General features: G+C 42.3%; 3 protein-coding genes across 3 annotated transcripts in view; 2 read left to right on the forward strand and 1 right to left on the reverse strand.

The window, feature by feature from the left end:
- Positions 1-13,658: 13,658 nt before the first annotated feature.
- On the reverse strand, positions 13,659-14,390 carry LOC133930115 (secreted RxLR effector protein 161-like). Its single transcript, XM_062376813.1, has one exon. It carries the CDS (start codon positions 14,388-14,390, stop codon positions 13,659-13,661), a length of 732 nt encoding a protein of 243 aa, XP_062232797.1.
- Positions 14,391-25,270: 10,880 nt separating this feature from the next.
- Positions 25,271-58,884, forward strand: LOC133930116 (uncharacterized). Its single transcript, XM_062376814.1, has 2 exons — positions 25,271-25,657; positions 58,546-58,884. Exons 1-2 carry the CDS (start codon positions 25,271-25,273, stop codon positions 58,882-58,884), a joined length of 726 nt encoding a protein of 241 aa, XP_062232798.1.
- A 12,894-nt stretch (positions 58,885-71,778) lies between these two features.
- Positions 71,779-72,089, forward strand: part of LOC133883718 (CLAVATA3/ESR (CLE)-related protein ESR2-like) — a 648-nt gene continuing 337 nt past the window's right edge. Inside the window, exon 1 of the mRNA XM_062323133.1 lies at positions 71,779-72,089. This exon is cut by the window's right edge and continues 337 nt beyond it. Coding sequence (XP_062179117.1) covers positions 71,859-72,089 — 231 coding nt within the window. The 5' untranslated portion in view covers positions 71,779-71,858.

The raw sequence follows: 72,089 nt of genomic DNA on the forward strand, positions 1-72,089 counted from the left end.
GGAGAGGAAGAGATAAGGGGAGAGATAAAAGAGAGGGAGGAGATAAAGAGATAAGGAGTGGAGCGGTTAGAGCCCAACGGATGCGAGGTGAGCCAAAACGCCATTGATGGAAAATTTCGGATTTGGTTCACATCGGTGGCAGTTCGTGGCATGAACCAGCACTGAAACCGACTATCAGTGTCGATTAGTGTTACAAACGGGTACTGATACATCAGTGCCGGTTTGTAAAATGAATCAGCGCTGATAGTCGGTTTTAGTGCCGGTTCTTAATAATTCAATTATTTTTGGGACGTGGGAGGTTAAGAACCCGTAGTGATACATTTTCAGTGACGATTCTTGTATAACTAGCACTAATAAGTCGTTATTTATGATCTATCGGAAGTAGTGAAAAGGAATCCTGGCAGCTAATTTTCCTGACCAATCCAGTAAGAAGTTCATTAGTGTGATCTATTGTTTCTACTTTATGTCGCTATATTTCAGCTTAGTCATAGCAAAAGCTCGTCTCCCAAGTAAAGTGCAGAACATGTCGAAGACTTGAAGCCACCCAGGTCTGACCTCATCGTTCTGATCCTATTGAAGGTGCCCAGGATTTTTTTATGCTACTGCAAATGGGAGAGACGACATTCATCACTTCTGACCATGGATGCATGTGGACAAGAACCTAGCAAGGGTTAGGTAGCCTAACGAAATCAACAAGAGGTACAAAACTATTGTGAAAAATTTACTTTTGTGATCTAAGATGTGCGTTTTTTTATAGTATTGTTGGCATTCAATTTCGTATGGCAATAAGGATGTTGCTTTGCGCTCACCATAGCTTGCTTTCAACATTGTGGCATATGGAAGACTTACATGCCCAGACAAGAACGCCAAAAGTGCGGATGGAACGCCAATAACTGTTTGAATAAATGTTGCACCGCTTTGCCATATGAAAATATATGAACTGCACTCTGATGATAACAGTTTGAATAACAACTATAGTATTAAACTAATACTTACATATGTTCTTATTTCAATTTTCAGGTTGTTAGACTGATGCCGGCTCTCCTTTCTTTTGTGAAAGATAATATGAGATGAGATGTTGTTATTATTTTGTGGGCTTCATAATGCTAAACTGACCGAGGTAACTTCTATATTAGACACCTATCTGAGATTGTGTAACAATCATCATAAGGAAGGCAGTAGCAAATGTGTAGCTTTTGGTATATTGACTTCTTAGTCATTGTCGTTGAAACTTAAGTCCATGCGTATGAAAGTAATGTCAGTTGTAATACGACTTGTAAATACATGCTTTCTGAATAATCGAGATTTTGCTTACAGTTTGGCTGTGCATATTCCAATTTACTATTTAGTTAACTGATATTTCGGATGAGTGCTTTGGTCAAACATGGCACCTACGATGCATTTGCTTTGATCACATATGGCGGATATAATATACACCACAATATTGTCAAACAACAAAGCATATGTCGAACTATCGTCAAACACATTGTATAGTATACGTCGGGCATTTGTCAAACACCACGCATAGGTGCTTATGAACACCGTAATTGCGTAAAAGCCGATGAAAACTTTTCCCCAAAGACATCTCTCTTGATGGCCAAAAAGCGCCTCGAAAAACTGTTTGGGAGCGCTTAGGCTCATACCGTGGCATATATATCTGCCTTGTGATAATCTAAAATTGCTTACTAGCCACAAATGTGTTAAATTTTTTATTGCCACCGTAAATAAATGGAGGAGTAGTACACTTGCTGGCCTACGAAAGAGGCATGCATTCAGTGCACCCCGTAAATAAATGCAGGAGAAAATCCACAATATGCCATATAATAAGGTCATCTTCTACATTATGCCACTTCGTGCAAGGCTGACATTTAGACCCACTTGTTAGTCGGGCATCCGTGCCATATTGTGAATATGACACTACTACAAAATGGATCAAAAGTAACGTATCATTAGCGTCGGTTCAACAGTAATCGTTACTGAAGATATATCAATGCTAGTTCTTAAACTCTTGCGCGCGAACAACGACTGAGGAGTTAAGAACCGACACTGATAAATCAGCCATGAACCAACTAATGTATCAGTATCAGTTCTAGCCACGAACCACTACTGATTATTGTTACTATCATAACTTATCTTAAAAATTCATAACTTTTTCATACAAAGTCGGATGAAAAAAACTTTATATGAACATTATAGCTCCCGACGAGATCTACAATTTTGTAGTTGATTTTTTTTAATTTGATGTCATTGAAATGCCGAAATAATCATAACAATATTTCAGCTGACCACCATGGTCGATTGATAGCTTATCTCAAAAAAATCATAACTTTTTCACACGAAGCCGGATGGAAAAAAAACTTTATATGAAAATTTTCGGTCTCAACGAGATCTACAAATTTACAGTTGATCACTTTTTTATTTGAAGCTATATAGATGCACAAAGAAATATTCAAAATTGGTATAGAGGGAGCCACATACTTGACCACAAACTTTTGGCTTAGATCTAATGGAAAACAAGTAGGAATCATTTAAAAAGCCATACACAAGGCCATAAAGTTGAAAATTGGAAATTCAAATATTTTTATCGTAAGTTTGGCAACTCAGTTGGATGAAACGTCTACACAACACTTACTTTCAAATGTAGCACTACATCTAAAAAATTATCAGGCAAATTAAAGAAGGTCAGTTTTTGTCCAAAAGCTTTAGAGGTCCTATCGAGGGTTTTCTAAGCATTTTCTTAGGTCAAGAAAAGTACAGGTTTAAGGATGTGTATTTTTTTTTGGATGCGCCTCGTCATTAGCTTGGAAAGTAGAGGTCAAACAGCAAAATCGAACTCCGTATACAAAAGTTATGGCTATTTTACTAAACACTGTACGGATTAGACATGAACTCTTTCGAACAAAGTCAGATGGAGACAAATTTTATATGAACATTGTACTACTCGATGATATGTATAATTTTGTAGTTGATAAATTTTTCATTTAATATCATTTGGATGTTCAAGTAGCCATTCAAATAATCTATCAGAAGATGTCAAAATGATTGATTTTGGTATTATACTCATGAACGAACGAGAGCTGAGATGGTTAGAGGGGTCGCACGTGCACCTGCTGCGAGTTCGTGAGTTCGAGTCCTGGTTGCCGCATGCGAGCAAAACTCGCGTGACTTGCAAATGGTTGGGCTTAGTCGGGTGAGCAGTGACTAATCGGGTGTCTCTGGTTGAATTTTTTTTTGCTTTTTTCAACCTCAAAAATGTTGAATCGGGAACCGACTATCAGTGTCGGTTGGAGCTAACAACCGACACTGATAGGCAACCGACACTAATAGGGTTTTCATTGCCAGTTCCAGATCCGGCTGATAGTCATTAACTATCAGTACTGAGTAATCAGTGGCGGTTCAAAATTGTCACTGATAGGGTTTTGAACCGCCACTAATAGGGTGTTCTGTTGTAGTGTGAACTTATTTATGACATATGTACTGTATTTTGTTTACCTTCATTTACTTAGACCAATAATTTACATCATTATAGTACAAAAGAAAACTTGCGAAGATAGATTTTCCATTACCAAAACAAATGCTACTTTGCGATGAAGCACTACCTCAGAACGGATTATCACAGTTGGATTTCAAATCGTATCACAGACAGTAATGGGTTCTATCTCTGCAAAAATATCTGTGATATCGAGCTTGTTACAAATAGTTACAACTCCGTCTATAAAAGAGCTACACACAGACGGGTCTAAATAAAACCTACGTCTATAATATAGCTACACACAGATAAATTTTCTGAAAAATCATCTGTGAATATTAAGGATTGCATATGGTTTTTATTAAAACTTGTCTGTATAAAGTGTCATGAATGGTTTTTTTTTTGAAAAATTGTCGGTGTGACATTTTCCCTCAGAGAAACCATTTTGCTTCCTATCTGCTCTCATGATACGGCATACATCACACTTCATGATATACATAAGAACATCACAGTCATATACGTATCACAAATAAAAATATCACAGACATATACATAAGAACATCACAGAGATATATAAATATAAGAATATGGATATATAACACATAATAACACATTGTTCTATATACACAATCTCAGCAGCACACGTTGTTCAAAAAATAAACTGATACACAATTCCTAACTATATCGTCTGTTCTTCTAGAAGGATAATATGATTGACATAATTGACGCCGTTTTCTAGAAGGATGATATGGTTGATATTATTGATGTCGTATTCAAGGAGGATGAGAGGATTGATATCATCTCAGCCGCCTATGATTCACCATAATGTCAACCAAATCATCATCTCGCTATCATTCGGATCAGGCTCCATCTTAACTAACTCAATCATCTGCTAGAATCAAACTACATTGCTTTCAAATCGCCAGCTCTTGTTATGTAAGATATGATGGTTTAAACTAGTCCTGCAGTTTACGAAAATATCTCCATTGTGATGAACAACAATAGAGAAATTTTCATCGGGAATAAAAGACATTACAACGTGATTCATAGCAAAAGCTAGGTCCACACTGATATCCTTCATAGCAGTGAAGAACACATATTTCACATGACCAAAATCGATGTCAAGCATCCGAACCACAGATGCGGCCATAGGAACAACCCCAGCCTCCAAGCGCTTGATACTGGTGAACAAAGGCATTACAGATCTAGGACACGCAAACACCACATTACCCTCAACACACATATCAAAATAAACCCTAACAAAACCGTGATGCAAACCCTACTCACCTCAGTTCAGGGAAGGGGATTCGGTGCCCAGATCTCGTACCTCGCTTGCAGAAACAAACCTTAACAAATCTTTGTGGAAGGGGCTTGGATGGCAACGAGGAGAGTGAAGGAGATGAACTTCTCGTCGCTTTAGTGAGGGAGATGAGCGGTTTGTGTTTATGGGGGGTAGTGTGAAGCCGAAGAGCACGGAGTCAAATTTAAAACAGTACCCGGGTCTTTAACTACACATAATTTTTCAAAAAATTCATCTTTATCTATCATACAGACACATACAGATCTTACAAGAAACTGTCTGTGATAATATCACAGATGAGTTTTTTCTAAACTCCATATGTGTCTATATGATAGAAACAAATAGATTTGTAAAAGTTGTCTTTGAGTTTTGGCATACCCAGACGTTGATCATGTTATAGACATATATATCTTTATATTGTTTTTGGGTATTTTATTAGTGATGGATCTTTAAAAAACTATACGTGATTCTGTAATAGTGAAGTCAGGAACCTAGCAAGAAGCCATGGTGGTGGCGTAATATTCTTAGACGCAACCACGTGATAAAGTATTGTTTGAAGCCAAGCTGGGGCATCTGTATATTATAGGCAGCACTGCTTATCTTCGTGCATTCGGTGTGATGCTGAGTAGTATATCTCAACTCATTCTGATAACTTATTTGAAGGTGGAGTTCACATGCCTAAGCGGAGAGACAGAAATGTTTGCAGGTCATCCGCACCCTGGGTAAAAGCAATGTCCATCTTTTTTTTGGTACCTTTGCCAATTTTGAATCCATATATAGGAATTCCTCTTGTTCGTTAAGAATGGACAACTAGTGCCTAGTTAAATCGTTATCAATAGAATAATTTAGCAATCAGCCTTGGCACTTATCGATAAGCTTGATGCCTTTATCGTTTGTAGCTACATGATGAATAATATTGTTAACAGCCATGCTGGCGAATCCCCAGGTAGCAGGTTATTAATATTTTTCGGCCAATAGCACTATTAGATTATAGCTAGTACTGCTTATCCTGTTGAACCCGCCCCTGATTTATTCGTCTTATAATCGTCTGACCCAGCTATACCTACTACAAGTACAGACAAAGCAACACATAGGTAGAAAACAAGCAGTCGTTATCTTTGCGTTTTATATTCTGAACCGGCAGAAACTGGTGTGGAAATGAATGCCTGGCATGTGCTGCACGAAAACAAATGTACACATCCATGTGACATGGTATCTCTCAACCATTCAGAAGATAGATCACAAGCTGAGAAAATATGGCCAATTGGGATCGCACGTACCTTGTGACATGCACGTTGGCACATACGTACGGCATTACTCACCTTTTACAAATACAACTAATTATGTTATGTCACTTATTGGCTTATTTTTCTACCTTGGGATCCCAGCTTTTCGTAGCTGCTAAGCATTTCACTACAATGGAATTTATTATAGATAGTGGCTCATTAGTATCAGTTGTGCAAGAAGCATCAGTGAAAATGTATTACTACCGGTTCTTAACCTTCTACGCTCAAACTTTGATGCAACAGCTAAAAACCAGCACTCGTACCGACTATTAGTGCCACTTCGTATCACAAATCGGCACTGATACATCAAAAGAAACCGATGACTATACATTGGAGTGTATTCTGGAGCAACCATGGAAGAAAAACATACTTTTACTCTACCATTTTGTTATGTATTTCCTTCCATAAATATACTACTCTTTTTGAGCAATATAACGTTTGGAATTAGGACCAACTAACCTATGGTGATATATGTGTAGTTATTATTGGATCCTCCTTATTATCCAGCCAGACATTAGTAAGATTATTATCTTAGACTCACAAAATAATCTAAAAGAAAGCTACTAATTCGTCATTAACTTGCTATAAAGGTAAACTCGACTATTTCGTTATTGCTCTTGTAATCTTGTATTTGGTTGTATCTAAGTCTATTTACAGTAATAATCACACATGTATAGAGTGTATACATGATACATTAAGAAGAGTGATACACACTAGGCATACGCAAAAGAATAGATAGTCCGACACGATTTTTCTTGTAGGAAGCAGGGATCATGCAACAATTTATGTGATTCCTATGTAATGGAATTCATTCACGGATTCACTAGAGTCGCGTCACTCTAGGAGACTAATGCTAAGGTAGGAAACATACATGCATATTGACGACTAATTTTCAGATTCGATACATGTTTATAAGGATTGATTTCTTCAATTCTTGAAACTGCAGCTCCTTAAGCTAGCCATAGATTGACTATTGCCTATTGAAATCAACGCGCTTTAAGAACAATTTGTCAGGTTCATCAATCACCATTTCATTAGTCTAACCGGGGAGTACCATGAAATTGGGCTGGTCAATCTCATTACCTTCATATAACAAAAAAAACACAGAGTTCAGACCCTTCGATTAGCAAAAAATCTTAAACTGCTCATCCTTATTGTAATAAAACTTGACATGTATGCGGTATGTATATGCTGTTATGAGACTTGATGTTTTATGACTTAAATTTATATGTGCTTGTGTATATATGTTGTAATGAAACTTGACGTCTTGTGAATTAAATTTATATGTATGTTACATTATTGGCAGAAACGATCGAAATTTAAAAATGGGCAGGCTATTGGTGGCATCAGCAAAGGGCGGGAAACAAATACCACTACCGGTTGGTTTTACCAGCCAGAATTGATAGTCCACCGATAACGGTCGGTTGGTTTCACCAACGGCCAGTGATAGTCCATATATCATTGCCGGTTGGATCCACGAACCGACAGTGATGATTAATTTCTATGCCGGTGCTATAACCAACACTGATAGTCAATGGCTATTAGTTCTGAGTAATCAGTGGCGGTTCAAAACCCACCACTGATGGTGATTTTGAGCCGCCACTGATGACATGTTCTATAGAAGTGTTCCAATCTCGACGTCGAAGTGTCACGGGGGCAACAACCCTTTGCCCAAAGCTCCTATGTATGGAAGCACTGGCCCATTGTGTACATAGCATGTCTGATGACGCCAACCACAGCTCACGGCAACCGAGTAAAGAAAAAGAGAGACTACCGATTCCATAGCACTGACCTCCACTAACCCCCTTGCTGCATTTCAGTAACTGTAATGCAATCAACATTGGTTATCTCATCTAGGCTAGGTACAACATAGTCACCAAAAATCTGAGTCGACTAGGTCGAGAAACCGAGTCGTGGGACTCGGATCAACACCTGTCAGAAGTGTGGTACAAAGGGGTATACTTCTTTGGGAGGATAATTCATGACGTGGTATGTGACCCTAAGGATTTTGGATCTATGATCCTAGGACGAAGCTTGAGGTCGAGGGTTTCGATCCTCAGAAATCTAAGAGTCATCCTAATTGGCCTAAACAAAAGCCCCAAGAGCCCACTAAACCAGCGCACTACCTCCTGTTCCTTGCACTAGCCGCCTCTTTACAAGAGTCCCACCTGTGCTCCCCTCCTCTACACTTGCCTTCTGTATAAATCCCATCCCACTGCCTCTTGTCCAAGCATACCATGTCGCCTCCGCTCCACTCCCCGCCACTGATACAAATACTTTTCCACACTCACACACCTAAGTCCTACCCCAAAGCTAGCTGCCACACCAACCACCTTACTGTTCCCTCCCATTCGATCCCTTCCTTCCCCACGCTGGTAAGGTCATCGCTAGGGCAGAGTGGGCCCAAGCTGGAAGCACATAAGGAGTCAAAGGTGGGGAGAACATATCAGGGTGGCTAGGCCCACTGGGTGGTTGGATTTGCTGGAACTAGGCTCGGATGGGCATCAAAATCCAAAACCCAATCCCTAGGCATTTTGCTAGCGATTGTGAGGAGATGGTGGTGGCTGAGAAGACCTTGGTCTATGTTGGTAGCCTACCCTATGAGGCTGACGAAAACATGGTCTATGATGCCTTTGAGTACTAAAACACCATCCTTGTCGTCAAGGTCCGCCCCTCTCTCTGGTTCTTGTGACTACTCCATTGGGTTCTATGCAGTGAGGGGTGCGACGGTGCGGTGACCCATCCATAATCGAGACATCAACCTTGTTCAACCCCTACCCTCGAATTGAGTCAACGTCCTAGGGTGATGGAAAACACCTTCGACCCTGAACCCTGTGACTATGGGCTATAGCATAGCTCAATTGGTTAGGATCCTTGTGGTCAAACCTGCCTATCCAGGTTTGAGTGTCAGATTCGGCATGGATGCTCACATTTATAAAATAGCTGTATATATCCTTGATGTCTCGATAACCTATTAGTATAAAGGCTGGAACTTGTACTTCCTTCATCTAAAAAGTCAGGCTGGTAGTCACCAGAAACACTAGAAGACAAATGCACTTCAGGACACAACGGTGCCATATACATGGTACAAATGAAAGATTAATGACCTTAGCAAAGGTGGAGGGTGGTTGCTTCGATGTTGAAGTGGTTGGCAGCAATGCTGACTCAGACGACCTCGGCGTAGTGCTGTGGAGCACCTCGAAGACGTGGAGGACCCAGATGATGATGCAGCGGGCATCGTCACGATAGCTGGTGCAGTCATGCTGCCATCGGTGGTCGTCTTGATGATCTGGGTCCACCACATGGGTTCAGGCCTTTGGCAGGTGGTGGCGCGGCAGGATCGATAGGTGGTGGAGCAGGCCTAGGCTAAGTATGGAAGGCTAACATATGTATTGATCTTCTTTTATTCATAATGAAAAGATAGGTCTTTATGTTAAATATAAGGTTTCAATTTCTATGTTAATATGATTTAAATTTGTATGATTTGTGTTTCTAAGTTATTATGTTATTATGTTAAAGATGAAGTAAGAGGTAAAAAGGGCTATATTCTGATAACCTAGCATAAAGCCCAAGCTATCCTAGTGGAAAGAGGTTTGGTTAGCAGGTATTAGATCTTTAGTTCAATTCTCAAGAAACGCACTTGAAATAATGGTGAGGAGATGGTAATAAAATATTGAGGGGTTGATTGGTTGACCTAACAATCCCATCTTTTTTGTTTTCAGATGGTCATTTTCTTTTCATCATTTTTTACCTTTCGAACACATTATTTATTATATTTTTTAATTTTTTTTAGCTAAGTTTGAATGCATTTTTAACTAAATTCAAATTAATGAATTATGCTTCAAATGGTATATTGTGAAGGAACTCTAAAATTCTGCATACAACTTAGGGTTTCATGAGTACTATATATATATAATACTAGAAATATAATAAAAATCCAAGCATGATATGTATGTTCTACACGTGTCATATGATTCTTCAGTAGGTTAATCAACCGGCCATGAATTAGGCTACCATCAACAAAATAAAATGTCAGACTCATCCAAATTACACTCAGCTTAATTGACAGTGCAGATTGTCTGTAAAGATAAGAGTTAGAACACACCCATCATTTGCGTGTTGAGTGCTAACACACTTAACTAAAAACATCCATCCCAGCTACTATTATATTAAAACAAGAGTAACTCCGATAGTCCCGATATATGCTCAATAAAATTCAAGATCATAGCATATACCATTTACAATATAGTTTCATCACAAGATATGCATAGAGTGCAAATATTTAACTTTTATTACATACCTCATTCAGAAGTCCAGTTTCTACTTAGTATCAGAGTTTTCATATGCAGCAGAAAGATTTTAATAAAACAAAAGGCCAATGGTGCCATTGCTTGAAAGGCACCACCAAGATTAGCTCGTACATTCCTCCTCTACTCCTACTCATCACTGGCATCGACAGGATAGAAATATACATACACAAGTTCATTGTTACCTACATCAACATAGGGGAAGCACCCTGAGTACGAATGTACTCGCAAGACTTACACAATATGGATATATACTTTCCTAACTCCAATCATAATGCATTTACTCGCAAAACTTACACAATATGGATATATACTTTCCTAACTCCGATGATAACTCCAATGATAGAAGACTATGGCATATGAGCTTTAACTTGATTACTCGTTTAAGTGCCCTAGGCTTGATCCAAGGATCACCTAAGCTCAAGTTTGAGAAGAACCTCATTTGTGCTCCTTTTCGGCATGGCAAGATGGTTGTCGCTTCTCACCCACTAGTCAATCTGGTGATGACTGAACGACTGGGAGAACTTCTCCCTATGGACACTGTTGGTCCTCCCTTAGGGCTTTTGCAACCTTTCTTATGCCAAGTGACATATTTTGCTCTTTCTCGAGTTTTTGTTACTTGGATGAGCTTATCTTCATTTTTTCAAACCAAAATCTTTGTGCTTTCAGGGTTGTCAATGTACTCATCAAGGGGGAGATTGATAAAATAAGTTAAAATATGTCTTGGTTTACTTGTGATGAGTGATTGACATTAGTATTTATTTGGCTTGATGATCTTCGGTTTTGTGTGAGCTTTGATGTGATTTGAATTTTTTTGGATTTTATTTGAGTATATTGATTATGGAATAACTAGAATTGGAGTTAGAGATATGTGATTGCTTGTCTCTTGGTGTGCAGGTGATGGATGCAACTTGACGATCGACGGTGGGATGATCGGGGCTAAGTTGAGTGCTTGGTGCTAGACGTTCAAAGAGGCCAAGTGAAGTCAATGGTGATTCTAACTGAACACGTGGAGGTCAAGCAAGTATGGAAGGCAGATGGAGACAACGTGTTGATAAAGTCAAACGAAGGGGATGCTAGTGCAAGTGACAAGGCGGCTCGAGGGATCGGGAGTGGAAAAAACTTGCCGGCGATCAGGATTACATGATAGAGTACACACGTCGATATTGAAATGCTTGATTAAGGTGTAAGCAAAGTGGCGAGTCACGCTTTGAGAAGCGTGCCGACTGTTTCGCTTTTTGGCTTCAAAACCGTGGGAGGACTGAAGGAGTATGTCGCACCATTGTGAAGCTTATATTGAGGCGAAGCTAGATCGTGAAGGCGCCGCGACCGTCCGATAAATAGAGAAGAAAATGAACCAAAATGCCCTTGTTGTTAAGTAGAAGTGTACTATATGAGAGGGGTATTTTAGAAAATGGTAGGAAACTTAGAGGTCAAATTTTCTAGGCATATAAATAGAAGGGTATGGCTATGAGAGAGTGGGAACCAGTCACTTGAGCCCCTTATGCCACCTATTTGAGAGCTTAGAGTTTGGATTTTAAAGGAGAGAATGATGAGTGTTTAATCTGTGTAATAGGTGAGAGTTTTGAATGATAAATAGGACTGATATCTTTGAGTAATGAAGTTTATGTTTTTGCATATGCTTGAGTTCCCCTTATTCTTGTTTCTCTCTATTGGTTCCCTTGCAAGTTTGCAAATTTTTCGCTATCTATTTTTTATTTTCGTTTTGATTTTGGCTGAAATTTCAATACCTTGTGAGGTCATTCTTCTTATTGCTAGAGTCATAAAATTCGTATACGCACACTTATGTGATAGAGTCTTGAATTCTTTTACCTTTAGACAATCAACTTAAAGAGTTTCGTTGCTTGGTGTTCATCTTTTTTTGTTTCTTTGTAAGTTGTGATCTTTCAAGTACTAAGATACATGGATTGATCTTAAATAGAACCTATGGTATATATATCATCCGTGGAGTCGTGTTGTCTCAATTTTTTCTTTTTAAAATTTGTCTCTATTTTTACTTCCGTTTGAGTTTTGAGATACGTTGGATGATCCAAATAGAAAAAAGCTAGCGATTTTTAAAAAATTTGTTAAAATGACTATTCATCCCTATAATCGCTAATCTCATTCGTGCAAAAGGATCGTGACACAATGCTGAGAATTACCCACAAGCAAAAGCTCACCATCACCAGCCTGTCCTAGCCAAGCCACCACAGAGCTACAAACACACATCCAGGAAGCTCTCCTGTCTTGAAACCCTCACGAACATCTCCCAGCACAATCAGCCTATCGTGCAGCAGACCTCGACCAAGGAATCTCCGACGGCAGCTTTCCCAGGGGACCCGATGGTGAGACCGTTGGAGGACCACATTGTGGTCTCTGGAACAGGCGCCATTGCAAGAAGGCGAGACTACCTGCTAAGCAGAGGGGTGGTTTGCTGGCTGGCGGGGAACCGGCCACCCACTGAGCCACTGCTACTGGCGGACGCTCTCAGTGAGGAATTCAGGATCAAGGTGCACAAGTGCCAGATCTCAACCACCACCCGGAGGACTTCTTCATCATCTTTGAGAACCTGAGACACCGGGATGCAGTGGTGCAGCACCACCGGCTGCCGTTCTCCGGCCGGGACTTCCGTTTTGCAGAATGGACAGAGATGAGGTATGCAGAAGCGATTCGTTTTGACTTTCACATGTGCCTTCGTATCGAGGGCATGCCTGTCCACGCATGGAACGAGGAGGTGGCAGCAAGGGTTATTGGCAGGAGATGTGCAGCTCACTTTGTTGAGGAGCATTCCAGGTGCAGGGAGCGTCCCAGTCTAATTCCGAAGATCATTTGGTTGTCCATTGCCAACCTGGATTCAGAGCTGCCACAGACATCGATTCTGCTCCCTCAGGTGGTCATTCACCATGAAGACGTACTGGCATCAATAATGCTCATCCATCTCCATATCGTCCAGGACCTCAACTGTCAGCTGCAACCCGATCACTCCAGAAATGAACGCGAGAGAGCTTTTGTGCCGCGGTGAATCTTGCGACGTTTTTCTTGTTTCATCTCCGCTTAAATAGGAAAGCTTACAACTTAATCGTGCGCCAGAGCTCCATGCGACGTGCGCCATCCCCCACGTCGAAGCTTGCCGCGCGTTCTACTTCTACTGACTCGCTCCAAAAACACCAAAGCTCGACGTGCATGCCGCGACATGCAGACATGCTCATGCAAACAACGAAGAATGGAAAACGCGCTAAATGCAGATACAATTTCGATGCAGGATTTCTTCCAACAATCTCCCCCTAATCCTGTCGTCAACCAGTGATCTCAACTACGCCTGCTTTGCTGCGAAAGTCACAAAACTTCACACGCCCCAGCGGCTTCGTCAAGATGTCTGCAACCTGTTCGTCCGAAGGGATGAACTCCACTTCAATCTGTCTCTCTTCTATGCATTGCCTGATGTAGTGAAATTTGGTGTCTATATGTTTGCTTCGATCATGAAACACCGGGTTCTTGCACAGAGAGATCGCTGATTTGTTGTCAACCTTGAGTACAGTCACCCTTGGATCATTTCCCTGGACTTCGGCCAGCAACCGTGCCAGCCAAAAACCCAGACATGCCGCGCTAGTGGTAGCGATGTATTCTGCTTCACAGGAAGAAAGCGAAACCACTCTTTGTTTCTGAGTTTGCCAAGCGATTGGACTTGATCCGAGGAAGAACACAATTCCAGAGGTGCTCTTCCGATCATCTACGTCTCCGGCAAAGTCACTGTCCGAAAATCCCAGCAGAGGCGATTCCTTCTTCCCCAAATTCTTGAAATGACAACCAAAATGCAATGTACCCACAATGTAGCGCAGAATGTGCTTCACTGCTGCGTAGTGATCATCTCGCGGGGATTCCATAAAATGGCTAACATAGCTGACAGCGAATGCGAGGTCTAGACGTGTGTGCACGAGGTACCGCAAACTGCCCACCAAGCTGCGATACAGGGTAGCGTCGACCTCCGGCCTGTCTGAGTTCTTCGACAGCTTCAGCCTGGGTTCCATGGGGGACGCAAGCTGGATTGCATCCTTCTAGCCCACCGATCTTGAGCAACTTCAATGCGTAGGCTGATTGGGTAATGGTGATGCCGTCGGCGCTTTGATGGACCTCGATGCCGAGATAGTAGCTAAGTAACCCGAGGTCACTCATGTGAAATAGGGTATGCATTTCACCCTTGAATCTCTAGATCTCCTCCGCTCGAGTGCCAGTGATGATGAGATCGTCGACGTAGACGCCGAGGATCAGACGTGCGTCGCCGTCGCCACGTGTGTACATAGCGTGCTCTGTGGCACTCCGTGTGAATCCCAGCTCGCGTAGGCTCACGTCCAGCTTGGCGTTCCAAGCGCGAGGAGCTTGACGCAGACCGTAGAGCGCGCGGTGCAGACGGAGTACTTTGTTGGGTTGTTCGGTGTCGACGAATCCCGGCGGTTGGGAGACGAACACCTCCTCTTCCAGTTCGTCGTTCAGGAACGCCGTCTTCACATCCATATGATGGACTGCCTAGCCCGCGTGAGCAGCGACAGCGAGCAGAAGTCGTACTGACTCCATCCTTGCAACTGGAGCGAAAACTTCATCAAAATCAATCCCATGATGCTGAATATACCCCTTCGCCACCAGTCGTGCTTTGTGTCAGACCACGGCACCGGTCTCGTCTTTCTTCAGCTTGTAGACCCATTTCAAACCAATCGGGCGCTTGCTAGAGGGGAGATTGGCGTAGCTCCAGGTGTTGTTTTCCCTGATTGCCTTACGCCAGTTTTCGTCTTGCTCCGCTTCGGCCAAGGTGTTTGGCTCCTCTGTAGCAGCTAAGTGCAGCTCGTTCGACTCGAGCTCCACTGGCATCGTGGTGTCGAGGATGTTTGCGATGGTCCTGAATCTCCGAGGTGCGTCATTGTCATCATCAACATCTGGTGAGGTAGTAGGCGGCGTTGCGAACTCGGTTGAGGGGTCTGGAGTTGGTGCGGTGATTGGCGGCGTCGCTCCCAGTAGTGGCGATGCCGGCGCAGGAGCACTCGGAACCACACTAGAGCAGGCGGCAGCTTCAGTCACCTCATAATGCACGATGAACGAGCCTGATGGACAGGTTGCTACGCGTTCCCCGGATTGCCCCCAATTTCACGCCGCCGCTTTGTCAAACACCGTGTCGCGTGTGACACACACCCGCTTGGATATGGGGTCATATGCGTGATAGGCCTTCGAGCCCTATTCGTAGCCAAGGAATACCATCGCCCTACTGCGGTCGTCAAGCTTCTTCAGGTGTGGCTTGACCTCCTTGACATAGACGATGCAGTTGAATGTGCGGAAATGATGCACGACAGGTGTCCGACCATGCCACGCCTCATAGGGAGTCTTGTCCCAGACACTTTTCGTCGGCGAGCGATTTAGGATATACACAGCGGTGGTCACTGCCTCTCCCCAGAACTCTCCCGGCATGTCCTTGGCCTTCATCATGCACTGCGCCATTGCCACCACAATTTGATTTCGACGCCCGACGACACCGTTCTAGTGTGGTGAATACGGCGCTCAGTTGTCGAGCGACACCCTCGTCCGCGCAGTACAGACCAAAATCCACAGAATTGAACTCCTCGCCGCGATCTGTGCGGAGGACGCAAAGCTTGCTGCCGGTCTCTACTTCAACGCTTGCCTTGAACCGCTTGATCACCGCCGGTGCCTCACCTTTTGCCGCCAGCAGGTATAGTCACATATAGCGAGTCAGATCGTCAATTAGCAGTAGAAATATTTTTTACCGCCGTGGTTAGCCGGAGAAATGGGGCCGCAGATATCCCCGTGAACCAAATCGAGGCACCCCGAGGCTCGGAAGCTTGCAGCTGCAGGGAACGGCGACCTCCTCTGTTTCCCGATGAGGCAGCTGTTGCACACTTGATTCACGCCTTCCAATTCCGGCATCCCGCGTACCATGCCACGACGGACCAGCGCACGGAGTGAGTCAAAATTGAGATGCCCAAACCTGGCGTGCCAGGTCCAGGCTTCCTCAGAGCTGTGCACGGCGAGGCAGACGGGTTGTGCAATGTCGACGTTCAGCACATACAGACGGACTCGACAGATGAGACGCCGCTGGGGGTCGCGCAGGGTAAGGACCCCGTCCTCGATTTCTGTCTTATAGCACGCCTCATCGAGTTGACCGAGGCTCACCATATTGCTTCGTAGCTTCGGGATGTAGTAGACGCCGGTAAGTGCGCAATGGTCGCCGTTCTTGCAGGCAAGCAGCACTGTCCCGTGGCCCTAAATGCGGACGCGCGACGCGTCGCCGAACTTCACGGTGCCGTGGATGGAGGTGTTGAGCTCGGAGAAGACACCGCGAGCTCCGGCCATGTGATTTGAAGCCCCTATGTCTAGGATCCATTCTGGATCGGCCGACTCATCGTCGTTCTCTCGGAGCATGGTGAGTGCCCGTTCTTCGTTGAGATGGAGAGGACCGTTGGAGGCCATAAGCTCGACAGAGGGCTCCAGTTGACAAAACTGTGCCATCAGCAAGGTGGGCTCGTCATAGCTGTCGGCCTGTTGTGGTTCGGCCACGAGCAAGTTTGCTTGGGCCAGCTTCTCGCGATCACGCTTGGCCTTCCAGCAGTCTTTTGCCCAGTGGCCCAGTGGCACATTCTTCACACCGCTTCCTCCTCCGTCTTCCCCGCGATCGCGATGACCGCGTGAGCGGGAGTGCACCGCGTTGACTCTGGCCGCGGCGCCGCGCGAGGAAGAGTCTACATTGTGCTTGCCAGACCTGGTCATCCACACCTTCTCCGTGAGTAGGGCTTGGCCGCCATCCTCATCATCTGAATCCCCTCGGTCCTCGACAGTGTGCAGCCGGCCAGTGAGGTCTTTTATCGAGAGAGTGCGGAGGTCGACGAGTGTTTCAATTGACATTGCAATTTGACGGTACCTACGAGGGACGACGCGAAGAATTTTGCGAACAACCTTTTCCTCAGAAATTTCCTCACCTAGGAGGCGGAGATCGCTCACCACCCCCTGAAGGCGGAGGCTGAAATCCTCTACGAGCTCGCCGTTCTTGAATCGCATGGACTCGAACATCTGGCGAAGCTTCTGCGCTCGCGATTCCCGCATGCGATCAGCTCCCACTCGCATGGACTTGAGGGCATCCCATGCGTCCTTGGCGTTGTCCTTCTCGGCGAGTGGCCGAAGCATCTCCGACGGGACGGCTCTCAGAATAGCCGAGAGGGCCTGCCGGTCCTTGTGGAACGGCATGTCGCCGGTGTCGACGGCATCCCACAGACCCTGAGCCTGCAGGTTCACATGCATCAACACCGCCCAATCGGAATAATTTGAGCGGGTGAGCGTGGGGTAGGTGACGACACCCCCTTCCTTGATGACCTTCTGAACGACCATCTGCCGCCCGCGCTGCCATGATGGCGACAGTGAATGCCGCCGACCGTGTCAGCGTGGGGTCGCGGAAGAACGGGACGCGGGGGCCGACATGAAGCTCTGGTACCAAATGTCAGCTGCAACCTGATCACTCCAGAAATGAACGCGAGAGAGCTTTTGTGCCGCGGTGAATCTTGCGACATTTTTCTTGTTTCATCTCCGCTTAAATAGGAAAGCTTACAACTTAATCGTGCACCAGAGCTCCGTGCGACGTGCGCCATCCCGCACGTCGAAGCTTGCCGCGCGTTCTACTCCTACTGACTCGCTTCGGAAACACCAGAGCTCGACATGCATGCCGCGACATGCAGACATGCTCATGCAAACAACGAAGAACGGAAAACGAGCTAGGAAAACAAGCTAAATGCAGATACAATTTCGACGCAGGATTCCTTCCAACATCAACCTCCTCACCGACAATCCTGGAAACCATGACAACCCCAACCGACGCTGGGAACGCGTCCTGGACTGGCGCTATGGTGAGCCGGATGCGGGGTGGAAGCCGACATCGTGGTCGTGCCACAGACACGCTACTGCAGGTTGGGCGACACACGTCGGGGCAGGGATGATGAGGCTGACGCCCACAAACGTCGTGGCACTAGGCACCACAGGAGCAGGTCTCTTTGGTCCCGGCTCACGGCCTCATGCGCCCTTGCCGTGACGATCGGGATTATGCGGACAGGGGCGGAGACAGCCATGGCAGAAGTGACACCAGGAATTATGGCCGCCGCACCTGCTACGAGAGCCCATCGCCGATCAGGAGCCCTGTATCTCGAAGCATGGTGGAACCGGCCCACCACACCGTGGCCCCGTCACCAAAATGAAAAAGACCAAGAACAAGATAGACCAGAGACGCGTCAGCTTCGCCTCACTGGTGGCCGTGGAAATGGCCACCTCCAGGGAAAAGCTGAACAAGCATCGCCAGGGCCCAGGAGCCTGGGAAGCTACTCACGGAGGACAGTAGTGTCATGTTGCAGGCCTCAGTCCACAACAACAGAACCAATTTGAGGATGCAGTCTTTACTCTCTGACCCCATGTGCTTCGAACCAACCATTGACCCCCTTTTGCAGGCGGCGAGCAGGGTGACGCCGGAGTACTCACCAGTTTCATCACCTGAGTACACTGCTACTCAGGCAGCGTTCCAGTGGATGCAGCACGAGGAAGAGGAGCTGACGAACCCGGACAGTGGCCAAGTGCTCGTCCACCCGGGTGCAGACGAGGATCACGTCGAAGATGAAAGAGTCATGCCGGCTGCCAACAACAACAACACCCCTTCTACGACAGAAGTACCTTCAATAGATCAATTTATATGCTCTGTAACCCAGCAGCCACAGCCTGCTATCCTACCTGATCCCTCTGTCACCGAAGAACCAACAGTGACACCACAACCAAGCCCACAGACTCCATGCTGTAGTAGTTGGCTAGCAAACAAAAATAAAAACACTCCAGGAAAAGACACTATGCAAATGGCAAAAGAAGTGCTAGCTAAAAAACTTGGTGAACTATGTTGGCTTCGCCCAGGAACTCACTCACACTCATGAACACAGAGCGCCGGCGAGGGAGACGATGAACAGAAGATTTTTCCGGCGACAAACGCCACGGAGCCAATCGCTCATGCATCTTGGCACTGTTATTCACTGGACTTCGCTGAGAACACCGAGGAGCACAGGGCTACATATAGGTCGGGGACACCACGAAGCTAACCTCCATGCCCGGCCTTCTCGCCATGATCCGCAGGACCCGCTCGACGTCGCCGTGAGCCACACGCTCGCTTGGACGACGCGGCTTCCTCCAAAAAATCATGCGCCACGCACACCACTCCTCTAACAGACTCCGACCATGCGCTCTGCAGCACCCCTGCGCTCGCGATCATCAACTCGAACGACCTGACAGGACGCACACAACGCACTGACTCTACACACCATGAACACACCATGGCGAGTTTATTTCCAAAAATCTCCCCCTAAACACGACATGGCGCACTTCGTCATCACAGCAGCGTCGGCTCCTCGTCGACGTCGTAGAGCAGCGCCTGTTCCTTCTTCTTCCGCAGACAGTTCCTCGCCATGTGTCTGCGCTCCCCGCAGTCAAAACACTTTCCTCGGTAGCGGCTCTTACCGCGCCCCGAGCTTGTGCTACTGTCGCCATCGTCGTCGTCGTCGCCATGGTCCCCACCATGGCCGCCGCCCTTCTCACCACCGCCACGGCGCGCACCACCGCTGCACGCCTGCTCCTTACCGCCTCGCTGACATCGCCGCGCCTCCCACTGCTCCTCAGTGAGGTACAGTTGCCCGGCGTGGTCCGTCGCGGGTTCTTCAGCGTCAGCCTCCTCCGCCACTTGCAGCCGCCCGACGAGCTCCTCAACGGACATGGCTTTGATGTCCGCGAGCATCTCGATCGCCACCGCAACTTGCTTCATCTTATTCGGGACCACGTGCAAGATCTTCTTCACCACGCGGCTGTCCTCCATCGCCTCGCCAAGCTCGCACAGGTTGGCGACAAGCCCGTTGATGCGCATCGCGAAGTCGCCGACGGTCTCCCCGTCGCGGAACGCCACGTTCTCGAACTCCTTCATGAGACGTTGCACACTTGCAGACTTCAAGCGGTCATCACCGACCCGCATCGCCTTCACCACCTCCCACGCTTCTTTCGCTGACTTCTTCACGACGAGCCCGGCCTTCATCTCCGGTGGCACCGCGCGCAAGATGGCGGCCAGCGCCCGCCGATCCTTGGCGCGCTCCTTGGTGACTACCTCCACTGCGTCCCACAACTCCATCGCCTCCAAGCTCACCTGCATAACCAAGGACCACTCATGGTAGTTGGTCCGAGTTAGCAGCGGGAGCTCCACGGCGCCGGAGTTGGTGACGACGCGCTCCACGGCGGCACCAGCCCTCGAGCTCTCCGAGCTTTCCCCGATCCGTGATGGTGTCGTCATCAACCTCGCTCTGGTACCAAATGTTGGCTTCGCCCAGGAACTCACTCACACTCATGAACACAGAGCGCCGGCGAGGGAGACGATGAACAGAAGATTTTTCCGGCGATGAACGCCGCGGAGCCAATCGCTCCTGTATCTTGGCACTGTTATTCACTGGACTTCGCCGAGAACACCGAGGAGCACAGGGCAACATATAGGCCGGGGACACCACGAAGCTAACCTCCACGCCCGGCCTTCGCGCCATGATCCGTAGGACCCGCTCGACGTCGCCGTGAGCCACACGCTAGCCCAGACGACGTGGCTTCCTCCAAAAAATCATGTGCCACGCACACCACTCCTCTAACAGACTCCGACCACGCGCTCTGCAGCACCCCTGCGCTCGCGATCATCAACTCGAACGACCTGAACGACCTGACAGGATGCACACAACGCACTGACTCTACACACCATGAACACACCATGGCGAGTTTATTTCCAATAAACTATCGCCTGTGCAATCATCAAATGAAGACCTAATCTCTGATTATGTGCAGCGCTTCGAGCGTCCATTATTCAAGGTGACTATCGAGGCCATCATGGCGCTGGTGGAGATGGAGGCGCAGAACAGAAAGAAGAAGGCCAAGAGGGTTGCCCCGGCACCACTAGAGAGGGGAGCCATCCAGAGGGCTTAAGCGGCGGCAACAAGAAGAAAAGAGTTGATGAATGTTCGTGATGTCGCTGGCACCATTCTCGAGGCTGCTTATGGAGATGCAATAACTTGCTTCTAGTTTTCCACCGGCTTCCAGTGGATGGAGCCATCACGATGTCACCTTCGCTAGCCGCCGTGCGACCTGCTCCGGCCAGGTTCACTACCGCGTGCTGCCATTAGGTAGATTGGGGGTATGCCTTGCTTGTGTAATTTTTTTTATGGTAAAAAATGGTATGGTTAGATTTTTTTTATACGCCGGATAGTCCGACGATTAATGTTGTGTTATCGTCGGACTATCCGGTGCTTATAGTTCGATTCCAACTATAAGACGTGCTTTCCGGAAAAAATAGTCTGGTGAGGGGCTCATTGAACGTCGGACTATCCGGAGAGTGGGATGAGAATTTGGTGCAGCAAATCATGCTCTCTGTATAAAATAGTCCAGTGAATGATCCAACGAAAATACCGGACTATCCGGTGTGTAGAAGGCTATTTGCGCCGAAAACTTGCTCTCTAGAAGAAATGATCCGGTGGAGATTCCATGGTATCACCGGACTATCCGGTGAGAAGAAGAAGGTTTTAGCCGAAAAAATGTTCTCTGGTGAAAATTGTCCGGTGAAGTCTTTGATGATCGCTGGATCATCCGGTGCGTTCAAAAGGAGAACTTTGCAAAAAAAATTGCTCTCTGCAAATATTGGTCTGGTAACATACTCCGGTGAGTATAAATATGACATCGGCATATCTGATATGTCTAAGACCGAGTCTTAGAGTTTCAGCCGAGTGAACTCACCGGATGGTTCGGTGTTCTAGAGTTCTCACCGAACCATCCGGTGTTTAGTTTGAAACCGAATCGAAGTAGATTCGTGGATTTGTTCGGATCTCTTTCATGATTTTGGCCAAACAGGGCATGTTTTGGGTTGGAATAGAGTCCTACTTTGATTCCCTAGGGTCAAGACCATACCCCCTTATAAATAGTCGAGGGGTGGAGGCGGATTGCATATCCATCAATCAATCGCATTTATTGCATCTACTTTTTGTTTTGCCTTTACTTTCCTGTAATTTAGGGTTAGTTCTTTGCTCCTACTTTGAATCCCTACGGTTCAGGTGCAGTTCTTTGTCGATTTGCTCATAAATCATTCGGGCGGCGATCCCCAATGTTACCAGTTGAAACCTTTGCTTGTTTCTTTGTAAACAAGTCATGTGTCACTGCGAAAAGCGACAAGTATCCTTGACGGACCCGTGTTGGCGAGGTGTTGCCCAATTTCGCGCCAACACAAATCGGTGACTCCACCGGGGACAAATTTTTTCGGCTATCTCTTGGCCGAATTCTGAAACCCTAACCATGTCTATTTCGGAAATCGACAAAGACAACATCATAATGGTGTCCTACGATGAGTTGCCGGAAGAGGCGCGTTTGGCGCTCGACGCAGATGTGGAACAACATTGGCAACAACTCCTTTCACGCTATGTGAAGACTCAGCATGGCGTGTTCTAGAAAGAAGACTCTCCACTGCTCGCCGACCAAGTTCAGGTAAAGCCCAATGTAAGTGATGTTTCCCGTGCTTTGCAAGAATACATTGTGCATACGATTGATCAGTCCTTAGGAGCTGCAGTGAGTAATAAATTGATGCTTTAGCTCAGGGTTTAGATCAATCTCTTAATAGACGTTGTGATTCTATAGCTTTTGTCGTGCAAAGCATTAAGGACAACATGCAAACCATTAAGGACATATTGAAACAGCCTTTGTCATGTGATGCTAGCACTTCGAATCCTAATAACTATGGCAAATTTCAACATATTCTATTTAGTTCATCGGCACAGTCAATGACACCCACACCTATGCAACAGAACATATCGATTCGACAAATTCAAAGCTGGACCAATGTGGGTTCAGCTAATGTGGCGACACCTCCATTTAATTCATTGAATACTAGTGAACTGGAGGTTTCATCATTGGTTTTTCCGGTTCCAAGAACTTCATCTAGCATAACTAGTTTGGTTCCACATGTAGCTAATAACTAAGCTACTGAAATTTCAATAAGCATGTCGCTAGATCCATACAATACTGTGGCATATAGCACATCTCCCATACCTCCACAAGGTACTGGCATCCCTTATGGTCCATTACTGGATACTTACTTCAATGTGTCTCCACCAGATACTACACATATACAGCCCGTAGTGCCTCCACAAAGTAGTGCAAATCCTATTCGGCCTATGGCCGAACAACCTATTAGATGTGAGAGCATTAGAGAGGAGATGGATAGTCTTTTGAAGGAGCACTTTGGGGTAGAACCTAAAGGGATGGTATGTGTTTATCAAAAGCCATATCCTGATTATTATGATATGATTCCATATCCCCGTGGGTTTAAGGTCCCTGATTTTGTCAAGTTTAATGGAAAGGATAGTAGAACCACAATGGAACACATAGGGAAATTTCTTGCACAATGTGGTGAAGCCAGTAGTAGCGAGGCTTGTCGTTTGTATTTATTTCCTTTATCACTTTACGGCAATGCATTTACTTGGTTTACTTCGCTTGCACCTAATTCTATATATACATGGGCGCAACTTGAGCAAAAGTTTCATGAATACTTTTATACTGGAGACACGGAGTTGAGGTTCAATATTTCGCTCTCCAATGGAGATCTAGTTGAGTTAGCTTTTGCCGGGTTGCATGCAAACATCAAAGAGAGGTTAGAGGGGCAAGAATTTTCAGATGTGAACCAAGTTTTGCAGCGGGCTCTAGCTCAAGAAAGTCGTGCCAAAGAACATAGAAAGGTTCAAAGGTTTAGTGAAAAATAAAAGGTGGATCGTCCGGGTGTTAATGTAGCTGTATATGAGGACAATTTGTCAGATGATGATAGCGTAGACATGTGTGTAGTCGAATGGACATGGAAGTCCAAATGTAAGCCATGCATGTGCTCCGCATTGAAGCTGACTCCACAAAAGAATTGGCAAGAAGTGATGAAATTCACATTCGGTGTCACTAAATGTGATAGGATATTTGATCTCTTGTTACAATAAAAGCAAATTAGTTTGTCTCCTAATCATGCTATTCCATTACTTGAGGAGATCGAGAAACGTGCATATTGTAAATGGCATAATTCATATTCTCACGCTACTAATGATTACAATGTTTTCCGTCGATAGATTCAATCGGCCATTAATGAAAGGAACAAGGTCGATAGATTCAATCCTCCAATGATCTATTGAAGTTTACTGAAAATTCTAAGATGAAGCTAGATGATGATCCATTCCCTGTCAACATGATGAACTTTGAAGGGAAGAAGGTCTTGGCTCGGCCGTCTCAAGCCGAATCGACTAAAGGCAAGAGTGCGATCATTGGTGATAATAATGTAAGGACAAAGATGATCAAACCTAAAAATCCAGAAATTGGCCATTGGAAAGTGAATGAAGATAAGAGCAAAGCTATTAAGAAGCATGAGAAGATAAAACTTACATTTGATACACTTTTGGCTAACTATGAGAGTGGCAAGGCCGGCCAAAAAAGGGGCAGCCGGCTTGATGCTCTTTAACGTCCAAGATCACCTCCGAAGCGTGAGTTTGAAGGGAGGAGGAGGCAATGGGAGGATAATATTGCAGTAGCTCCGTTCCCTCCTTTCGGTCCGCCAATGCCTATGATGTGGGGGTCTCCTCCGATGGTTTGTCCTCCATATTTGCTGTGGGGTTGGTGTGCACCTTGGGCACCATCTTCTATGCCATTTGCATTATTTCACCCGAGGTGGACAGCACCACGACCTTCGGTGTTCGACAGACTATCTCGTCTTACAAGACCGGTTTGATCCTAAAAACCAGTTAAATAATAGGAGGGATAGGAGACATGTTAAGAAAGTCTATCATGTGAAGAACACATGAGTACTTCTAATGAGAAATCAGATCTGGAACCGAAAGAAAAACAGTCGGTTGTTGATGAAAGCAAAGTGCAAAAGCAATCGGCTAATAACAGATCAAGTGGCAGCAACAAAGGGGAAGTTGTATCAGTGGTTGGTACTGATCTTGAGCTTAAGGAGGCGCCACCTACAGCAGTACAACAGCCCATGGCGCCAAATGTTCAAGAAGCCACTTCTAGTTCAAAGCTGATCGCTAGTTCAGACGATCGGAAGGTTGAAAAGGAGAAGTCCTTGCTACCTGGGACTAAGCTGCTGCCACAGTGGTGTCATAGGGGCCTCTCACATTCCCAAAAGAGGAGGCTACAAAGGTTACAAAAACAAGAGTTGGGAGAAGCACAAGCTGAAAAGGTGAGAGATCTAGTATTCAATGAAATCAAACCAATGGTGCCTATTCAGCAAGAATGGAGAGTAAAGTAAGTCATAGAGCCTATTGTCACATCTAGTGATGATGAAGATGATATGCTAGGAGACTCTCCAATTCTTAGAGATGGCATTCCGCCGCATGATAATATGGATATCAATATGTTTTTGTTTTACCTTCGGAGTTTCGGACTATTGATGAAGAGGTTGCTCAACTAAATCTTGGTCCGAAGGAAGCTATATTTCAAAAGCCCAAAGAATAGAGCCAACATTTGAGACCATTGTATGTTAAGGGCTTGGTGTCATCTTGGAGATTTATGTCGATGATATTGTTATCAAATTGGATGCTATGGATAGTCATTTAGCCGATTTGCGTCTAGCTTTTGAAAGAATGCGTCAGTATGGTTTAAAGATGAATCCACTTAAGTGTGCTTTTGGTGTATCGGTTGGCAAATTCTTAGGTTTCATAATACATGAAAGAGGCATAGAGACAAATCCTAACAAAATAGCAGCTATAGATAAGTTGGGAGCGCCAAAATCAAAGAGCGACGTCCAAAAATTGCTGGGAAAGATCAATTATTTGAGGTGTTTCATATCTAACTTATCCGTGAAGATTAGTGCTTTTACTCCCATACTTCGGTTAAAGAAAGAAGCCGATTTTACTTGGGGTGTAGTACAGCAACAAGCATTTGTTGACATCAAAAAATATTTGTCATCACCTCCCGTGTTAATGGCGCTCAAGGCCGGGATTCCGTTTTGGCTGTATGTTGTTGCACAAGAGACGGTAATACGTGTTGTTCTTACACAAGAAAGCGAAGGGAAAGAATATGAGATCACTTATTTGAGCCGGCGCCTCTTGGATGCGGAAACAAGGTATGCGTTTATTGAAAAATTATGTTCATCTTTATACTATACATGCATCAAGTTGAGACATTATTTGCTTTCTAGTACTTGTGTGGTTGCATGCTAAACCGATTTTATTAAGTACATGTTGCAAAAGCTGATTTTGAGTGGTAGAATCGGAATGTGGGCCTATGCTTTGATTGAATATGATTTGGCTTATGAACCATTAAGATCTATGAAAAGCCAAATCATAGCTAATTTTATTGTTGATCATCGTATTGATAGTGATGTATTGGTTAGTTTGATTAGTGTGTGTTCATGGAAATTATACTTTGATAGCTCGGCTTGTAGAGAAGGTCAAGGTATTGGCATTGTTTTAATTTCCCCTAGAGGTGTTATTTTTTAAACATCGGTTCGCTTTGAATACTTTTGTACCAACAATCAAGCCGAGTATGAAGCTCTTTTGTTAGGTTTGCAAATTTTAATGTCCATGGGCGTGACACATGTCGAAGTGTTTGGTGATTCATTATTAGTGATGCAGCAAGTTTCTAGAGTTTATCAGTGCTTTGATGAGTCACTAAATAGCTATTTAGATAGATGCTTAGATATCATATCAAGTTTTGATGATTTCACCATCGTTCACATATCTAGAGAAGAGAATATGAGAGCAAATGATTTAGCGCAGCAAGCATCCGGTTATCGAGTGAATAGAGGGGTGTTCTGTGTGTTAAAAAAACTGTTGTTAGCTTGTGCTAGTGTTCTTTTGGCTGAACAACAAGAAGAAGGTTCGGTTTTGCTCAAAGAAATCAGATTTGCATATGTCTAGTGATTGGAGAAAGCCAATGATCGAATATTTAGAAAATCCTAGTTCATCGGTAGATAGAAAGACTAGGGGTCAAGCTTTAAAATATGTGATGTTGGATGATGAATTATATCGCCGAACCATAGATGAGTTGCTTCTAAAATATCTAGGTTCAGAGCAAAGTAAAATTACTATGGGTGAAGTACATGAAGGTATTTCTGGAGCACATCAGTCGGCTCACAAAATTGTATGGTTGTTAAGGAGAGCTGGATTTTATTGACCGACTATGGTTGATAATTGCTCTAGATATTACAAAGGATGTGAAGCATGTCAAAAGTTTAGTGATATACAGTTAGCTCTTGCTTCTATGTTGAATCCTATCATCAAACCATGGTTGTTCCGAGGATGAGCTTTGGATTTCATCGGCAAAATTCATCCTTCATCTTTCAAAGGTCATCGCTTTGTTTTGGTTGCTACGGATTACTTCACAAAGTGGATCAAGGATGTTCCCTTGAAGAACATGACACACAAAGAGGACACAAGGTGCCTCGCGCTATCAATGGGAAATACTTGAAGAAATATTATCTTAGCGTTTGGCAAGATGCTTGAGAAGGTAACTATACATGGCCGATGTAATTTACTATCGTGCTAAGATATATCAATGTACATGGCCGGTGTGAATATCAATGCCCTTAGAACATGCACATATGGCCGATATGTTGTTTGTATCACCCTAAGTCATAACTTAGAGTATAAGATGAGGTATTCGTGATTATCCTGTGTAAAAATATCTTTCGGTGTGCAAGCTTTACCAAAAATAGGGGGGCATGTGTTGATCGCAAAAAATGGCACGGCCCGATTTTTTTATACACCGGATAGTTTGGTGATCAATGCCGTGTCATCGCCTGACTATCCAGTGCTTATAGTTCGATTTCGGCCAGAAGACATACTTTCTGGAAAAAATAGTCTGGTGAGGGGCTCATTGAACGCCGGACGATCCGGAGAGTGGGATGAGAATTTGGTGCAGAAAATCATGCTCTCTATATAAAATAGCCCGGTGAATGATCTAGTGAAAACGCCAGACTATCCGGTGTGTAGAAGGTCCATTTGCGTCGAAAACTTGCTCTCTGGAAGAAATGGTCATGTGGAAATTCTGGGGTATCATCGGACTATCCGGTGAGAAGAAGGTCTTTAGCCGAAAAAATATTCTCTTGTGAAAATTTTCTGGTGAGGCCTTTGATGATCGCCACATCATCCGTAGCATTCGAAAGGAAAACTTTGCAAAAAATCTGCTCTGTGCAAATATTAGTTCGGTGACATACTCCGGTGAGTATAAATGTGACGTTGGAATATCTGGTGTGTAAGATCGAGTCTTAGAGTTTTGGCCGAGTGAACTCACCGGATGTCCGGTGTTCTAGAGTTTGTTCTCACTGGACCATCCGGTGTTCAGTCCGAAACCGAATCGAATTCAAGGATTTGTTCGGATCTCTTTCGCGATTTTGGCCAAACATGGTTAGTTCTTTGCTACTACTTTGAATCCCTATGGTTCGGGTGGTAGTTCTTTATCGATTTGCTCGTAAATCATCCGAGCGGCAATCCGGGTTGCCGGTCGAAACCTTTGCTTGTTTGCTTGTAAATAAGTCGCATGTCGCTGTGAAAAGCAACAAGTATCCTTGACGGACCCGTGTTGGCGAGGTGTTTCCTAATTCCACACCAGCAGTGTGTTGTTCAATGCTTTCATGTGCCTAGATTTTTTTTGGCCAGCTATCTTTTGTGGGTTTTACTGTACTTTTATTTCAGATTGGTATTATTCAAATAAAGCAATTTAGAGATCGAAGCTGAAGAGTGGAAATTTGAAAGGGTCAGTCCCTTTATTACTATCAATACGTGTATGACCTTTTAGATGGATGTGAACTGTGCAGCTGTGATTGTTGTGTTCTGGAGCACATTAATTGGTATTTACGTTGAATCTCATTTGTTGACATTACTCTTTTTTTAGCTTGGGGGCTCAACAATTACAAGTTGATAAAACTTAAGCATATAGAATCTCTAAAGCTTATCATGGTAGTTTTGTGGATAAAAGAACTGTGGAATCGAGTTATATTTGTGTAGGCTTTTGCCTCAACGTTTCTATGACCTCACTAGTTCAACCAGTCAAATTGTCACACCTGTGTTCTCCCAAAAGAAAAAGAAAAAAAATTCTCTCTCTTTCTCTCTCCCCCCTTGAACCGGCGCCGCTCTTGCTCTACGCTGCGCCAAGCCGCGCCGTCTCGTCGCCGCACATCGCAAGCAAACCTCACACCACACGTCGCCTCCTTGCGCCCCACGCCTCGCCTCGTCTCGCGCTCTGCGCAGCCGCCGTCACCCTTCCTATAAATATGAACAGTGCCACTTCTTTTTCCCCACCCGCACAGTATCACCCCTCTCCCTCACCTCCACCGCCTTCCTCTCTTCCTTTCCGAGCACCGCCACTGCCATCACTCTGAAGCCGCCGCCGGTGAGCTCCACCGCCTCCCCCCTCCCTCCCCCCCCCCCCCAGAGAAGCATACCTTAGCCACCTTCTTCACCGCCGTCGGCCGCCACTTCTTCGCCGTCACAGGCCGACGCCCTTGCCCCCCCACTGGCCAGATTTGCCCCCACCGAGGCCGGATCCGACCACCATCGCCTCATTCCACCGGTCAGCAAAGCCCACCGCTGTCCTTCGTTGGTGCGTCTCCACCGTGCCATGCCGTCGCCCCTTCGCCTCTCTCTCTCCCGCGCCCGCTCGCTCTCCTTGTCGGTCTGTCGGGCCAGCTCCCCTCTCCCTCCCTTATTTTTCTCTCTCCCTCACTGACAGGTGGGCTTGGTCGAGCTGCTGAGCTGACCGCTGAGCCGAGCCGAGCCGAGCCGATTCCAAAACTGGAATATTCTAGGCATATTCCCTCCTTTTCTTTTTTTCTGATTTTCTTTCCCGGCAAAACTTCCGAAGCCCATTTCTCCTCTGTCCTAACTCCGTTTTCGATGATTCTTCCATCGATATTCATCTAAATTCCAGATATACCCAATCATTTCAATTCTATAATTTTTTTATTTATTTAGTTTAATATAATTATTTGATTGATTGTTTATGTGTGCACTTTTGTCGTATGTTACAATTGTTAGAGGAAGGCGCGTTCTAGGAAGACACAGAGGTTCCAGAGTTTGAAGAAGTAGTGGACGAGGACTTCAACGAAGGCAAGTCCTACACCATTGATTATGATCCTATGTTTTCAAATACAACTGGTAGAGCCCTTATTTCAAATTATAGGGATATGCATGCTTAAGTTAATGACTGTAATTTTAAAGAATATGCTAATATAGTTGTGACCTAGCTTGTTTATACCATGCCTTGATATTGTTACCTTTATTCCGCTGAAACCCTAGAAGGTCACCAACATCAACTATAATGATTGTTTGGATAAATGCTTGTTTACTAGCATGGTTAGGATTGCTTTGCTCAAAAGAAAGAATCAAGATATGTACATATGTTAATCATTCCCTTTCAAAAATATGAAGTGTTGTGTGCTTGGTGTTTGTGCGTGCGATATTTGTGTTCCTGGAGAACTCTAGTGTGTTGTTGACGGAGGGTGAGTAAGGTACCCCACAAAGGTGGGAACTACCTTGGAGCAAGGTTTGCCTTTATGGTGTTCTTACTGGGAGACACTTACCTCAGTCGTATAAGGACCGGTTCGCTATGACATCTACCTAGCATCCAGTTGTACAACCACATGACCTGAATGGGCAGGACTTGACCTAACCCCTCCAACTTAGTTCGGTACCCACTCAGAGGATGGTAGTGACAATGGGGACCAAGAGAAGACTTGGGTAGTACGTAACCCAAGGTCCAGCTGGTGATATTGTTAAGGCTATTCAGAGCTTTGGGATTGCTAAGTGGTCCTTCCTGTGGATCTTCTAAGGCCCCTGGTATCTTAGTGCCCCATTGGTGAATATTATGACTACTTTGTGAGGTCGTTGCATCTCGTTATAATAGTTTCACCAGTTGCTAAGGTTGGAGTCTACGCATATCTTGTGGGTAAAGTGTATAACCTCTTCAGAGTGTTAAACCTATCCGAATAGCCGTGTCCTCGGTCAAGGACATGCTATGGTTCGATCACAATGATTAGCTTTTCGGCGTGAGTACCTCCTTGGCATGTGAGTGGGCAGTATGCTCATGTTTTCAAAAAGGATTGGCTATGTGCCTTAAGTATCCTGGACTATGTGTCCATCGACAAAAGAAGTGTGGGAACTGGTGGGATGGAAGTATCTCCCCCAGGGCCGACGACCCCCCATAAGCTTGACTTATGTGTTATCCTCAAAAATACTTTTAAGATAGTCGTTGCAAATTGAACCTTGCATCAAAAACTACCTTTCTGCAAAACCTAAAGACTCTACAGTCTTATTCTTGATCTACCCATATACATCTAATGTGTCCCTTTTGGTAGGACTTGTTGAGTACCTTATATACTCACTCTTGCTATTGATGGACTTAGATGATCCAGAGGCCGACTTCATCGAAGGAGAAGATGAAGAATAGAAAAGTTGGTTTCGTCTGCACTTAAGAATAGAAAAGTTGGTGATGTCTACTTCTAATGGAAATATATGCGTACCAGCTACTGATCCAGGGACTGGTTTGAATTGCACAAGGTGACCCGAAGGAGGGGTCCGACACAAATATTGTTACGATGGAACTCATATGCAAGTTACAAGTGTTTTTTCTATAATTAGGCGTTACATGTGAACATACGGCCCATCAGATAAATTAATATCTAAATTTATATGTGGTATGATGTACATTGCCATTTTATTAGCTTCATATTAAAAGAGGTTTTTACATTCAGCGTATGCTAGGTGCATTTTTTATTAGAGTGTACATTTCACCCAAACATAAAAAAGGAGTTCTACTTTTTCCCTGATCATGTTTCCGAAGCATTTCAATTACATTGTTAAAGCAACTTTTAATGTATGAAAAGCAATTTAAGTCAAAAATTGTTTTTTGTGTTATTTTTTTTATTTAAGTAGTCACAATTGTGAAAAAAAATTAGATGGCATTTACAAGCATTTTAGATAGAATGTAAAAGCATGTGCTATTTATGGCCCTGGCAACTTTTTATTTCTCTGGCTTTCAGAGTGTCATCAACATCAGGAGGTCATAGGTTCAAATTGCTCTGTGCTTTCATCTTTTCTCCCTTTCCGGTTTGGACCTACAAGCAAAAAGCCAGTTGCTCTTACAAGTTCATGTATCCAACACTTCTTTTTTATTAAATGTTCTTCCTAGTGCTTTTTGTGACATGCATATAATAAATCTGTGCCTTCCCCATTGCAGGTGCAAAATCTACTACTTCTTTCTTTCTCGATAGATCATGGGAACAAGAAATTGCATTTTTACAAGAAACAGAAACAAGTCTAGAGAAATTTTGCACCCTTTTGTTATATCTTGACAAATCTCACCACAGAAGCAGTATCTGTCACTGAGCAGATGTTTAATCTAGTGGAATAAGAAGTTGTGCATTGGTACACTTATGTGAAATCCATAAAGCAGTTTTTTTGTACTCAAGAACATTCAAATCTGTGAGAACTTTTGCCACGGGAAGTACTGGGGTGGACCTCTTTTTCCTCTGAAATGCCCTACTATTCTGCTCTTTTGTGGCAGATTGTAGTTATGCAATCAAAGTATAACTGTTTGCTGGAGATTTATGCGTGCATACATGATTTCCATTTTTCTCATATTCTAATTCCCTCTCAACCCTAATGATGAAATTTTGCTGCAATGGAGGAGCATCAATGGTGACCCACCTCATATCGTGCTTGTAATGACCCATTACAGACTTGCAGGGAGAGATCGAATCTAGTTCTGCTCAACGCCTGAATCGCTCTCTGTTCGGTGCTCGAATTCTTCTCTGTTTCTTATGAAAGTTTTCTGAAATTTTCTGATTCATTTGACCGCTGCAAGATATGCCCTCACCACTACTGCTTATTAGCCATCCCTTTCAAGAGCCTTCCCCTCGCACGCGAAGCTTTCCCTACAAGAACTCTACTTACAGAGATGATTATCGCCGTCAATGGCGGACGCATGATGGACTGCTAGGGCTCGTCTCCTCCTTCCTCCCTAAACCTCATCTTCATCTTTTTCCACATCCTATCTCTCCTTCCTCTTCATAAAATACCAACAGGTAGGGAGGGATTGAACACCCCCAACCCTGTTGGATCCGCAGCTGATCACCGCGGCAACCTTGGCTTCAACTGCACAGTGCCGCTATTTTGGCCGCCCAAGATGCAACGTGTTGGCGAGAAATTTGGCAATCCCACGCAACACACAGATCCGTCCTGGATAACTATCTTTTTTCACAGTGAGACACGACTTGTATACGAGCAAACAAATAAAGGATTTCAACCGGCAACCTTGAGGACCGCCCCCCAGACAATTTACGAGCAAATCGACCAAGAACTATCACCCAAATCGTAGCGATTTGAAGTAGCAGCGAAGAACTACCCTAAAACTACCCTAAAGTGCAAGAAAGTAAAGTAGAAAAAAATAGATGCAATTGACTGAGTTGTTGTTTGCAATCGGCCGTCACCCTCAACTATTTACAAAGGGGGTGTGGTCTTGGCCCTAAGGAATCAAAGTAGGACTCTATTCTAACCCTAAACATGCTATGTTCGGCCAAAAACGTTTAAAGAATCTAAACACATATACGAATCCAACTCGAGTCATACTCAGACTGAACAACGGATGATCCGGTGAAGGCAACTTGCAAAGCGCTTGAACATCCAGTGAGTTCAACTTGGCTAAACTCTAAATACTTTCCTTATACACACTGGATGGTCCGGTGTTTGAATTGCACTCACCGGATGCTACCGCTGGACTAATATTTACAGAGAGCAAACTTTCTGTAAGAAATTGATTTAGTCTCACCAGATGGACCGATGATACTGTGGATAACACACCGAACTATTTCTTCCAGAGAGCAAAATTTTGATAAAAATCCCATTTACACTCACCGGATAATCCGCACGTCCATCAAATACCTCACGGGACTACTTTTTTCCAAAGAACATATTTTTCTGCATGAAATCTCCTTTGTTCACATCGGATAGTCCGGCATCCACCGGATGTACTACTGAACTAATTTGTCCAAAGAATATGTTTTTAGCACAAACTTAAACTACATTGATCGGATAGTCCGGTGTTCACCTCATGTCTCACCGAACTAATTTACAGAGAGTATGTTTTTCCGGTAATAACTGACTTAACTCACCAGATAGTTCAACGTTCACTACATGTTTCACCGGACTAATTTACAAAGAGTATGTTTTTTGGGCAATAATTGACTCAACTCACCGGATAGTTCGACGACCACAAATTCTCAACACCGGAATATCCGGCATTCACAAAAAACCTAGGTGATGCCATTTTTGGCTATCAACACATGCACCCATGTTTTCGGTAAAGTTTGCGTGCCAAAAAACACTCTTTTGCAGTATACTCATGAATATCTCATTATCTACCTTAGGCTATGACTTAGGGTGATACAAACAATATATCGGCCATGTACAAATGTTCTTGGCAATGATGACTGCATCGGCCATGCACAACTATATTTCTTAGGATGATGGTAAATTACACCGGCTATGTAAGCTTACCTCTCTTCTCAAGTGCCTTGCCAAACACTTGGATAGTATTTGTTCAAATATTTCCCATTAAGAGTTCTAGGCATTTTATCTCCTTGTATATATTGCAACATATACGAATTTTCGGGTACGATTTCTGCAACTTTAAAAAAACCTTCACAAGTAGAAGACCACTTTCCGAACTTATTATCTCTAGGCCCGATAGGTAAAATCGTCTTTCAAACCAAATATCCTACTTGAAACGATTTTGCCTTCACTTTTTTATTGTAGGCTTTAGCTACTCTCAATTTGTCCTCAATTTCTCTTAAAACTCTAAGCCTTTCATCATTGAGATCATCTATCCTATCTACCATAGCATTATAATAATCCACAACCGACAAGTTATTTTGTCATGCAACTCTCAACACACCAAGATTTACCTCAACAAGCAAAGCAGCCTCTTCTCCGTACACTAACTCATAAGGAGCGATTTTGGTAGCATTATGATTAGATATGTGATAAGCCCATGATGCTTCACTCAAAACTTCATGCCATCTTTTTTGGATGTTCTTCTATCTTCTTTTTCATGATTTTAATCAATGTTTTATTGCTTTACTCGGCCTGTCTATTGGCCTGACCATAATATGGTGAGGAATTAAGAAGCTTAATTCTAAATGATTCGATAAATTCATGCACTTGATGAGAAATTAAAGAACCTTGATCGGTTATTAAAGTTTGCAGGATATCGCATCTGTAAATAATATGCTTCAAAATAAACTTGATTACCTCCTTATGTGTCATGTTCTTCAAAGGAATGACTTCGGCTCACTTCGTAAAATAATCCGTAGCAACCAAAACAAAGCGATGACATTTGGAAGACAAATGATAAATTTGGCCGATGAAATCTAAAGCCCATCCACAAAACGTCCATGGTTTGATAATAGGATGTAACATAAAAGTAGGAGCTAATTGTATATCACCAAACTTTTTACATGCTTCACACCCTTTGAATTTCTCGAGCAATCATCAAACACCGTCGGCCAATAAAAACCAGCTCTCCTTAACATACACATCATTTTGTGAGCCAACTGATGCGTACCACAAATACCTTCATGTATTTCACCCATAGTAATTTTACTTTGCTTTGAACCCAAACACTTTAAAAGCAACCTATCTATAGTTCGGCGATATAATTCACCATCCAACATCACATATTTTAAAGTTTGTCACCTAATCTTTCTATCTACCAATGAACTAGGATTTTCTAAATACTCAATTATCAACTTTCTCCAATCACCAAGTGTAGGCAAATCTGATTTTTGGGGCAAAACCGTACTCCCTTCTTGCTGTTCGGCCAAATGAACACTAGCACAAGCTAACAACGATCTTTCTAACACAAAGAACATCCCTCTACTTACTCTATAATGGATGCTTGCAACGCTAAATCATTCTCTTCTCTAGATATGTGAGTGATGGTGAAATCAACCAAATTGCTATGATACCTAAACATTTATCTAAATAGCTATTTAGTGACCTATCGAAGCATTGAAAAACCTTAGAAACCTGCTGCACCTCCAATAATGAATCACCAAATGCTTCAATATGTTTAAGACCTATGGACTCTAGAATTTGCAAACCTAACAAAAGAGCTTCATACTCAACTTGATTGTTGGTACAAAAATATTCTAAACGAACCGATGTTTCAAAAACAACACCTCTATATGAAATTAAAACAATACCAACATGACCTTCTCTACAAGTTGAGCCATCAAAATATAGTTTTCATGGACACACACTAATAATACTAACCGATGTATCATTATCAATGCGATGGTCAACAATAAAATCAGCAACAATTTGGCCTTTCATAGATCTTAATGGTTCATAAGCCAAATCGTATTTAATTAAAGCATACGCCCACTTTTCGATTCTACCAGTCAAAATCGGTTTTTGCAACATGTATTTAATAGCATCGGTTTGGCACGCAACCACACAAGTACTAAAAAAATGTCTCCACTTAGTGTATGCATAATACAATGACAAACATAATTTTTCAACAAAAGCATATCTTGTTTCCACATCCAAGAGACACCGACTTAAATAAGCTATCACACATTCTTTGCCTTCACTTTCTTGCGTAAGAACAACACCTATCACTGTTTCTTATGCAGCAACAAATAGCCAAAATGGAATCCCGGCTTTGTGCGCCCTCAACATGGTGGGCGATGATAAATATTTTTTGATCTCATCAATGGCTTTTTGTTGTCTACCTCCCAATTAAAGTTGGCTTATTTTTTCAACCGAAGTATAGGAGTGAACGCACTAACCTTGCCGGATAAGTTAGATATGAACCGCATTAATTAACTTTTCCTAGCAAATTTTGTACATCCCTTTTTGATTTTGGCGCGCCAAATTTTTCTATAGCAGCTATCTTATTGGGATCTATCTCTATGCCTCCCTCATGTATTATGAAACCCGAAAACTTACCTGTCGATACACTAAAAGCACACTTAAATGGGTTCATCTTTAAACCATACCGACATATCTTTTCAAAAGCTAAACGCAAATTAGCTAAATGACTATCCATAGATTTGACGACAATATCGTCAATGTATATCTCTAAGATAACACTAAGTAAATCATGAAAGATCAAATTTACAACTCTTTGATAAGTAGCACCGACATTCTTTAACCCAAATGTCATGACAACCCACTCAAATAAACCAACAAAACCCAGGCAACTAAAATCTATCTTAGACATATCTTCTTTGGCCATGAAAATTTGATTATAACCCATATTACCATCTAAAAAACTAATGACTTTATGACCCGAAGCATCATTAATCAACATATCGGTAATAGGCATAGGATATTCATCTTTAGGAGTAGCTTTATTTAAATCTCTAAAGCAATACATACCTCTCAACTTACCGGTGTTTTTCTTCTTAACCGGGATAATATTGGATATCCATTCAACATAACTACAAGGACGAATAAACCCCGCAGCGAGCAACCGACTTATTTCTTCTTTGATCCGCCCATACATGTTAGTATTAAACTTTCTAGCCGTTTGTTTGTGAGATCTAAAACCTGATTTTATAGGAAGCTGATGCTCTACAAGTTCATGGCTAAGTCCCAGCATCTCATGATTTTTCCAAGCGAAACAATCAATATATTCCTTATGCAATGTGACTATTTTGCCTTTTTGAACATCATGCATATTTTTGTTCACAAATGTCGACCTAGGAATAGTATCATCTCCTATATCTACCGCTTATAATGGATTGGCTGATAAAAAACCTTGTCCTAGCTTTTCTACTTCATCAAAATCATCAATAATTTCACAAATATCGTTCTTTTTAGACCGATATTGCTCCACACGTTGTTGCAACCAATCTAAATTATTTTGTTTATTCATTTATGCATTACATTGCAAAGTCGAGATGAAGAAATCGGCTATACAAATACGAGTACAAAACCATCTCTAGTAACACTAAGAAAATCATAACCCGAGAGATCTTGACCGGATAAACATTGAACAATCCCGTGTTGCCAATCTACGAAAGCATCGGCTAAAGCAACAAAAGCCGATGTATCCGCATAGACAACCTCTACTTCATTATCTATCCACTGAATCAAGAATTGGTGCAAACTAGAAGGTACACAACGGTTTGCATAGATCCAATCACGTCCTAATAACATGTTGTAATTATCTTTCACATTGGCAACAAAGAAATCCGTAGGCATCGTCTTGCTTCCAATAGTGAGCTCCATAGAAATCACATCCTTAGCCCCTGTAGGATCACCGGTGAAGCCATTAAGCACTAAGTTCGTCTTCACGAGTTCGTTGTCCTCCTTCTTCAGTTTCTTGAAAACCGAATATGGCATTAAATTCACGGTAGCTCCACCATCCACTAGCATCCTAGAAATCGACCTTCCATCAATATGTCCCTTAACATATAATGGTCTCAAATGTTGGTTCGATTCTTTAGGCTTCTCAAATATAGCTTCCTTTGGATCAAGATTTAGTTGAGCAACATCTTCATCAATCGCTCAAAACTCCGAAGGCAAAACAAAAAATATATTGACATCCATAATATCATGACGTGGAGTATCATCTCTAATTACTGGAAAGTCTTCTAGCATGTCATCCTCATCATCACTAGGTGTCACAATAGGCACTGCAAGTTGCTTTACTCTCTATTCTTTCTGAGCAGGCAACATCAATTAATTTCATTAAACACTTGATCCCTCACCTTTTCAACTTGAACTTCTCTCAACTCTTGCTTGCATAGCCTTTATATCCTTCTCTTTTGGGAGTGTGAGAGACCTCTCGGACACCATCGAGGCAATGGTTTAGTCCCAGGTAGCAAGGACATCTTTCTTTCAATCTTCCGATCGTCTAAACTATTGATCGGCTTAGCACTAGAAGTGGCTTCTTCAACCCTTGGCACCATGAGATGTGGTGCTGCTGTAGGAGACGCCAATTTGGTTCCAAGGTCAGTACCAACCACCTCTACAACTCCCTCATTGTTGCTACCTACCAAAACGTCATTAGCTGATTGTTTTTGCACTTTATTTTCATCAACAACCGGTTATTTTCCCTTCTATTCCAGATCTAATTTTTCCCTAGAAACTCTTGCATTATTTACATGATATACCTTTTTAATTTCCTTTCTATCCCTCCCATCATTTGACCAATTGTTTGAACCAAACTGGTCTTGTCTAGAATAAGATAACCGATCAAATGACGAAGGTCGTGGTGTTATCCACCCTAGATGGAATGGTGCAAACTGCATAGTAGGTGACACCCAAGGTCCACACCAACCACATGGAAGACACGGAGGAAGCACCATAGGAGAAAGCCCCCACATCATAGGCATTGGTGGCACAAAAGGAGGAAATGAAGCTGCTGCAATATTGTCCTCCCATTGTCGTTTCCTCCCTCTAAACTCATGTTTCGGAGGTGATCTTGAATGTTTAAGAGTATTTGGTCGGTTGCCTCCTTTTTAGCCAGCCTTGCCACTCTCATATTTAGTCAAAAGTGCACTAAATGTAGGTTTTGTCTTTTCAAGCTTCCTAGTGACCTTGCTCTTGTCTTCATTTACCTTCCAACAGCCTACTTCTGGACTTTTAGATTTGATCATCTTTGGCCTCACATTATCCTCACTAATGATCACATTCTTGCCTTTAGTCAATTCAGCTTGAGATGGCCGAATAAAAAAAAAATTCCCTTCAAAGTTCATCATGTTAACAGATAATGGATCACTATCAAGCTTCATCTTAGAATTTTCAGCAAACTTTAAATCTCCTTCATTAATGGTCGATTGAACCTATCGACGGAAGACATTGCAATCATTAGCAGCATGAGAATACAAATTATATCATTTACAATACGCACGCTTCTTAATCTCCTCAAGTGTTGGAATGATATGATTAGGAGACAAACTAATTTGCTTTTCTTACAGCAGGAGATTGAATATCCTTTCACATTTAGTGACATCAAATGTGAATTTCATCTCTTCTTGCCGATTCTTTTGTGGAGTCGGCTTTAACGTGGAGCATACAAATTGTTTAGATTTAAACTTCCATGCCCACTCAGCTACGCACATGTCTACACTATCATCATCCGATGAATCGTCCTAATATTCAACTACATTAACACCTGGATGATCCACTTTGTGTTTTTCACTAATTTTTTGAACTTTTTATATGCTCTTTGGCACTACTTTCTTGATCTAGAGCCCGCTGCAATACTTTATTCAAATCTGAAAATTCTTGCCCCTCTAACCTTTCTTTGATGTGTGTATGCAAACCATCAAAAGTTAATTCAGCTAGATCACTACCGGAGAGAGTTACATTAAAACATCGATTCTTAGTATCTCTAAACCTCCTAATGTATTCAGAAACAAGCTCATTATACTTTTGTGTAACCGATGCTAAGTAAATTAATCTCAACTCTATATCTCCAGTATAGAAATATTCATAAAATTTTGCTCAAGTTGTGCCCATGTATGAATAGAGTTAGGTGCAAGCGAAGTAAACTAAGTAAATGTATTGCCGGAAAGTGACAAAGGAAATAAGCGTAATCTTAAAGCATCACTACCACCGGCTTCACCACATTACGTAAGAAATTGTCCTATGTGCTCCATTGTGGTTCTACCATCCTCCTTATTAAATTTAATAAAATCAGGGACTTTAAACCCATGAGGCTATGGAATTGTGTCATAATAATCAGGGTATGGTTTTTGATTAACATGTGATTTACCTTTAAGTGCTACCCCAAAATATTTCCTTAAAATATTAGTCATTTACTCTTTGATGCTTTCAAGCCCCAAGAGTGTTTCGGCCATAGGCCGACTTGATGGCACATTAGCATATGGTTATAGCCTAAAAGGTTGTGGTTGTGGTGTATCATGGGAGTGCGAGACTATGGGCTGCATATGTGGAGTATTTTGCGACGCCACATTAAAATAAGTATCCGGCAATGGACCATAACGTACGCCGGTACCTTGTGGGGGTATAGGAGATGTGCTATATGCCACGGTGTTGTAGGAAACTAGTGGCATGCTTGATGAAATTTTGTTACCTTGGCTATTAACCGCTTGTGGAGCCGAACTAATTATGCTAGATGAAGTGTTTGGAACCAGAAAAACAAATGAAGAGACATCCGGTTTGCTAGTACTCAATGTATTACATGGAAGTGTCATCATGTTGGCCAAACCCAAATTGGCTCGGTTTTGGTTTTGTTGCATTGGAATATTTTGTTGTGTATGCAAAGGTGTTACAAATTGTGCCGATGAACCTAAAGTTACTTGCTGAAATTGGTCATTACCATTGGAATTTGAAGTGCTAGCATCATGCAATTGGGACTATTTTTTTACCTTTTCCATCTTGCAATTCAATAAACAAAGCCCTAACACGACTAGATAGCACATGATCTAGACTTTTAACCAATGTTTTAGAATTATTAAACATAGCAGCACCAATAGCTTGATCAACCATATGTGCAACGTTCTCTTGTAAATCATGAGTGGAATAACTTATATTGGTCTTTACCTCATGCTTGGCGTGGACGATCGACGTAGGATGGCTCTTCTTGATGACACCTTGAAATGTTTTCTGGTAGTATGCAAGCATCATCTTCTCCACCTTCCACTTTTGAGCTTCAATAGCTTGGCGATCCTCCTCGGTAAGCTCCTCAAGCGTCGGTGAGATAATGTTGTTGGTGTTGATTTCGGTTCCCTCTTGAGACATGGCGCACCAGAAAATTGCAGCGGGTGAAATCACCAAAACCCTAGGTGAAGATGTCGATGGAGAACCATCGTTCCCTAGCGGAGTCACCAATTTGGTTTGTCAAGGAATTTGGTAATCCCACGCAACACATGGATCCGTCCTATATAACTATCGCTTTTCGCAGCGACACACGACTTGTTTACAAGCAAACAAGCAACGGATTTCGACCGGCAACCTTGAGGACTGCCACCTGGATGATTTACGAGCAAATTGACAAAGAACTATGTCACATCAAAATGCTAATTACGTAATTAGGCATGCATAACCGTCATCACATGTGCTTGCTCATGTTTGTCTATCCAAAACCGGTTAAACATGTCTCAAACACCTTAGAGATGGTTAAGAGCACTTTGGAGAATTCTTACATGCCTTGGAGAAGGAAAAGAATAGAAGGAGGATGAAGAGGGGAGACTTAGGAAAATTTCAGCAAAAGAACCCCCTCGCAGTCTGATCGGTGTCACTCGCGGTCTGACGGCCAGGTGCACCGCCACATGGGATGCCATATGGATTTCTCGTGGTCTGACCGCCCGAGCTCACTATCTAACCACTAGTACATAGAGGCTTGAGTTAAGTGGATCGATCACTTCCTTTTGCTCTCTCCTTCTCACTTTTCTCTCACTCTCCCTCTCTCTCCACCCTACCCTAGAGAGAGAAAGAGAGCTCTACTCATCGCGTTTGAAGGCTGGAGATCAAAGGTGGGAACTCCCACGAGCTTCCTGAAGGACTTTCTCAAGTTTTCCCCCTCTTCTCCCTCGCCGGAGACCTGTTTATAGACCGCAAACTTCACCACCACTCTGGGAACAGATCCGCAAATCAGAGCCTCCCCGAAACATTCCAATCCAATAGAAAGGTTTCATAAGCTGAAGTGAGCTATCCCTTACCATTTTCTCATTGTTTCCAACCTCGATTTGACCCTCATGTCGTTTAGGTCCAAGTTCAACCTAGCTTAGATCCAACCCATGGGGTATGTTAAGTTTAGCTCGGTGAATGGTGTCCAGTTCACTTTAAAAACACTCCACTAGTCCCATAGAATATTTTGGTACCTTTCGTTGTTGAAGGTCTCACCGGAATCCTCACTAGCAACCCCACAAAAGCTCTGCCAGCAAGGTATAGTGGTCTGACCGCCGCTAGGGCCGGTCTGATCACCAGTTGGGGACCGAAGAATCCAAGTTGAAAACTTATACATGAGTCTGACATCCACTTGGGCCAATCTGACCGTTGGTGGGCGGTCAGACCACCACCATGCCTATGGTCAGAACACCAGAGGCCAAAACTCTCTGCTAGCCACCAATCTGACCACCACCCCAAGGTCGGTCTGACCGCCAGCCTGTGAAGGCTAGGTGAGGCTAGGTTAGCTTATCCGGGGTTTCAAACTTCAAAACTATAATCCTTTAGCGATCCTTCACATATGTTTTGAAGTTGTAGCTTTCTACTATTACTTGAGAATGCACATTACATCCTTTTTGCATTGTTCGTTTATTTATGCATTGCACCCATGTTTCTTTTAGAGAGCGTTGATCCGACAGTTCAAGCAAGGAATGACGACACTGGTCTACTGCACTTTTGTGAGTTCTGCGCGGGTAGTATCAGGCAACTGATAGAGCAGCAAGGCAAGTATCTAAGAATATTGCACCCTCTGTTCTATTGAATTAAGTCTAAAATTGATAAATTATTCTTATGTATGTCGCAAGTTTAGTGAGTCAAGTGTTGAGCTTATTCGGGTAGAACCTATGTTGAATTGCATATCCTATACCTTGAGTTGTTGATTATCCTCATCCTTGTCACCTCAGTAATGTTGTTGATGTCTAGCATAAGAGTTGTTCGACATGCTTAACAATGCATATGTCTTTAGTAGAAATCGAGTGACGATGTTGCCGTTGTTCGCAAGCATAGGGCTCACTTATGGTTTACAAATACTTTTATGATGTTGAGATGGTTGGATGAGTGATAAGTATGAGGCGAGATGTGGGTGGTGTTAGGGGTGTTTTCTGCTCAGGAGGAGTCCTCAGGGCAGTTTGGAAGAGTAACCCGAACATCGTAGACCGCTTTGTATCTTTGAAACATTGACTGTTGGCTTTAGCACTTACCGTACTCACCACATGCTGATCTAATGGTCAGACGAGTCGAATACTTTTGTAGCTGTGATCATTTGAGCCTGAACATCGACGATGTGAGCGGGCGGGCTTGTAGGGGTATCTAATTTGCTTCAGGAGTAGTTCTATATATCCCTCTGCCGAGCGATGCACGATCCAAATAGTTGGGGCTTATTGGAAAAGGTTGTTACGAGTACCCCTTGTGTACACTTTAGCGGGTGGCACAAGTTGAATGGTCCTCGTGTCATGTGGATAAAGGAGTATCCTCCTACAGGGTGTAAAAACAGTTTGAACTGTCATGCTCTCGGTCATGAGCATGCCTTCTGTCCATGCGCACCATCGTAGTGTCACGAGTTGTGATTTGTGGTTCGATATGTTGGTCATGGTAGAGATGATTCATGTTAAATATATGTTCATGATGGTTCCAATTACTTTTATGTACAACTGGTTATTGTAGAGTATATTTGTATTGTTGTTGATTATGTTTAGATGCTCACACATATGTATCTAGATTGTGGGCGCATATGTTTTAATTAACCTTGTGGTATTTTTCCTTGGTAATAGTCCAATGCATAGTCCTTAGAGTCGGGTTATTTATATGTAGCAAATATGGATTAAGTCTTGCGAGTACTTTCGTACTTAGCTACTCTATAGGTTTTGCAAGTGAGGAAGAGGTAGTGTTTGGCTACTTCACGCCCGCCGATGCTAGCAGCAGGAATGAGTAGGCAACTGTCTGGAGGACGCGCTTTTGGGGTGAAGCCTAAGGGTATATGGCTTCACCCATCTTTTGCTATCTTCAGCTTTTGTTTTCGCTACTTAGTTTCTCTTTTGGTTAGGAGTTGATCAGTTTATTATCCTCCTATATCTCGTTGTTGTAAATTATTAAGCTTGTAAGTGGTTAAGAACTTATAATATGATTTAATTACTCACTCTTTATTAAGCTTGGTTATGATTGCTTATGTTGGAAATGCATGTGTTCCAATCTTGAGCACAAAACTTGTGTCGGGACTATCGGGATGGTATTATGATTAATTGTCAATATTGTGATTATGAATAATGATCTTTCTGATGATTAATTAGAATACTATTTGGAAGATTCCTCACAAACTACCACTCAAATCATGGGGATTAGAAGTTGCAGCGAAGAACTACCCTAAAACTACCCTAAAGTGAGAAAGTAAAGTAGAATGAAAATAGATGCAATTATTGTGATTGACTGAGTTGTTGTTTGCAATCAGCTCCCACCCTCAACTATTTATAAGGGAGGTATGGTCTTGGCCCTAGGGAATCAAAATATGACTCTATTTCATCCCTAAACACGCTCTGTTCGGCAAAAAATGAGAAAAAGAATACGAACAAATCTACGAATCCAACTTGAGTCAGCCTCGGACTAAACACCGGATGGTCCGGTGAAGACAATTTACAAAGCACCGAAATATCTGGTAAGTTCAACTTGGCTAAACTCTAAATACTTTTCTTATACACACTACATTGTGTGGCATTCGAATTGCACTCACTGGATTCTATCATCGGATTAATATTTGTAGAGAGCAAACTTTATATAAGAAATTGATTTGACATCACTAGATGGTCCGGCAATACCGTGGATAACACATCGGTCTATTTCTTCTAAAGAGCATATTTTTAACAAAAATCCTATTTGCATGCACCGGATAATCCGCGAGTCCATCAAATACCTCAGCGGACTGTTTTTTCCAAAGAACATATTTTTCTGCACGAAATCTCCTTTGTTCACATCGGATAGTTCAGTGTCCACCGGATGTACTGCTAGACTAATTTGTTCAAAGAATATGCTTTCGGTATAAACATAAACTATATTGATCGGATAGTTTGACGTTCAACTCATGTCTCATCGAATAATTTACATAGGGTATGTTTTTCCGATAATAACTGACTTAACTTACCAAATAGTTTAACATTCACTGTATGTCTCACCAGACTAATTTACAGAGAGTATGTTTTTAAGTAATAATTAACTCAACTCATTGAATAGTCTGACTACCACAAATTCTAAACAATAAACTATTCGGCGTTAAAAAAAACCTAATCGTACCATTTTTCTCCATCAACACAATACTCGGCCCCCGCCGTACCTCGTGAGGGCGAGCCGAGCTCGCAACTTGGTGAGGGACGGTTGGAGTCGACAGCGCCGGCCGCCCACGATCTTGTCATAAAACCACCGTCTAGCACCATTCACGTTAGCAAAATCAGATGGCGTGGCATCCACATTGGTAAAACAGTCTAACCAAAACCGCTCGATGGGCTAAGTGACCGGTTTCAATAATTGAGGTGTCAAATAGACCAAACAGAACTTAGGAGTTATTTGGACAAACAGTGATATTTGAGGGTGGTAAAATGATTTTTTTCCTAATAAAACACTATAAAATAGATAAGCTTAACGGCTCTTTATTCAGATAAATCAAAGGAAAATAAATTCTAAAAAACAACTTATATGTGATTGGTGGTGCTATATTAATTAGAGCTTAATGTTTGTATCGTTAATACTGTACATTTGAATTGTATGATAATTTTAGTAACACTTTTAACCATATCAATTAGAATTATATGACAAAAATGATCGTCTAATTAGGTCTAGCCGCACAATTGCGTAGGCTAATCGACTAGTTTTCCTAAATAATAAATCAGGAATGTATACTAACTGTTAGTGTGGGCAGACTAAAGTATGGGAAGGTACTATTTTATATAAATCTTTACGTGATAACTATATCCTGCTCATACACAAGAGCATAAAGTACCGATTATTTGTGTGGGTGGGTGATTATGGTCATTTGACGTGTGAAGCTCCAAAACTCCAAATGCTTGTACAACCATGTAAGTGGCAATATATAGTATAGCATACCTCAAGGATGTATGTTATTGTTTAGAATGTATGATAACGATGCATATTTGGGAAAATCAATTGCCTGACACGACTAAAATGCCAGGAAGAATCGATATCGTAGTGAGGCCGGGTTACATAATAGGAGTAGAAAGTCAATCGATTGCCTCCTTCACGCTTTCTTTGTATATATGACAATGACGTGTTAACTTTGGAGAAGCCAGCCGGTTTCAATTGTTTCCACCAAGTCCAACATCTGTCAATCAACGGTTGGGATCTAAACTGACGCTCTTACCTCTAAATATCGTAAGAGCTAAGGGGAGGAAAGTGTTAATTTCTCAAAAAAGCCCGAGTCAGCCCGGGCTCAGCCCAATTTTTGCTCGCCCAGTCAGGCCCGCTGGCTGCTATGGATGGGTTTAGGCAGCAAGGTGACATTCCGAAAAAATCAGGCCTCACCGAAATCAATAACCTACACTATCTAGCCAAGATTCGACAACCTATCAGACCCTCTGCTACGGTAGGTTACCGTAGTCATGGGATCTGGTACTAGGTACATATACATATATGTGTATATATATATATGTACACGTATATATATACATATAATTACACATGTAATTTTTATTTTGGGAAATTTCAGAAAAATATCGAAATAAATATTAGTTATTGATAAATCAGCTGAAAAATCTAAAATACAAAGAAAAATATCTAAAACTCAAAAAAAATATGAAACAAATTTGTTAGGTTAGTATTACTTTCATCTGCATGTTAAAACTATGTGCATGCATAAAAGTACTAATATTTTCTCTATAATTAATTGAATGTGTTAAACATTAATAAATTTATAAATAAATATTGAAATGTACAAAATTTGTAAAATTAAATTTTATAGTCTTCTTTTGTTATGCTCTGTGCAAAAAAATAAAAATGAGAGTGACGTAGACACACCAATCAGACTAGTATATCTTATATACTAAAGGTCTAAAATGGGGGAGCCCCTCCCAGTCACAGTAGCACCTGTATCAGACTAGTATATCTTATATGTATAATGTGCTGCTATTCAATTACATCTGCATGTAATTTTTTTCTCTGCAGCTCTATTTGCACTATAGTATGGACGGTCCCAGCGAAGCACATTTCTGCCTAGTATTTAATTTATATATTTTACAACGAGAAAATCACAAGGCAACCCAGCCTGCCTCGAGGCTGGCATGATATTTGTTACCTAGTGCGATTTTAGGACTGGGCCGAAGCAGCCAAGCCCAAAATAATTCGGCTTTTCATTGATCCAGCCCGAGCTCAGTCCATCCCATGCTCTGGTCTTGTTTAGCAGAGCACCCGTTATAACATGAAAACAGGAGCGAGGAATTGACCCATGCCTCAAAGATAAACTTATTCTTAGGCAGTTCATCAATATTGCCTTGAAAACAGAAAGATAATTTTTTTCTTAGGCAGTTCATTAATATTGCCTTGACAACAGAAAGATAAACTTTTTCTTAGGCAGTTCATCAATATTTCCTTAAAACAAGAAAGATAATTTTTTCCCCTAGGCAGTTCATCAATATTGCCTTGACAACAGAAAGATAAACTTATTCTTAGGCAGTTCATCAATATTACCTTAAAAACAGAAAGATAATGTTTTTCTTAGGCAGTTCATCAATATTGCCTTGACAACAGAAAGAAACTTTTTCTTAGGCAGTTCATCAATATTTCCTTAAAAACAGAAAGATAAATTTTTTCCCTAGGCAGTTCATCAATATTGCCTTGACAACAGAAAGATAAACTTTTTCTTAGGCAGTTCATCAATATTGCCTTGACAACAGAAAGATAAACTTATTCTTAGGCAGTTCATCAATATTACCTTAAAAACAGAAAGATAATGTTTTTCTTAGGCAGTTCATCAATATTGCCTTGACAACAGAAAGAAACTTTTTCTTAGGCAGTTCATCAATATTTCCTTAAAAACAGAAAGAGAAATTTTTTCCCTAGGCAGTTCATCAATATTGCCTTGACAACAGAAAGATAAACTTTTTCTTAGGCAGTTCATCAATATTGCCTTGAAAACAGGAGCGAGGAATTGACCCACTTTAAAACTGATTCTTCTTGCCTCCTCGTCTTGACTCGATGTATATATATATGGGCGAGCGACTGCCAGACCACCACCTGTGCGATAAATATTTGAAGAACCGTTAGCTTCAGCCTTGTAGTTCATTTTAGTACAAGATTGTGCTGTGGATGGCGCCAAACATGGCGATGGTGGCCATGGCATCAATCTTGGTTTGCGCTCTCCTCGCTTCAACGCCCAAAGCGGCTACTGTGTCGCAGATAGGTAAGGTTGTTGTTGACGCCGCTTATGAACAGGCCGTCAGTGGAGACGACGGAAAAAGACTGGTACCCGGCGGGCCGAACCCGATACATCACCCTGGGCCGACGCCGTCGCCTGTGCCTACTCCAAATAGAGACGGCAGAAGAAGAACTGCGCCCGGTCCGTCGGACCCGATAGACCCTCCGCACCACGGTAGACGGCCGCCCCCGTCGCCTGCTCCGTATTGAGGAAGGGAGAGTAGCGACGCACCCATGCATGCATGGCAGTGTTGGGTTGCCTGCGAGGGTGTTGTATGTTCGTGCATGCATTGGGTGTTTGTTGCTACGGCTGTCCTGGATGTTCTTGCAATATTGTTCAGCCTTGCTCTCTGCAGAGTTGAACACATCGAAATAAATGCTTCGGACTGAAAACAGATACATCGCTAATCTATCGATCGGTGCATGCATGCATGCGTCTGCATTGCATGAATGAAACTACCCTGTGTTGATCGAAGAATGAATTCTCGAGTACGTTGGTATTCACATGAAAACTTTACTTTCATTATATGTTTGGAAGAGCAGGCAAACCAAGTCACTGCGAAATGATTTTTTTTTTCCCGAAAGAGCGTATGCACGTCTCTTTTATTTTGTTTTTCAAAAATGCTATCCAGCGGGCACCTGCACGTGATCGGGTCTATTTGTGTATTCAAGAAATTAAAAATTAGAGACATCAATTTCCCAAAACAGAAATAAGCATCAACGTAGATATACACTCCAAATTAAATGTGTGCTGCGAGCACACTGTAAATCTGTAATATACATGCAGACTTAGTTATGAGCATTAGTACGGAAATGCAAAATAGATTGAAACGTCAAAGTACGGGAAATTTAAGTAGAACGAAAATAGATGTAATTGTTGTGATTGGCTGAGTTATTGTTTGCAATCGACCGCTATTCTCAACTATTTATAAAGAAGGCATGATCTTCGATCCTAGGGAATCAAAATATGACTCTATTTTATCCCTAAACACACTTTGTTCGGCTAAAAATGAGAAAAAAAATCCGAATAAATCTACGAATCCAACACGAGTCGGACTCAGACTGAACATCAAATGGTCCGGTGAAGGCAATTTACAAAGCGTCAGAACATCCGGTGAGTTCAACTCTCAATACTTTTTTTATACACGTCGGATGGTCGGACGTTCGAATTGCACTTATTAGATTTTATCTTCGGACTAATATTTGTAGAGAGCAAACTTTCTATAAGAAATTGATTTAGCATCACTGGATGGTCCGACGATACCGTGGATAACACACTGGGCTATTTCTTCGAGAGAGCAAATTTTCAACAAAAATCCTATTTGCACACACCGAATAATCCGCAAGTCCATCAAATACCTCACCAAACTATTTTTCAAGAGAACATATTTTTTCTGTATGAAATATCCTTTGTTCACATCAGATAGTTCAATGTCCACCGGATGTACCACTGGACTAATTTGTCCAAAGAATATGTTTTCGACACAAACTTAAACTATATTGATCGAATAGTTTGACATTCACCTCATGTCTCATCGGACTAATTTACATAGAGTATGTTTTTCCGGCAATAATTGATTTAACCCATCTAACAGTTCGACGTTCACTACTTGTCTCAGCAGACTAATTTATAGAGAGTATATTTTTTAACAATAATTAAATTAACTCATCGTATAGTCCGACGACCATAAATTCACTATTCGACACTAAACAAACCCAAATCATATCATTTTTGGCTATCAACATAATGCTCGGCCCCCGCTGTACCTCGTGAGGGCGAGCCGAGCTAGCGACCTGGTGAGGGACGGTTGGAGTCGACAGCGCCAGCCGCCCACGATCCTGTCATGCACATGTGCACCACTAATCCATCGGTGAAGCTTGTCTGACAAAACCACCCTCTAGCACCATTCACGTTAGCAAAATCAGATGGCGTGGCATCCAAAGTGGTAAAACAACCTAGCCAAAACCGCTCGATGGGCTAAGTGATCCGGTTTCAATAATTGAGGTGTCAAGCAGACCAAACAAAATTTTGGGAGTTATTTGGATAAACAGTGATATTTGAGGGTGGTAAAATGATTTTTTTTTCTTAATAAAGCATTATAAAAATAGATAAGCTTAACGGTTCTTTATTCAGATAAATCAAAGGAAAATAAATTTAAAAAAACAACTTATATGTGATTGGTGGTGCTATATTAATTAGAGCTTATATGATTGTATCGTTGATACATACATTTGAATTGTATGATAATTTTAGTAACACTTTTAACCATATCAGTTAGAATTATATGATAAAATGGTCGTCTAACTAGGTCTAGCCACGCAATTGCGTAGGCTAATCGACTAATTTTCTAAATAATAAATCAGGAATGTATACTAACTGTTAGCGTGAGCACGACTAAAGTATGGGAAGGTACTAATTTATATAATCTTTACGTGATAACTGCATCCTGCTCATACACAAGAGCATAAAGTACCGATTATTTTATGTGGGTGCGTGTATTATGGTCGTTTAGTGTGAAGTTACAAAACTCCAAATGCCTGTACAACCATGTAAGTGGCAATATATAGTATAGCATACCTCACAAGGATGTATACTATTGTTTAGAATGTATGATAACGATGCATATTTGGGAAAATCAATTGCCTGACACGACTAAGATGCCACATACAGGAAGAATCGATATCGTAGTGAGGCCGGGTTACATAATAGGAGTAGAAAGTCAATCGATTGCCTCCTTCACGCGTTCTTTGTATATATGACCATGACGTGTTAACTTTGGAGAAGCCAGCCGGTTTCAATTGTTTCCACCATTTCCTAAATCTATCAATCAACGGTTGGGATCTAAACTAACGCTCTTGCCTCTAAACATCCTAAGAGCTAAGGGGAGGAAAGTGTTAACTTCTCAAAAAAGCCCGAGTCGGCCCAGGCTCAGCCCAAGTTGTGCTCGCCCAGTTAGGCCCGCTGGCTGCTGCGGATGGGTTTCAGCAGCAAGGTGACATTCCGAAAAGATCAGGCCTCACCATATACTATCCCACCAAGATTCGACGGCCTTTCAGGCCCAGTTAGGCCCGCTGGCTGCTGCGGATGGGTTTAGGCAGCAAGGTGACATTCAAAAAAATCAGGCCTCACCAAAATCAATAACATATACTATCAAACCAAAATTCGACGACCCATCAGGTCCTCTAGTACCGTAGGTTACTGTAGCAGTAGGATCTAGTACTGGGTATATATGTATATATATACATACATACACATGTAATGTTTTTTGAAAAATTCAGGAAAATGTCGAGATGAATATTAGTTATATTGATAAATCGGCTAAAAAATCTAAAATGCAAAGAATATATATCTAAAACTCAAAAAAAAATTGAAACAAATTTTTTAGTTAGTATTACTTTCATCTGCATGTTAAAACTATGTGCATGCATAAAAGTACTACTGTTTTCTCTATAATTAATTGAATGTTTTAAACATTGATAAATTTATAATAAAAATTGAAATGTTCAAAATTTGTAAACTTAATTTTTTAGTCTTCTTTTGTCATGCTCTCTGCAACAAAATAAAAATGAGCGCGGTGTAAGTGCGCCAATTAGACTAGTATCTTATATACTAAGGGTCTGTTTGGTAGAACTCTCCCTTATTCAAATTGTCGACGGAGAGTAATTATTTGGGGGAAGTGATTTTATGGCTGAAAGTGATTCTCTACAATAAATTATATGGAGGAAGTGATTCTGTGCGAGAAGTGAATCAGGGGAACATGCTTTTCTCAGCTCCCTAGCTTCTAGTTTATTTCAGAGAATCACACATACGGATTCCACTCAGGGAGCTAAAAGCTGAAAACTGCTGTTTCACAGAGCTCCCCTTATTCCTGCCAGAAAACTGCTCTGAGAGCTCTGTTAAACAGGCACTAAAGGTCTAGATTGACGAGCCCCTCTAACTCAATGTAGCACCTGTATCTGGGTGTGGGTTCGGTCATGGTAGCAATACTGTGTAAAACTGTAGCATCACTGTGCATATTGTGTGCCACACTATGGGTCTATTTGATAGAGCTCTCCCTGATTCAAATTTTCTGTGGGGAGTGATTCTCTGGAGGAAGTGATTCTGTGGCTGAAAGTGATTCTTTAAAATAAAATATATGGAGAAAGTGATTCTCTACGGAAAGTGAATCAGGAGAAGCTGTTTTTTTCAGCTCCCTAACTTCTAGTTCATTTCAGATAATCACTCCTACAGATTCCACTCAGGGAGCTAAAAGTTGAAAGCTGCTGTTTGGTAGAGCTTCCCCTGATTCCAGCCGGGAAGCTGCTCTGAGAACTCTGCCAAACAGACCCTATGTATCACTATTGTAGCTGTTTCCGGATATTTAAAAATTCAAAAACCTATTTATTAAATTCTAAAAAATAACACAATATCTTGCCCATTTATTTTCACGTACAAGTGGGATAAGAGAAATTCAACATCTCCTTCCGAAAACTTTAATCACTGGCCAAAAAATCCTTACGATCTCATTTTTTCAAATTAGAATTTCTATTAATCCTTACTTTGCTACATGTTTCTTACGAAACAATAATTTTAGATGACAAATATGTATAATGTGCTACTATTCAATTACATCTGCATGTAATTTTTCCCTATGCACCTCTATTTGCACTATAGTATGAACGGCACAGCGAAGCACGTTATTTCTTCCTGCCTCGGGGCTGGCATGATATTTGTTACCTAGTGCGATTTTAGGACTGGGCCGAAGCAGCCAAGCCCAAAATAAATCGGCTTTTCATTGATCCAGCCTGAGCTCAGTGCATCCCATGCTTAGGTCTTGTTTAGCGGAGCACCCGTTATAACATGAAAACAGGAGCGAGGAATTGACCCATGCCTCAAAGATAAACTTTTTCTTAGGCAGTTCATCAATATTTCCTTAAAAACAGAAAGATAATTTTTTCCCCTAGGCAGTTCATCAATATTGCCTTGACAACAGAAAGATAAACTTTTTCTTAGGCAGTTCATCAATATTGCCTTGAAAACAGGAGCGAGGAATTGACCCACTTTAAAACTGATTCTTCTTGCTTCCTCGTCTTGACTCGGTGTATATATATATGGGCGAGCGACTGCCAACACCACCACCTGTGCGATAAATATTTGAAGAACCGTTAGCTTCAGACTTGTAGTTCATTTTAGTACAAGATTGTGTTGTGGATGGCGCCAAGCATGGCGATGGTGGCCATGGCATCAATCTTGGTTTGCGCTCTCCTCGCTTCAACGCCCAAAGCGGCTACTGTGTCGCAGATAGGTAAGGTTGTTGACGCCGCTTATGAACAGGCCCTCAGTGGAGACGACGGAAAAAGACTGGTACCCGGCGGGCCGAACCCGATACATCACCCTGGGCCGACGCCGTCGCCTGTGCCTACTCCAAATAGAGACAGCAGAAGAAGAACTGCGCCCGGTCCGTCGGACCCGATAGACCCTCCGCACCACGGTAGACGGCCGCCCCCGTCGCCTGCTCCGTATTGAGGAAGGGAGAGTAGCGACGCACTCATGCATGCATGGCAGTGTTGGGTTGCCTGCGAGGGTGTTGTATGTACGTGCATGCATTGGGTGTTTGTTGCTACAGCTGTACTGGATGTTCTGGCAATATTGTTCAGCCTTGCTCTCTGCAGAGTTGAACACATCGAAATAAATGCTTCGGACTGAAAACAGATACATCGCTAATCTATCGGTGCATGCATGCATGCGTCTGCATTGCATGAATGAAACTACCCTGTGTTGATCGAAGAATGAATTCTCGGGTACGTTGGTATTCACATGAAAACTTTACTTTCATTATATGTTTGGAAGAGCAGGCAAACCAAGTCACTGCGAAATGATTTTTTTTTCCCGAAAGAGCGTATGCACGTCTCTTTTATTTTGTTTTTCAAAAATGCTATCCAGCGGGCACCTGCACGTGATCGGGTCTATTTGTGTATTCAAGAAATTAAAAATTAGAGACATCAATTTCCCAAAAAAGAAATAAGCATCAACGTAGATGTACACTCCAAATTAAATGTGTGCAGCGAGCACACTGTAAATCTGTAATATACATGCAGACATAGTTATGGGCATAAGTACGGCGCTACTACAGAAAACCGCTTCACTGTCGGCTTCAAAACCTCCTTCACTGTCGGTTTTGGAGCTGGCAGTGGGCAACAGACAGTGATAGTCGAGGACTATCACTATTCGTTCGGTGGACTGACAGTGAAGGGGTTATCACTGCTGGCTAAAAGATTCAGCCGACAGTTATTCTCTGGCATCACTACCGGATATATCCTTCGGCCGGCAGTGATTTGTTGGAATCACTGCCGACCAAAGGTTTAAGCCGGTAATGTTTTCCCTCTCCCCCCTCCACAGTCCTCCTCTCTGTCCTCTCTGTACTCTCTCTCTCTCCCTTCAATCTCTTCATCTCTCTCTCAATACATGCATACAATGATACATATATTTACTGTAAACCAATAATAAAAACACTTTTGTTAATACATAGTAATGAACATATATTACAAGTCAGGCATCGATAAACACACAATATTACAAGTCACCCCCTGAAAAGTGAGTTAAATTGAAACAGTTCAGTATCCCTCTACCTCTCTCATGACGAGGACCTCGTCCCTGCACTGACAATTGATGGCGTGAGTACGTCCGGGGATGTCAGGGGGCCGATGGTGGTGGAGCGGAGCACCTGGCAACGCTTGATCAACCACAACGTCGCCTATGCTCCAGGCTTACCGACGTGTCAAAGGCATTGAAGTCTAAAGCCTAAACGCCTCTAGGTTTTGAGCCTTCGGTTTCCTTCACAGCACACTGACGGGCCACCCTCTCGTTCTCCTCTTCCTGGGTGCGTTTACGGGATACTGTTTCTTGCTCATCCACAGTGCACAGTTTACGGGCTAGCCTCTCATCCTCCTCCCCTTGGGCACGTTTACGAGACACCACTTCTTGCTCCTCCTTCGCATCATCGTTGGAAGGCCATTGTGTCCAAGAGTAGTTCGATGATACTAACTTCGCATCATACATAGTAATTCATATCATTCCTTAATAAATGGAAAAATCTATAATTTACAACTGAATAAGTGATGGTTCTACGATATGCCATCCATTGTGAGGATAACAAGTGGGACCTGATCCTACATGTCTTTGACACACCGGTGGCATATTGTACAACTAGGTCATAGCACGATGAATAACATACCATGTCCTAGCAGTCCAAAATTTCAAAGAATATTAAAAAATTATATACTACAAACCACCCTAACACAAAAGAACATTCTTGCAAAAAACTATTAGGCTTAGTGGCTCTAGCAAATGACCTTATTAGGATTTCAATATTGATTACATGTTCAGAGAGAAAACATTCTTCTCAAGTCTGCATTTATGTGCCAGTCCTACTAGTTCAGATAGTAGCTTCTCTTAAGATGAGCTGGACGTCCTATTTGAGGTTGGCCTAAAAATTTTTTTTTACTAAAAGAAAATCAGTACTAAAGTTCTAGAAGTAATAAAGAAATATGGCCTCGAACCATATCATTATTGTCACTATTTTATTGTATTTCGAAAGAAATGATTGCTTCTCCGTAGAGAGCATGATATCAAAAATAAGCATAGCATCAATATCTATACGTTAGGGTGCATTGATCAGTACAAAAATAACTATAGCATCAGTATCTATACATTAGGGTGTAAGAAGAAAAGCAACAAACAAAAACAAAAATCAGTCACCACCATCATATACAACCACCATCCAACAAAGTGTTTATTATTTGATTGATCCACATCAGATTATAGAGATAATTATATACGACCGCAAGCTCGACTGGGATAGTGCAAAGACGTGCAAGGTGCATGTGTAATAACCATCCCAATCGAGCTTTGCAGTCATATGTATGGTAAATAATTATCTCATTTCATTATTTACGACTGCAAAATATGCTTGAGGACCATCCGAATATAAAAATCAAGAAACAAAGTAGTTCATATACAATGAACATGAACATACACGTAAGTGCCATAAGTACAGAAGCAAAATCACCTTCCATCAAGCACGATAATGAACTGAACAACATATGAATATTTGAATAAAATTACTCTCAGATAAATATAACAATTGGTCCCAGGACTACAATATTTTGCTCCCTAATTGTCCATTTGACACATCACAAGCTGGGCTAGAAGCTAAGATTACAACTAGATGTAAAACTGAAAAAACAATATTCTCTGAAATTGAGCTTTCTTCCTGGATAATGCTGCTAGACATAAAAGCTGACAGGGAGAGGATTACTCTTTAAGAAACAAACACTAACCGAGTAGAAAAATATCAGAGCAGTACCAAAGGTTTTCCTGCTCCTCCAGAATTCAATCAAAACAAGATTAATGAATCAACAAATACAACAGCTCCTAGTCAGGAATCAAGCCTAACTGGCAATATACATATTACTAACAATAAGCACAGGGATTGAATAATGGAATGCACCACTACTATCAGGGCAATTTGTGCCGATCCAACAATAGAGAACAAACAGATTTAACACCTATTACACTTAGACATCTAGCCCAACCTCAATGTTCCATTTGATCATCACAGAGCATATCACCAAGCCATCCAGAGAGCAGAAATGAAAGGGAGGAGAAAACCAAAATACTCACAGTGCAATTGGGCTAAAGGCAAAATCAATACAGTCAATAAGCACCTCTAACACAGCACCACCACCAATCAATTGCCTGAGCACCAAAGTTCTAAACACCAGAACCGAGCTCACTTGGCTCAATTTCAATTGACTAAACCACCCAGTGGTGAAGCCAGAACTCAATTACCAAATCAACCATTAACCTCACAGTACCTATCACTTCACAGCAACCACAAACACCGTCTGGGAGGTGGAGGGAGACGGCGGGTAGTGGAGTAATCACCGCGATGATGTACTAGAGCTCAGGGATGACAGCGACGGGGACAGCCACGTGAAGGAACGCGACCTCGGGGACGGGGTGGCGATGTAGAGGCAGGCGACTTCGAGGAAGGCGGTGTTGGGGACTGAGGACGAGGTCGGCGTCAGGGAGGAGGACGAGAATGGCATCGGAGAGGAGGACGGCGATGGCAGCAGGGAGGAGGATGATGACGTCGAGGAGGACGGGAATGGCACCGGGCAGGAGGACAGCAACGACGGCGGGGAGGAGGATGATAGCGTCGAGGAGGACACAGACAGCGGGCACGGATTCGTGGACCTCCGACGACGTGGGCTCCTCGGTGTCGGGAGGTGTTTAGGCGGACATCACAGGAAACGGAAAAAAATTTCAAAGTGTCAAAGGGTGCAGGGCGTCGAGCTATTTTATAAGTGAGAACTTTCACTGTCGGCTCAATATGACCACCAGTAGTGAAATGGTACCTTCACTGCCGGCTCACTAGGACAACCAGCAGTGAAACTACTTTCATTGCCAGCTTAATAAGTACACTAGCAGTCAAAGTAGTTTCACTGCCGGCCCAATATGTCCACCGGCAGTGAAACTCCTTTCATTACTGGTACCACGGGGTGCAAAAAATTTGTTTTAGCTTTGTACGCACGTGCAGAGACTCGAACCCAACCCCTACACCAAGTAAGACTGAACAAACCGCTGCGCTACTCACGTGATTTCAATTGAGTTTGTACTATCAATATTTATTGACATTAAGTTGACCTAGCTTTATTTAAATTTGAACTTGCTATATACCAAAATTAATTTTTGTATATACCTAAAATCAAAAATCAATATGGTCAATAATAAATATATCTTCCACCATACACTACAAATTGAACCTTCCATAACAAAAGTGAGGTATAATTGCATCTAAAACAAATTCATACATAGTAATTAATACAATTTAGATACTTTGTCTTAACGATTCACCCTTCATTATGATCACAATGTACATAGGGAGGTTCGTCGGTGTCTTCCATGGGACTTAGGTCGACGTCCTCTCCGAAAGGAGGTAGCGCATCAAATTAATTGTAGTCTTCCTTGTCAATAACATTCTCCACTCCGACAATCCTTCTTTTTCCTTGAAGAATCACGTGGCGCTCCTCCTTGTTAGCTAGGTCCGGGTCCGGGTCCTTAACATAGAAGATCTGCATAACATCATTCGCAAGTACAAATGGTTCTTCTCTGTATCCAATGAGTTTTTGGTCCACTGTAGTCATACCGTACTTGTCGATCTTCACACCCCTAGGAGTTTGACCCATTGGTACTGGAAAAGAGAAACCTTTAACACTCCATAGTCGAGCTCCTAGATCTCCTCTATGAATCCATAATAGGTCTCCCTAATTCCATTGCAGTCATAGGCATCTATACGGACACCGCTATTTTGGTTGGAGCTCTTACTATCTTGAGCTCTCGTATAAAATGTATAGCCATTCATGTCATATCCTTGGAATGTGAGCACACTCTATCTGCTTATGCATCACCTGTCTGCGTAACCAAGCACCAAAATGATCTCTGTGCTCTCGTGCGATCCAAACATCGGACTTCCCTGGGTTTTTGGTACGTAGCATCTTCTGGTGTTCTTCGACATACGGGTCCACTACAACTGATTGTTGTAGAACTGCAAAATGTGCTTGCATGACTGAAACGGGGCGTTTGCACCTATCGTCCCTTTCCCCTGTAGCCTCCCCTCGTGGCGAGATACAGGCACACCAATCGATTTGAGATTCATGTAGTCGATGCAGAAACAATGACCTCCTCTGTTCCCCAGCCCTTAGCCATTCAGCCTTCCGACCGATTTCAGATACGAATATATTTCTTAAGAACTTCCATGAACCTCTCAAAAGGGTACATCTGATGCAGAAACACAGGGCCAAGAAAACGTATCTCTTTCACAATGTGAACAATGAGATGAACCATGATATTAAAAACAATGGAGGGAACAACGCCTCAATCTGGGATAGAGTCTTGACCACGTCTTCTTGCAACTTATCTAGCTTGGTCGGATCGATGACCTTCTGTGATATCGCGTTGAGGAATGAACACAGTTTTATGATTAGGTTTCGGACCTTCGGCGGTAGAATTCCTCTATTTGCAAATAGAAGCATATGGGTCATCAGCACATGATAATCATGAGACTTCATGCTAGTTAATTTCAAGTCTTTCATGTTTACTAGTCTTTTTATGTTGGCAGAGTAACTAGATGAAATTTTGATTCCATGCAAGCACTTGCACATTGCAATTTTCTCCACCATGCTCAGATTGTAGCTCGCAAGACCAAGATATTTGTTGCCTTCTTTCATCTCTTCGGGATGTAGATCATGTCTGAGTTTCAAACATTTTAGGTCCTTTCATGCTTGGAGTGTATCCTTTGTTTTATCAGGTATGTTTAGTAAATACCAATCAAGCTATCACACACGTTTTTCTCAGTGTGCATGATATCAATTGCGTGTTGAACCACCAAATCTGGCCAATATGCTAAGTCATAAAAGACAGATTTCTTTTTGAACATAGGAGCCCTAAGATTAGATTTCGGAACCGGTGTACTCCGGCTTGTACCAGGAAACAGTTCACATCGTTCTTGTACTCTGCGCTCACACGGCTCGCATCGTACATCCATCTACTGTCCATGTACAATTATATCATTATTGTAAATCAAAATTGATAACATCTAGAATATTTTGTGATCACCAACAAATAAATTACCTCGTCATCTCCTACTGGCAATTGGCCCGGGTTGGAGGAGCTGCCTTTTGCATGCTTTCGTGTCCGCTTCCGATGAGTATTTGTTGGTGTCATCCCTAAAAATTTTCTTTATTATTCAACACTTTATTTATGACTCATTAAGAAAACATGAAAAATAAATACGCTCATACATAAATATAATTGTATCTTCCTACATACCTAAATATTATGGCAAAATTTTCTAATTGATTAAAAATCAAAATAAATACGCTCATACATAAAGTTTCCATATTGGGAACATGCTAATTAATTAAAATAGAAAAAATATAATTGAATCTTTCTACATACCTAAATATCATGGCTAATTTTTCTAATTCATTAAAAATAAACCATAAATATGCTCATACCTATATTGGAGCTTGCTAATTAATTAAAATATAAAAAATATAGTTGGAGTTTGCTATATACCTTAATATCATGGCTAAATTTTCTAATTCATTAAAAACCAAAAATAAATATGCTCATACATATAGCTAATGTAAATCAATAATAAAGACACTTTCCACCATAATTGAAGCTTTCATGTCATAAATGAGGTATATTGCATCTACATTGTCTCAAAACATCATGGCTATAGGTTCATCTCCATCATTTCAAAATCTAGAGCAATTTAGCAAATAAAATTCAAATAGAAATGGATTGGAGAGAAAGTTACACACCTTGGAAGAGGATTCCTCAAACTTTTGAAGTCATCAAGATCCTGGTGAGCAAAAATGGCCGTCACCGAGTAAGAACAAAGCTCCTCTCTGTTGTGCTCGAGCTTGCGGAAGGAGAGGGCGGCTTTTATATAGCCGGGACATCACTGCCGGCTCATTTAACCAACTGGCAGTGATGTTATATATGTTATCACTGCTGGTCGGTGGATTAAGCCAGCAGTGATGAGGGAGCAGGGCATCACTACTGACTCAATCCATTGAACGGTAGTGATGACCGTTACCACTGCCGGTTCCTAAGCCACGATGGCTGATTCTTCCCGCGTGGCTTATGAACCGGCAGTGATGCTCCATTACTGCCGGCCTATTAGGAACTGACAATGATGGGCCGACATATAAGGCCAATTCTGTAGTAGTGCGGAAATGCAAAATGGATTGAAACGTCGAACTGAGTCCAGCAGTCATGGCCTGGCGATTGGTGAACTTTTGCGAGCTAGCAATCTTCTCCCAATCCAAACCGTAGGAGAATTCATAAGCAAGTCAAGTCCAATTTAACACCTTCAACTATCGACGAACTCCAATCACACCGCCCAAAAAAAGAACTCGAAAAGAGGCATCATCATACTGTCCAAACGGTGTCCCCTTTATCCGTGAGCCAGTTTGATAAGTGGTTTTCGCGTGTTGGCAGCCATGTCGCATATGATTCTCTTGCATTTTTCCTTCTGCTGTGTATCGAGACTTTCCTAGTATAAATCTTAGGATCAGTAATTTCTTCATAAGTATATGATCTTGTCCAAAGTTTAGAAGAGAGACATGTTAGGTGTAAATTAAGAAAGGTCATCCGAGAATGAGCATATTAGGAATTTATCTCCCTCCAGAATGAGCTAGCTAACATCCATCATGATGAGGCTGAGAATGACACAAGGGTATTTAAATAGGGCAACACAACTTACTCTGCTCTGAGATTCTACAAAATGACCTTTTCACAATGTGGCATGTCCACAGCCTCTCCAGTGGATCTGGAAATCAAAATGCATCCCAAGAATAAAATTCTTTGCTCCATCGGGTGCTCAATATGGACAGACTTAATACTACCAACATCATGTCTAGAAGAAATGTTCATGTCAACCCTAACTACAAAAGATATGTTACTATGCTTGGGAATCCTGATGGCCTTTATTTGTTAAATTCATTGATCAAGAATGAAAATATAATAATTGAAAGTTACTTAAGTTGTGGATCGGTACCATTAATTAAATAATGATCCCGGTACCATTTAAAAGATTAAGTTGCACCATGCACTAGGTTTTAACCCAAGAATTATCGTTTTGCGCCACCTTTTACCTCTTACAAAGCTTCAACAAGCTTAGGCCCACTCGGTAGACACACAAGCTTGTTGATATCCTGGCTTTGAGTAGATGACATGTTAGTTGGGTCAAAATATAATATATGTATTTGCAACAAAAATTGCTATAGTTTGATGGGATTCAACAAATCTTATGTACAAATAATCACAATGCTCGATAGTCTAATCAAAATTACCCTTTTGTCATGTCCTTGCTAATTTTGTACAGATGCATAATTTACTTACACTATACTATTTGTTCTGCAGCAATCATTAGGTGACCTTTATCTTAATATGACCAAAATGCAAGTCTTCAGTCCGTTTCAAATTAACCATTTGGATTTCAATCAGTTTAGTGGCTAAGTGAGAGATTCAATCAATTTGGTAGTAAGGACGGGTGAATTATGAAAGCTTCTACGGCTGCTATCCATCCTATTCAGTTGCTAAAACCTGGTGTTGCAACAAATGCTTAAACCTGGTGCAATATGACAATATGGTTCTAAAACCTGATATTTTGTATAATTCACTCTCTTTTTTCCTGTTGGCACTCTTTGTGCCGTGTTTTGAGACTCTTTTTTCTAATCGAAAATCTCTCCTCTGGGACACTCCCCTAGTCTCTCATCAAAAATATATATTTAACCTCTTGTAGTCTCATAATTATTCTATAATTATTCTATACTTCTCTCCAAAGTATGCATCGCAATTATTCCTAACCGTTTTGTTACCATTTGCATAAAATTTGACCTGTAAATGAGCCTCTATATTGCCAAGCAATCAGGAAAAAAACTATGTCTTCCATATAGTTCTATGATTAAATTTCGCAAAACTACGTTACGATCGTCAAAGCTATAATTTTTCCCTCATATGTCACAAAATCACACTTAATTTGCAGCACTTTCTCACAAAACTACACTTTTTTTGATTTAACTATCACAAAACTACAATTTTCCCTTTATATTTCACAAAATCATACTTTCTTTGCATCACTTTATCATAAAACTACACTTCTGTTACTGTAAACAGATCTAATAAGATGGATCCACATATTATACTTACAGGCTTTGGTCCTCACTGTTTGCTGACGTGGCCGACTACGCTACGTCACAATTGCTTACCAAATTAGTAAATCCTACGTGACCTTAGGGCTCCTTCTCTTGGAACCTACCGATCTTGCGCGAGTTGGATTCCTGGGCGCGAAAAATTGGCGCTGGTGAACTGCCACCAAGAAACAATTAAATTACATTTGTTTGAACTTTGTGTGGCTAAATGGTGCCACACCAACCCCCACCAACGCCATTTTTTTATGCCCAGGAATTCAACTCGCGCCGAATCGATAGCTTCTAAGAGAATATGCTCAAATGTCATGTAGGATCTGCTAACTTGGCAAGTAATTGTGACATGACGTAATCGGCTATTTCAGCATATGGTGAGGGCTGAAGCCGATAAGTATGGCTCATGGTCCTATCTTGTTATATCTGTTCACAGTAACAGAAATGTAGTTTTGTGATAAATTGATATAAAGTAAGTGTGATTTTGTGAAATATGAAGGGGAAAATATAGTTTTTTTATAGTTAAATCAAAAGAAGTGTAGTTTTGTAATAAAGTGATTCAAAATAAGTATAGTTTTGTAAAATAAAAGAGAAGAAAATATAATTTTGTGATAGTTTTAACGACTGTAGTGTAGTTTTGGAAAATTCTATCTTTCTTGGAGTAGATAGCAAACAACGAACTATTTGTTACTAAATATATGTTAGTAAAAATTATTTTAATTTTTTTTATGTACGTCATTCTACACATTGACACAGTCTCCAATATATATTATTATTTGGCCATTTTTTCTAAATATATGTTACTAAAAATTTATTTTAAAAATATAAATATGTGAAACTGTTTTTCATTGAAAAATATACTCAAATTTTATATATATTTGGCTGTCAAAACTTTTAAAACTTGATTGCACGCATTATAAAGCGATATCTATTTGAGAATAAAAATAGACTAAAGATGGTTCCTCCATGAGAATGTCTTTTTGTTTGCCGAATTTCACGCCACTGCCTTCACGAGAACTAAATTTACCCTGGATCCGTCACCCACTGCTTGCAGTTGCAATACAATCGTGTGTGCGAATATCTATCGGCGTTTATTTTTTGTCTGGATGGATACATATTTCAGCTGTAGATGCTATGCTGTCATGTGAGATCAGCTCCATTTTCATCTGTTGTTAGTGGAACTTTGCATTGGATGAACTATCGAATCAGATAGGGACGAGATCCATTTCGCCTTTGGGATACTCTAGGTCCGGTTTGTTTCAGTTTATTGTTTTTTTTAAACAAAAAGTTAAAATAAACATACTAGTTTTATAGTTGGTTTTTGAAAAAACTAAAAAGCTGATTTTTAATGAAATAAATGTAAAACTAATAAATTAGAGTAACTTTTTTGATTTTTTATGTACTAAGAATTTAAAAAAAATTATAAAAGACAACAACCAAAAGCAAAAAACTTCAAACAAATTTCAGCAAAAGTTACTTTTAAAAAAAACCCATAAATTTCAGCTATACTTAAAAAAAGACCATAAAGTCCAGAGCGGGCAATGGCCATTCATACCAATCCACTCTGCCTCACCAACAGCATTTTGCCGCAGATAGGCGCTGAAGATTAACTAGCTACCTAGATCTTGTCAAACATCATGCAGTGCTGACGAGACGATAACTCTTTCACGTCGTCTTATCAAGATACCACGTAGACGTCGCGTCATGCATGCAAAGCACTCCCTAACGGATTAACCCCACTAAAATCGAATCCGCACGAACATCTGAATCCCACCACACCATGCAACCACGTACGGCGGCGTCGATCATGTACATAAATTGTATGTATAAATGTATTGTCAAGTGGCTCTTAAACTATACAATTTGTGAACCGATAACTACTGTTAGATAAACACGCACTTTTAAATTAATTTAATTTCTAAATAAGTCATGAACAGAAACTGATAAATAAAAACATAATATAGCGATAGTTCAAACTAGATATATAGATAACAGAACTACGTATGTAACACTCGAATATATTTGCTAACACGAACATCACTGTCGGAGAGTTAACTCCCGTCGCAGGGATCCTGAGGGACCCCTTTTTACAGATTCGGCCGGGAGGATGATCCTGAATATGTTCGCCGGAGAAAATAAATGGATATAAATGCGATGGCCGATGGGGTGGAACGATCTAGTGCGGAACGAAGTAAATGCACTGGTGTTTAGACAGGTTCGGGCCGCACGGAGGCGTAACACCCTACTCCTGTATGGATACTATAAATACCCTGAGAATGTCCCTCAAGGATGTTGCTGGTTACAAGAATGTTTGTCTATCCTAGAGCCTGAGGCTCCTTGTTCTTTAGTCTGCGTGTATCTGTTGGCTTTGGGTGCTCTCGATCTTCTCTTCTCTTCGCTACTTACTTCCTCTGTGATTTTCCAACCTTTTTTTTCACTTGTCGAGCTTGCTCAGAGATTTCAAAGATTTTGCCTGTTCTGGTCTTCTTAGCCTGTCTTTGTCCGTTGCTGCCAGCTGCTTTAAATACCTGCCGACAGTAGCGTGCCCCGAACGGGAGGGCACGAGTTCCAAGGTACCATAAATGGAAAGGGCGTCATCAAAGCCTCTGTGCGAAGTGACCGGGGGTGGAAAATGCGTCCTACGCCCGGTCATCCATCACCATAAATGCACTGGCAACGGGCGCCGTGGAGAGGGCCCACCGGGCAGCCACCGAGCGGCCCGGCGTGCCCGCCCTGTCTTGTTCTCCTGCAACAGCAGCGCGGCAGACGGAACGTCTCGGCCCTTACGACGTTATCCCGAGACGGGCCGGATGGCACGGGATGGGACCCGTGCATTTAATGACCCCACGCCCTTCTGCCAGAATGTGGCAGGAACTGACACCGAGCGTGGCGGGAGCAGTTGGAGGTGACAGGCCACGCGTGCTCTTTAAATGCGGCCTTGGACCTTTGACTGGCTGACACCTCATCAGTGGGCCCCTGCGGGGGCCACTGTCAGGGAGCTTTCTGAATCGTCGGGGAACCGAGTGCTCGGGGGTCACTGTTCACCTCCCGAGCACTCTCTCCTGAGAATGCCCTTTCTTGATCCTCGGGGAACTGAATGCTCGGGGGTACTGTTCACCTCCCCGAGCACTCTCTCCCGGGCACGCTTGTACGAACCTTCGGGGGACCGAGTGCTCAGGGGCCCCTGCACGCAACCCCGAGCACTCTCTCCCGGAACTTCCTTCAGTGGGTCCTCAGGGTACTTGGGTGCCCAGAGGGCCACCGCTCGCGGCCCCGGGCACACTTCTCCCGGTACTTAGCTTTCCTGATCGTCGGGGGACTTGGGTGCTCGAGGGTCACCGTATACCTCCCCGAGCACTTTCTTCCCGGCACTTAGACTTCGTAGATCATCGGGGAACTTGGGTACTCGAGGACCACTGACTATGGCCCCAAGCGCCCTCTCCTTAATCTTTTTTACCTCGCGGAGGAGACTCCGCGGGATGGCGCAACGTGGCGGATTGCTGGCCTGGCCTCGGGGTTCGGGGACCCCCGGTTCCTGATTCACTGACAATCACAGAACTACCTAACATGGTATATATATAACTAAATAGAGACTAATCATAGCGCATGTACCGATCGACAATATGAGACACATAAGCTCCCCTGATGGTGATGCAGAAAATGACGACGACAAAGAAGAAGAACACGAGCGCTTGATGGCGACGAGGAAGCATATCACAAGAAATCACGTAAAATGCTTCCTAAAAACCACATTCGTCCTCTCCCGGTACAGGATCCTAAGGACAACGGTTTTCGGAGACTTGCTCTCCCTATTGCCGATGCATACTGGCATAGTGGGATGGAGTATACTACCTCTGGTGGCGCATCAAAGAGAAATAGATAAAATACTAATTGTGTGTGTCTTTTATGACTGCGGCTGGCAAGTATATATAGAGAAAACCGCGTGGTTGAGGCATACACGAATGGATTCATAGCCGATAAAATTTCCATATATATATATATATATAAATACATATATATATGCCCATGTAGCAAAAGAATAAAATTGTAAAAGGAGGCCGCACCTGCGCAAACTACTTGATCCGATTTCGGTAGACCATCCATGTAGGTGTCGTGCACCCACGCCCTTCGCCCGCCATAGCCTGGCGAACACTACTACAAAAATTATTTTTCGAGACACCTAGGATGTCTTTCCGCAAGCGGCTCATATGACAAACCGTCTGAGCAGGTCCCTGTGTAGCGAAAATGGCCCTATTAGGCCATAATTATGATTTTGGTGATTAATGATAACATAGTCATTGGGACTAACATGTTTGTCAAGAATATATGTTAGTAGGTCTAATGGATGCAATACATGAAGAAGCCACCGAAGCCGGGACAAAGTTTAGTTGAATTGGAAAAAGTACTAGAAGAAATGACTACACCGAATGGTCTGGTACTCTAGATATTTGCACGCAACAGAGCATTGTTCACAAAGAGGAGAATGCAGTGACCTCACCAGAAGGTCCGGTGCTATGAAGATTTGTACACCAGAGCATATTTTTCAAAAAGGGTTGCATTAGCTCGGTTGACTGAGGATAACACACGGGATGGTTAGGTGATGAAGTGATGTGCACCGGAGAATACACCAGAGCAATTTACACAAAGAAAATGTTGGCTCGGATGGCTAAGGTTTATTCACTGGAAAGTTTGGTGATGAAGGTGGAGTATACACCGAAGTATCCGGTGTTCACAGAGGATTGAGTGGGGTTCCAACGGCTAGTTTGTGAGAGTGTACTCCCTGAATGATCCGGTGTTAGTACTACTGTTCTCACCGGATCATCCGATGTTAATAGTTTTTTAGAGCCGTTGGATTAACGGCTAGTGCGCGAGTTTCAGACTATAAATATCCCTCCACTTAGTCATTTGAGTATGCTGGAGTCCAGAGAAGTTCATATACACCTAACAAGACATCCAAGCCACCAAAGTGCTTAAAGTGATCATCCAAGACGATTAAGCACAAGATTAGTGAGTGATTAGTGCTTCTAGGCCTAGAGAGTAAGTTACTAGGTGATTGTTGCCTAGGGAGTGGATCAAGGAGTGATCCAATAGTGTACTTCTTGGTACGACGGCACCTTGAAGTCTTGGTGACTCACCGACAAGCTTGTTGACCCGCTGACTTGGTGTGGAGCGGCGGCAAGGCGATTGTGTGGGGACACAGAGACCGTTGCCTTTGTGGTTCAAGCTCCAAAGTGATCACAACGGCGAGGAACCGGAAGAGAGGCTAGTGGTGAGATCTTGCCTTGGTGGCTTGGTGGCTTATCCGAGTGGAGGCCTTGTCTTTGTGACTCGGTAGCTTAAAGGCTATGACCGGGTGCCGACTGGGGAGTATATCCTTTGTGGAGCTCCAACGTGAACTAGGGGTGGCATTCATGCCATCGATATCACGAGAAAAAAAATTCTTGTACTGAGTTTGCTCTCTCTATCTTATTTACGTTTCCACATTTACGTACTTGTAATTTACCTTCTTAGATAGGTTGTAAGTGTTTTGATCGGTAGAGTACATACACTATATAAACCTAAAACACATTTAGATATAAATTGATATAAGTTTATCTTGTGTTGTTTTCGGAGCCGAAATAGTTTTAAGTGTCCTAATTCACCCCCATCTTAGGACGTCACCGATCCTCACACCCAGCAGTTTCGGGCCACATGTGGAAATAAATTTTCACTGGTGGCTACTTACGACTACTATCTGGAAATGAGATGATTACCACAAACAGTTTCTTATGTGAACCGCCTATGTAAAAGATTATTTTCAATGGCTCTAGAAATAGATGATTAACACAAGTGGTTTCTTATGTGGATCAGCTGTGTAAAAGATCATTTTTAAGAAAAGATTATTTTTAAGTGTGGTTCCTTATGTGAACCGCCTCTGAAAATGGGATGATTTTCACATATGGTTCCTTATATGAATCGTCTATGTAAAAGATCATTTTTAGAGACTCTAGAAATAAGATGATTACCACAAGCGGTTCCGTATGTGAACCGTCTTTGTAAAAGGTCATTTTCAGAGGCTCTAGAAATAAGAAGATTACCGTAAGTGGTTCCTTATATGAATCGCATGTGTAAAAATTTATTTTTAGAGGCTCTAGAAATAAGATGATTACCACAAGCAGTTCCTTATATGAATCACATTTGATAATGGATGATAATTTATCTTAAAAAATTCATAATTTTTTCATACGAAATTGAATGGGATAAATTTTATATGAAAACTGTAGCCGTCGATGAGATCTATAACTTTGTAGTCGAAAATATTCTCATTTGACGTCATTTATATATTCAAATAATTGTTTAAAGTTTCACATAGACGAGATCAAAAGGATTGCATATGTTATTAGTATCACTAGTACTTCTATGGTATGATGGTAATGACGTATCGTGTGAGCTCAAAGATCCCAGGTTCCAGTTCCACGAACTGCACAGGCGCATATTTCACTTGAAAAATTGTGTGACTCGTGAATTGTGACTTGCGACGGCACAGCCGTAGGGTGGGGGTGTGCCTGGTCGGGCAAAAAAATCAGTTTTTTCAGACAAAAAATATCGATTCAAGGACTAATTACCAGAGATGATCCGCTTAAGAAACCGCATGTAGAAACCTATTACCATATGCAATTCCTTAAGTGAACCACCTCTAGTATTAGGTTTCCACGTGCGGTCTCTTTTGCGCCTATGAAAATCGTTCATTTTCACATCATTCAACCAGAGGCGAATGACTAAATGCATGTAGAAATTGGTTACCACCCGCCTCTAGAAACTGTTTCTATAGTAGTAGAGATGAGCAAGCGCATGTGTGTGTTCTCGTAGACCTCTTATCTACACATACCAAATGAATGGAGGAGACAACTCTTTTTTTAATTGATCTCCCTCCATCTCTATTTAATTGAGCTTTTAAGATTTATTTAAAATTCTTCTTAAATATAATGAGCTAGTCCTATATCTAACAGCTACATCTGAAACTAATGGTTACATACACATTTCTTAATGCAATAAGATTCGATCGGTGGCAGTCAAAGATAATGTGTATTGGTGCATGTAAATTATCAGAGTCAATCTAGCTACCTTTTCTGACACATATATATCTCACCTCCTACCATCAAAGTTCTCCTTTTGGCGTCCATGAGCGAACAAGGATTCGACAGGATAACGAGGGCGCTGCACTAGTTTACACTAAACAAATCCTTCAGGATACCCACGATTAACTGCCATCCCTGGACTCGTCTGCAAGTGGCCATGGAGATCGTTGCGATGCCGAAGCGACTCCCACTATCTTTCGCATCTCCTCTCTCCAAAAGGCCGTTGTATTTTCAATCGAACCACAGCTTTGCCGACAAATTAACGTTAGGTTAGTTAAAATGGTTCTTCCTCCCTGTTTCCGAGTCTCGAATCGGTGTGTATATATAGGGCGTTCCACTGCATGTGTCTGATCGACTACATCACCACCTGTGCGACAAATATCTATCTGGAACATTGTTGTATTTGCTACAGACCTGTAGTTACAGTTAACAACTTAATCTACTGAAGATGGCTTCAAGGATGGTCATGGTGGCGATGTCGGCTTTCTTGGTCTGCGCTCTCCTCGCTTCGACGCCGGAAGCGGCAAGGATGCAGCTGGAGAGAGGTGAGGTTGTTGTTGCCGGTGTCGATGGAGGCCATGGCACCGGCAATGTGCACTACTGGGAGCAGCAGCGCGAGTTCATTGGCCGCCGCCCGAGGCTGGCGTCGTCCACGCGGCGCGACGGTGTCGCACTGGCA

The sequence above is a fragment of the Phragmites australis genome, chromosome 10 (assembly GCF_958298935.1).
Source record: "Phragmites australis chromosome 10, lpPhrAust1.1, whole genome shotgun sequence".
Lineage (NCBI taxonomy): Eukaryota > Viridiplantae > Streptophyta > Magnoliopsida > Poales > Poaceae > Phragmites > Phragmites australis.

Excerpts from the sequence above, each read along its gene's own strand:
- LOC133930116 (XM_062376814.1), top strand. The coding sequence starts at position 25,271 with ATGAGTACTTCTAATGAGAAATCAGATCTGGAACCGAAAGAAAAACAG. Across the intron at positions 25,658-58,545 it reads GAGAAGCACAAGCTGAAAAG|AGGCAGGCGACTTCGAGGAA; the intron begins GTGAGAGATCTA and ends GTGGCGATGTAG.
- LOC133930115 (XM_062376813.1), bottom strand. The coding sequence starts at position 14,390 with ATGGAACCCAGGCTGAAGCTGTCGAAGAACTCAGACAGGCCGGAGGTC.